At 37.4% G+C, this 72089-nt stretch overlaps 3 protein-coding genes across 3 annotated transcripts; 1 reads left to right on the forward strand and 2 right to left on the reverse strand.

Moving 5' to 3' along the window:
* Positions 1-1239: 1239 nt before the first annotated feature.
* LOC140171830 (uncharacterized) lies at positions 1240-11248 on the reverse strand. Its single transcript, XM_072195162.1, has 4 exons — positions 10429-11248; positions 8651-9049; positions 7085-7274; positions 1240-5837 (listed from the first exon to the last, which is right to left on the reverse strand). Exons 1-4 carry the CDS (start codon positions 11119-11121, stop codon positions 5635-5637), a joined length of 1485 nt encoding a protein of 494 aa, XP_072051263.1. The 5' UTR covers positions 11122-11248; the 3' UTR covers positions 1240-5634.
* Positions 11249-20029: 8781 nt separating this feature from the next.
* Positions 20030-25971, reverse strand: LOC140171831 (uncharacterized). The gene is made up of 4 exons (XM_072195163.1): positions 25060-25971; positions 23344-23742; positions 22236-22425; positions 20030-21746 (listed from the first exon to the last, which is right to left on the reverse strand). The coding sequence occupies exons 1-4, from the start codon at positions 25765-25767 to the stop codon at positions 21550-21552; spliced, it is 1494 nt and encodes a 497-aa protein (XP_072051264.1). The 5' UTR covers positions 25768-25971; the 3' UTR covers positions 20030-21549.
* A 3527-nt stretch (positions 25972-29498) lies between these two features.
* LOC140171034 (DNA-directed RNA polymerase III subunit RPC4-like) lies at positions 29499-52235 on the forward strand. The gene is made up of 10 exons (XM_072194215.1): positions 29499-29583; positions 35449-35639; positions 41148-41197; positions 42708-42901; positions 45581-45603; positions 46952-47067; positions 47808-47944; positions 48509-48786; positions 49868-50023; positions 50545-52235. Exons 2-10 carry the CDS (start codon positions 35493-35495, stop codon positions 50662-50664), a joined length of 1221 nt encoding a protein of 406 aa, XP_072050316.1. The 5' UTR covers positions 29499-29583; positions 35449-35492; the 3' UTR covers positions 50665-52235.
* The last annotated feature ends 19854 nt before the right edge of the window (positions 52236-72089 follow it).

Raw genomic sequence — 72089 nt, forward strand, 5'->3', positions numbered from 1 at the left:
CTTTCGCACTAAGGGGCATTCGGTGAGAGCAACATGTAAAAAATATGGGGTCATTGGGTGAGAGCATGATTTTTGGCATTCAGTGAGAGCAAAATGTAAAAATATGGGGTCATTGGGTGAGAACATGACCTTTTTTTAAATGGAATCTTTGGGTGAGAACCAAAACAGCGCCACAAAAACCTCGAAAATCGAATTTCTAGTTCTAAATGGCTTCAAATTTCTTTATTTTTTCAAAATAAGTAACAAAATCAGTGATAAATGAAAGTTGTTGTTCAAATTGAACTTGTAAGGGTCTTTGGGTGACAGATCAAATGGAAAAATAGGGGTCTTCGGGTGACAGAGCACGGAGCGAGCATGTGTTCGTAAAAAAATATGGGGTCTTTGGGTGACAGCGATGATGAAAAAGGGGTCTTAACAGCCCTACATACGCGTCACCTCCAAAGTTGGAGTGCCCCCGGACTAAAAAGGTGGACCAAGTTTGTCGATTTGGGAGGAGGGGCGTCGTATATCCTCTGCACCCCTGGCCACGGGTCTTATTACAACCTTCAGGTCGCCTTCAAACTATCCTGGCTAAAAAATTCGATTGGCCACCCTGAGGGTGCCGGGGGGGGGACCAAACAAAAAGTCAGAAAATTTTGCAAAATATAGGTCACAAACACCCATTTTCTCTCTCTTTTATCACAATTTCTTAACTTCACCTAGGATTATTGAGGGGGGGTGGTGCTGAAAGGTATCCCAGCCCCTGCACCAAATTTATTGAGTGGCTGAGCCCCCCAAGCCCCAGGTTCCTAATCCTATGGTTAGAAGTTTAGAATAGGGATAAATTAAATAATGAAGATATGTTGTATCGAATATTCATGATACGTGTACATTTGTACCATGAATGTGGAAAAACATATTTATTATGATATAGTACAGAGCGCTATGGGTTAGGGATTTAATTTTCCTACATTAGTGGAACCAATGTTTTTGGCATTCTTAAACCTGAAATGACAAAATGTGATTGGTTCCATATTTTCTGTGCCCCCTGTGGTTGCCACGAGGGGTCGAAGGTCACATTGGGGCCAAAACTTAAAAAGTAGTCCCATCATGTTGTAATGTATCTCAATTTGTTAGTCTCATTACAGGGAATAAAAAGTCAATTGTTATATTTTTGTTGCTTAGGTTGCTTAGTTCAGGAGTTATAAGATCGAATAGGTCAAATGTCAAAATTTCATACACAGAGGTCAAAATTAAAGAATAGCCCGATTTCATCGAAACTGGTTTCAAATTACTCCCTTAACATAAGAAATATAAAAAATTATACTTAATTTACAATTTTAATGCATTTTGGTATTGACACCCCCCGAGTTCATACCGCCAAAGTCCGATAGAAATTATGTACAAGCATAATATTTAACCCATGATTTGACCCATGATCCGATGTTACACATTTCTCAAATAAATTTTTCTCCCATTTGGTAATTTGAGACAAATTTTGAAAATTTGGCTTCTGTGAATGAGATATTTGACATGTGACCTTATTTACTCTATAACCCCTGAACCAAGCAACCTAGTGCATTATGAAAATGCGACATTGGATACTCTTGAAATGTCCAGAAGGTATATATCTTATGACTTGTTATACAATCAATCAATATACATATATTTTGGATCTTATGTTGAATTTTGATGTGTCAGGCTCATCCATTATCAATGAAAACTGATGGGTACCAATCATTTTGATACAGCTTGTACTATATATGTACAGATATACTATTTTACGTATCAAACAAAAAACTTTCGTCTATATTAAAAGTCATTACGCACATTTTGTTGGCCCACTTAGGATTAATATTCAAAATTATTATAAAATCATATTTTCCTGATAATATAATATATATGTGATGCGATCAAGCAAAATCAGTCGGAACTCGGAAATATTGATTTTGAGATAAAGCCAAACAAAGGCAATATTTCATTTTGTTTCCTGCCGTTTTGGAAACTCTTTAATATGCGGATTTAGGGTTTCTCTACCGGAAGTCAATTTGTGCCCAAATTCCTTCCCACAATGCAATAAGAGTTTTGCATAACAATAGATACAGTTCGGAGGTTGATCAATATTCTTTGTTATGCAATACGCATATTGCATCGTGGGAAGGAATTTCGGCACAGATTGACTTCCGGTAGAGAAACCCTAAATCCGCGTATTGCTCATATCTTTGGAACTGGTTGTTCAATTTCAATGGGGTTTTCAGCAAAATGCAGCTTTGGAAAGCTTTTTACTATCCTATAAGAAACTGAAAATTTAATATTTCCGAGTTCCAACTTCACTGCAATAAACCACCTAATATTACTAACACTACAATTAGGGCGCACAATTTGCGTCATCTGTTTAGCGAAAAAGGCTCACCACTGATCACTTTCAGGGTTTGAGGAATATCTACGGTTAAACAATCCTTGTATTTGAATGCTCAAGGCATTAAACTGGCCTTTTCGGTAAATCCCATAAGCATTTGCTAGTACACATGAGATGTCGCCATTTGACGTCACGTCGACTTGCAAATGAAAACAAGCATTGCTATATTTCAGGTGATTTTAACTTAGACCTTTTACAGCACGAGAATGATTTAAAAATTCAGAATTTCCTTACAAGTTTCTTTGATCATAATATGTTTCCACTTATAGATCGCCCCACCAGGATAACGTCACATTCTGCCACACTTCTTGATAATATTTTCACTAATGTTTTTGATAAGAAAATTAATTCTGGCATATGTGTGTCTGACATCACGGATCATTACCCTATTTTTCAATTTACTGATTCTAATTCATTGACATATAATTTTGTTGGATCCACTCATGGTCGTTAATTTACTCAACGGAATATTCATTCATTTACAAATCAGCTTCAATTAACTAATTGGAATCATGTTCTTAATGAGGAATCTGTTAGCCAAGCGTACACTTATACATAAGTTATTTATTGATAAACTGTCTGTATTATATAATCGTTGTTTTCCCGTTAAGGCTAAACGTGTGAATTTAAGTTATAAGCGTATTCCTCATAAACCACCATCAATCGTAAGGATAAGCTGTACCGTAAATTTAAATCTTCTCCAACAGATGCCAATAAGCGTTTACTAGTAAATTATAGAAATACTCTTACCAGTCTGATTCGTAATTCTAAAAAAATGTATTATTGTAATTTGCTCAAAAGCACATTCTTTCGTGTGATACGTTATTTACCTTGTACAATACATTAGTTCTACCTGATCTACACTACTGTAATATAATTTGGGCAGATCCTAATAATTCTATTTTTGTGAAACAAAAGAGAATTATCAGGTTATGTACCAATTCTAGCTGGCTGGCCCATACATCACCTTTATTTTGTCAGCTAAATACTTTATTTTATGTATAATTTCAGTATTAACAACATGCCTTGTAATTTTGCCAAATATTTTGTTAAAAATATGGCCATCCACAGTTATTCAACACGCTCATCCAATTTGTTTCGCCCTGCAATATTCAATTATGATTTGGCCAGAAATACCATTAGAAGGCAGGGCCCATTGCTCTTTAATTCTATCCCCGATGATATCAAAATCGCCTTGTCTCCTAATTCATTCAAACGCAGCTATAAAGATTATCTGATTTCTTTATACTCATAAATTTATTGCTTCATAAATGCCCTGTATGATAATATTCTATTTTGTACTGTATAAAGTTAATGCATTTTTTTAAATTGACTTTGTTTATAAATATGCTATTGCCATTGCCAACCTCATTGTCTGTCCGCACTAGTCCTGTCAGTCTGCGTTTGCACCCCGTCCTTGTCTGTTGTCTGTAGGCGTCTTTTGTTTCTGCACTGAGGGCAATCATGTCTTACGAGCTTTGCTCTTGTGATTGTCCTACCATCCTTTTCTGGATATTTTGTTATTGTATATCATATGATGATGGTGAAATAAACTTGAACTTGAACTTGAACTTGCAATGCGCAGTAACGATGTTCGAAAAACGATGTGGAAATCGGCGCAAATCGGCTTCTCGGGTGTACTCACAAAGGATTATGAAATTTACCGAAAAGGTCAATTCCGAGTATCGACAGATAACGGACGGTAATGACAGATTGCGGAAAATGTTGACAGTCAACTTATCAAGAAAAATTCAATGCTTTGAGATTTCAGCCAATCAGAGCACCGTATTTCTTTTAAAATTGTGCTCTAATTACATGTCTGAAAGCTCGACTTATTGACTTTCGTAATGCGTTATGACACTAATTGCGAAGGTAAGCCAACGCGTTTAAGTTAAAAATGTTTAAGCTTTCATCGATCAGAATACAGGATTGAAGAAATATTATATAGTATTTTGATTGGCTATAGCTACAGGGTGTCCCAAAAAAAAGAGGCCCCACATTGCGCCCTCTTTGTCTCCTATTTCTGAAACGTTGATCAAATATATTTTGGTATGTAAAGAAACCCTTAATTGTTAGCTTTAATAAACCAAAACAATTCTTTCAATCGGCTCACAATTTTTAAAGATATGCCCTCTTTAAGAAATGTACCCGTTTTTCACTCTGCCCACGGATGAGGTTTGGCTACATCAAAGATTTAAACGAAACACGGTTAATGACATGGATAGATAATAGCATTAGTCTTGGGAAAGCATTCACTATAAGCGAGGATCACCAGCTAGCTTCAAACATCTTCACAACCCCGTATTACTGCTGCATTCGCAAGTATCCGGCGCACAAGGCCTTAAGGATGGTACGCAACGCAATTAATGCAATGAGAACTAGGGCTGAAACCTGTATTCGTCACGGAGGCAACCAGGTAGAGGGCAGAGCAGCACAGTAAACTCACTTCAAAAGAACCAAAGACAAACTAAACAGCCCTTTTCAGGGCTACCTTTTATTCCAAAAAGAGAAATGACTTATGTTGTCAATAAAAAGAAAGCAAGAAACGAGAAAAAGTAATTGCAAGTATAGCAAAAGAAGTCCCATCCCACATCAATTTCGCCCAAATTAATGACACTTAACAAAATCCATAACCCATAAGCCCACCGGTAAAGCCCATTCCCTTAAAGAAAGTTGTTATTTTATAAAGTTATCATCGAGTAATGTTTTATATTCATGCATGGTATATGCACTTTTCAATCTTTGAAGTAGCCAAACCTCCTCCGTGGACAGAGTGAAAAACGGATACATTTCTTTAAAAGGACATATCTTCAAAAGTTATGAGCCGATTGAAATAATTGTTTTGGTTTATTAAAGCTAACGATTTGAGGTTTCTTTACATACCAAAATATATTTGATCAACTTTTCAAAAATAGGAGAAAAAGAGGGCGTAATGCGGGGCCTCTTTTTTTTTTTGGGACACCCTGTATCATCATCATTAAAAAATTATATTACGCAAAATATGGATTTTTCTGACGTTGCTTATGGCCTCGCGTTCTTGCGGCGTTTTACCAACACAAATTGTCTTTTTCAGGATAAATACGAATAAAAAATTGCAAGAATGGTCAACTGCATTATTTTCTTTGAATGGAGTTAAACTTGTTTTTGCAATAGATAATGCCCCTTATATCATGTATTTATATCACGCATACACCATGAATTTTGCACACGACAAAATAATGACTTTCCTCCGTTGATTATGGTCTCACGTTAAAGTTCTTACGACGTTTATTTGGATTATAGGGTTTGACGTCACTACAAAGAGGAGGAGCTTTCGGTTCTGCAGGAGAATACTCGTCACAATCTCCATCCAGAATGCATCGAGTGACTGCCTTTCCCGCTGCTCTACCGTCTCTGACATTTCCCAGAGGTATACCAATGTAGTCAACATCACCGGCACCTGTTGAGGTAAGATTTTATTCGTTATACTTTAGGCTGTGACTTTAGGGCGCATTACACCAAATCTCTGCGCAAAAGGTACAATGGTGATGAGTTCAGGTTAAAAGTATCATGCTACTGGAGACAATATGGTGTCCTTAGGGACCATGTTCTTCGTGAGGTCGGCATGTTCTGATTTAAATGAAAGAGGCTAACCTATTAATGACTAAAATTGATATGAAATTATACAAATGATTTCACAAGAAAGGTAGGCCCTGTCCGAATTACTGCTAACGGAACACGTTTTAATGCTAGTTTTGGCGTTGAAATAGCGGCGTCGCAACATTTTTTAATAAAAAACTTTATCTATAAAGGTCACCAAAATTGAAGCTTAAATGATATTTTAGTCCTTAATTAATACAGTGATGACATAAAAAAGTTGAAAACGCCGCTTAAAAAAGTTGATTTTTTGCTTATTTGGCCGTCTACGCCCTTTAGGATACTTTAATTTCATGTAAACAAGGATAAGGGGTACTACACCCCTCGATAAATTTGTGTCTATTTTTGCATTTTCTCAAAAACTAATAACACACTGGTAACAAAAGTTATGTATATTATAGGGCAAGAATTCCAATTACTACACTGAAATTTCAGTGACCCAAGTCAAGCGGCTCGTTATTTATGATAGGAAATAAGGTACCGCTAGGATGTACCTCATTTCCTCTGAACCGCTTGTCTTGAGTCAAAAAAAATGCAAAAATAGGCACAAATTTACCACAGGGGTGTAGTACCCCTTAAACTTAGCCAAACTTGCCATAAAAATAAAAAAATTAGTGGTTTACAATAAAGAGAATATAAATAATTACAAAATAAAAGCTTTAAAAAATGAAATCCGGTTTATTTTACTAATTTGATATATATTTGAAAACAAAAAAATCTATTGTAAAAAAGGACGTAGGTTACATGGGTTTCGAATGTGGAATCACAGATGGGACCCACTCAACACTTGTTGAAATTCTGTGGCTGGGCCTTGTCGATGGTGTTTTAGATGGACGCCCGGGGTAAGACGTTCCCATTTTGTTGCGAGAATCTGTAAACACGTATGATACTTGGTCCTAACAACGTCCACCACCGGCACATGATTTTTAATACAACCGCTTGGGAAGGCTCGCATTGTCACCTACTAATTTTGTTATCTTATAAAAGTACTGGATAGCTTCCCTCGAAACAGAATAACAATTGCTAGAACATGAAGTAATATAAACTGACCTTCAGGAGCAAAGTAGACCCTTCCAACGTTTGCTCTCAAGCGCACCTGGGCATCCTCTGGAATGATACCTATTGGCCAAGTAGGGAAGGTACCATAGAGATTAGGATCCGTAGCGAAGCGGGACACATAGAATTCCACAGGGTCTGGTACATTGCCCTCACCGTATATGTTTCTCAGTACGTTAAGTATCTGCAAGTATTATATTGATTATATTGAATATGAGTCATACTGCAGTTACTGTCCGTTTTCCTATACACAATACGCAGTGCTCTTACCATGACGCGTAACCTCTACAAATAGCGTATGTTAGAAGTATGGGTAATTGCCTAGTTAACGTCGCTGTGTGAAAAATAACCGGCCAATATTAAAAGTACTCTTCTAAAATTCTAGAAAATATAGTTTTGTAACATGTCCTAAATTTTAGCTAATTTAGATGTTTGGAAATATGTTTGGAAATATTCGCACTTTGGTGTTTTAGTGTATGTTATAGGTAATAGTACATTGCTAGTTAACGTCGCTGTGTGAAAAATAACCGGCCAATATTAAAAGTACTCTTCTGAAATTCTAGAAAATATAGTTTTGTAACATGTCCTAAATTTTTAGCTAATTTAGGTGTTTGGAAATAGTCGCACTTTTGTGTTTTAGGAAGGATATGTAAACGACAGATAACACCAAAAAATATGAAGAAATTATTTCCAAACCGTGTTAAGTCTGCAAACCACCATGCTTCTCATTTTCAAGAACGCTGGTTAACAATAAGCAGAGTTTTGTCTCATTTCGTAAACAAAAGCCCACACAGAATTATTGTTCTCTAGCGTTCGCTTTATAATCGTTCACCCAACTGAAACTATATTACCAGCTCATTGCTCCATTGCACAGTAAAGCAGCAACATATGTTGTGTGGATTTAACCAGAGAAGATATGATTTAATCAGTTGAGCTGTTTTCAATGAGTGTTATCTTGGTTTAATAGCTTTTAATGGGGTTTAAGTCCTGCAAAGGTCGTGGTGAATTCTACTGTAGACATGACTGCATCATGTGGCCATCTATAACCCTAACCCAACCAGATCTCACTAAAGCTCACTATTAAAACCACTGTGCGTGCATGCATTCCACGTGACTTGATGACGCAATCAGCCTAAATCATAAATACCCAGGGAATCGCTGTCAGGGGCAGCGTTACCTCGGTGGCTTCAGGTCGGAGATCTTCTGCGTGGCATACGAGGGGTTACAGGTTCGAATCCCGGGGGGTACCAAAATAACTTTTTTCTTCACCTTCTCTCCCTTTTCGTTTCTTCTTTGCCGTCCGATAGCAAACAAAACCATGGGTAGGGTTGGGGTTAATATACATGTTTTTCCTAGATTTACGCCTCCTTAATCCCGCGGGAAAGGCTGTGAACCAGTTCACATCAATCACTTGCGATAAACTCATTGGCCCAGATGGCTAAAGCACAAGTCCTTATAGTAAAAACTTCAGGATTTATCAAACAATTATGCAATGTTATGATCTACAACCATGCTGATGCATTTGTTTACGGAAGACACAAACTATGTTGTAATACTCACCTCTGCTTTGACTTCATCGTCTGTCAATAATTCTGCTCGATATGCCTCATCTCCCGTCAGGAATCCAATCAAGATGTTAGTTCCAGGTGGTAGAAGACCTTCTGCTTCTAAGTTCAAGAATGCTGGATAGTATCCGTGTCTGTCACTGGCATGCAAAATGAACTCTGTGTCATCCCAAAATTTGGTTTCAAATCTCAGGAAGATTGGATCAATGGAACCCATTTGATATCGACAAAACTCTTCTGACTTCCACGGTGGTAGAGGAGGATCAAAGGTTATGCCGCCATTTTGAATAACCCCAACGGTGCTGGTTACAATTGCATAGTTGCCTGTGTATTCGATACCATCCTCTGTGACTGCCCTGACGTATCCTTCAGTTTGGTTCACGACTGTAACACGCTATTAACACAAAAAATGTATATAATTATGATAAAATGGTTTGATAAATGAAGAATGTGAGTCTAAAAGAAGTGGACTCGAATAATAATAGTAATAATATAATAATAATAATAATAATAATAATAATAATAATAATAATAATAATAATAATAATAATAATAATAATGATAAATAAATGAATAACAAAATATGTTTCTGATCATTTCACGAAAATAGTTATAACTGCTAGCAAAATTGGGTTTCGTATCTTATGCAGAAACAATATGTGACTGGACACTACGAATGAGCCGTAAAGTCGGCAAATTGTATTCTGAGTTACAGTGTGTATTCATAGGTACCTCAATTTGGTGCGACAAGTATCTCATCAAGCACTGTTTAAACCAATCAAGACAACAAGCTTCTACCTATTTTATAGAATCCTTAAATAGTTCTTGTGTTTGTTTGCTTTGGCTAAATCCTGTTCAAGTGGTGGATAACACAGCATTGTATTTTGTCTAGGTATGTATAACCAACAATTAACAATGAGAGGACATTCCCGAACCTCGTTGACTTGGGGATGATTTGAAATGACCGCCAATTCTGACTGTGTGATATTTATTACCAGAAATGTGGAAAGAGACACAAAAGAAAAAGAGACACATGTAGAACCGAAAAAGGTACAATTTTGTTGAAGGAACAAAGTTCAACAAACCATAACGGTATAACCCCGCTTCTGGATATAGTTTGAAGTCAAATGATATACCATTTTAGTTGTAATATCTGCAAATATTTGATATTGATTAAATTATTTTAACAAAAATAAAGCAATTAATCATTTTCCAAAATAAATCTGTAATGATTTCCACATAGTTATTGGCAACCGTTTTAATCAAAATTAACCTTTCTTTTCAGACCGTTTCCGACATACCAAATCTGTATTCACTTAAACCAACACATCTTAACAACCAAAAATTACATTCTAATGAGATAACTTTTATTGTATAGCCAAGATTTAAAAGTATAACCATGGGTATAAATTTCAATATCCTGGCACGTAAGATAACAGAGATGTGATGATGGAGGTAGAACTTTTGAATGACCCCGTACGTTGTACTTTAATTTTATTTTATAGTATTTACAAACGTTTTAGTTAAAAACGAAAATGACAACGCTTTTTATCTTTCGCCGTTGTGCTTCTGCCTCTGATTCAATTTTTACAAAACAAATCAAAATTATCATCAACATATCACCCCTCCTCCCCACGCACACACAAACAAAGAAGCAAAGAATTGGATACAAGAAATCATGTAGCCACATTTACATGAATCCAGGCACAGAAATTACATATAATCACACAGTCTTACATGAAGAATGAATTTGTATGAAAGTGATAAAGTTACCTGGTTCAGTCGAACTTGCTCTTCTACGGTAACTTCGTGATGATTAATAAAGCTTCTGATTCCGAGAACGAAATATTCATCAGGGATTATCTCAGCTTGGCGAAAGGGTTGAATTGTTGATGTATCTCGAGCCGATCTCCCTTCAGCAAAGTCAAAGTTGAACCATTCCATTACTTTATCAACTGCCGAATTAGCTATCCATCCACCGCGAGCTAACGTTGCCTTTTGTGACAAATCAGGACGCGCACCTTCATCAATATCTTCTATGATAGCATCGGTAGCGTTATCAAAGGCTTCTAAGAGACTGTTTTCTCTTTTGATGGCAACACGTGTGATATCATCACCTCCATCAGTGTAAACTGTGTACGATGAATAATTGGATTCATGAAGAATATTACCGTTGCTCTCAACCATTTCCGGAAAAGGTGGATGCCCCCATAAGAGTCCAGGAGTAAATTCTAATCCGGCGAAGATGAGTGTCTTCAGATAACCACGTACATGATCGGAACCTTCTAGTATGATAAAGTCAGTGATGTTGTTTTCATTTAACTCCGCACCAGCAAAAAGAGCATCTGGACCACCTCCTATGATCAGGACTTGGGTGTCGACAGAGTCACCCGTATGCCCGAAGGCAGTGCCATAGAGTAAAAGTTGGAAGGTGAATACGGAAAGGAGAAAGGATTTGTCGAGCATGATAGTTGCTGATATCTTTAGGTCTCGCCGTTTATCAATAATTTATTGTAAAGTGATAAGTATAAAGCTTATTACAGTCTTACAGACGAGAAGCGCAACTGTGTTACAATACACTGTTATGACTGCGATCCCGGGCTGCGAATGCCGCTGTCCGTTGTTCGTTTAAGGTTATACCTGCCCTTTTGGTAATACCTTCCGCTTGTAAATGGTTGAATAAACGTTTTATTTCTAGATTTCATTGTTAGCAAGTTATGTTCAATAGACCATTTTGCATGTTTTGAGATCCTTTTGCGATTGAACCCCGGGAATTGAATCCCACGCGCATTGTTACTGCGCATTCATCGTTCCCAGTAGCAACCAGTAAGACCCTGAATTCAAAATCTACCATTGTGCACTATTAAAGCCATATTGTACGATCTTATAATATGAAATTGGTTCATTTTTTTCAAACCTGATCTTTTTGCATATTTGTAATGTTTATACATGTCCCAACTTGCACCTAAATGGAATCGGTCAAATTTGTTGTCTTTATAGGTCAACAGAGCAAAGTTCGACATATTATCATAATTTGACAATTATGATAATATGTGATTGTCCTCCCATAGAACTGCATGTTAAATGGTCAAAATAACCAGTTGGGATTCTTTCACTTTGTCTTGTTATTTCAACTTAAAATGGAAAGCAACCCTTCCCGGCAGTTACCACTAATATTATTTCAACATTTTGAATAAAGAATAACAAAATTAAAATTTGACGAAAATCGTACATTAAGGCTTTAATGATCGGGTGTACAGTCCACAATGGTAGATTTTGTATCTAGAGTTTTTGATATTTGAACGTTATGATATGGGCTGTATTTATTAGACAGTCACGCTATAGCGGTGACCAGGGAGTTTTAAAAATAAACGACTGATAAAGAAGACTAAATAGATGCTCCGCGAGACTATTTACACGAAACACTATTAACACCCGATCTGGCCTTCTGAATCTGTGGTCCCAGTTCGAACCCCAGACCATCTGCACTTTGTCAATGTTTTATCAAACAATTTATTGTTATAGCATAAATTTAAACAACCATTGGCATATTGTAGCTTATTGTGATATTATTGTATCACGGCAAGATGTTTCATTTTCACACAGAGAAATGTTTGTTTACTTATATTAGTTCAGGTCTGTCTGTCTTGGCAAGATAATTTATATCATTATGTTGACATAATGCTGATAATAAGGCAACATAACATGGCAAGATAATATTACCTTGCCACGTCGTGGCACTTAGACGCTTCTGTAATAAAGAACCGCAAATCGCGAAATTTGGATATCCAACTATATTGCCCCGCAGGGCTGTAAAGAACCACAAACCGCGAAATTTGGATATCCAACTAGATTGCCCCGCCGGGCTACAAAGAACCACAAATCGCGAAATTTGGATATCCAACTAGATTGCCTCTCAGGGCTACAAAGAAACACAAACCGCGAAATATGGATATCCAACTAGATTGCCCCGCAGGGCTACAAAGAAACACAAACCGCGAAATATGGATATCCAAAAAGCTTAAACTACAAATTAGCCCCCGATGAGGGTAGCGCTTGAAGAATGAGGGAAATTAAAGGGTAAAAGTTAAAAACATTGTTATTAAAAGTTGAATACTATACGCTGGCGAAGTTACGTAATAATCGGATTAACTACCATAGCAATAGGTGAAAACAATTTTTGAATATACCGCGCTGCACTAATACGTTCACGCGGTACCTCTGCATTGAACCATATCATGCTGATCACTTACACCTGTAAAATTGGTATCTTTGAAAAGACCAGTATTGTATTTAATCTATGATTGCAGATATACACAGGTGATGAGTATAATCTGTTTGTAGTGCAGCGCGATATGTTCAAAATTGTTTTCACCTATTGCTATGGTAGTTAATCCCATTTATTACGTAAGTTCGTCAGCGTATAGTCTATGGTGTCAAATTACATAATGTTACTGTTGGTCAATGTCACATCAAGATTACGCATTGCTTTCTTATTGTAATAAAGTTGCATTTTGGCCTTCTTTGGCAGTCGTTTTAAAAATTGATGCAATGGGTTTTTTTTTTTATTATACTGGCTAGATTGGCCAGCTATGCATTCAGTCGTTTCCGATGCACTTCATACAGCTAGATTATTATTATTTATTTTTTTAATCAAGCAATTTCAAATACCTGATTCGGGAGATCGGTGTCTGCACCCCCTGAATAGTTGTTTAGGCATCATCTACATGTGATGATTTTAGGCATCATCAGGCTATCATGTCATGTGATGATCATGTGATGCCACGATCTGCGTGCATGCTGCCGTGCGCATGCACCTTACCGCAGCCGGGGAAATGTTTGCACACATTTTCAGGGAGTTGTTTTTAAGCTTGCACAGAGCAAAGCCGCGTCGGATTTTTGCTCTCGCAAATTTTAATTAATTATTTTGTGATTTCAGTCTTGAATTTTGGGTTTAAAATGTAAATCAAACAGGTATGTAATCATTGTACAGGGGCGTAAATGCCCAGACGTTTTCATGGCTATTCGTTTTGTACAAATGTTTTGGCTGTTTTTTTACATGAATTTATCGACAAGCTTTAGAACTGCATTGGAAGTTGACTGTGATTAAATCTGCTAATTCAGGCAGATGGTTTAAGAGTCAGCGATGAATGGTGACTTGGGTTGAATTTCTCCCGGTCCTTTTTTATTCTAGTGACGGTTATACACCGGACCATTAAATAGTGTTGCAGAGGACAGCGTTTAAAATGCGCTGAAATTTGCACAAACTGGAATGGTGACATGACCTAACTGGCGTCGAGATTTATACTGGCTATTTTTGAGTATGCAGAAGACGGCGTTGAACTGCGCTGAACTCTGCAAAAAGATAGGACAGTAAAAGCTTTGATTTCTTTTTTGTTTAGGCTACTGTTTGGCTTCCGTTTTTGTGGCAATTTAGCAATTTTGGCAATGTCCTTACCTTTTCCCTGGGGCTTTAAAATCTTGAATGGACCGATGTCTTGCTAGGTAGATGGCTGGAGACCAGGGCCGTCGCTAGACCATTTCCTCAGGGGGGGTGTCGGGAAATAAATTTTGCTGATGGCCGGATTTACCTTTTGCTAGCCCCTGCGCAACATGATTGACACCCCTCCCCCACACTGTAACTCAAGTTTTTCCAAGCTGTCCCTTGAATTCTTTTACCGGTGAAAAGTGTACGAAAATTTGATAAAGGGCGCGCGTAGCTATTTCAATGCTAAACTTCAAAGGGGGACGTACCGGAGTTACCGAACCAGCGGCGAAATTTCCTTATCATCCCACTGATCTGCCACTAAAAGAACATTACCGGGACAAATGCACGCAAAGCGCGCGAAAATTTTTAATTTAGTCCCGGTATTTATGCTTATTCCAGGCATTAGAGGAGTTGCCCTAGCACGTATATTAATAATTTACATAATAGAAAGGATGGAATTATAACTCTCATTTTTGAGATTCATGTTCAAGTTTGACATGAAAAAAATAGAAATTGCCAATGGGGCGTCTCGCAGATCTACTCACAGAATGGGTTTCCTGAGATAAATGCGCGCAAAGCGCGCGGCAATTTGACATTTTAATGCGAAATGTTCCAAAATGTGCTTAATTTTGGGTCTAAAATAGAGCAAAAGGAAGATACAAATCGTAAATTTTGTCACATTTCTGCCGACTGAGCAGGAGAGGGGACTGACTTGCCACCATGCCCTCGTAGATTTTATTTTTACATTGGGGATGGTGTTGGAAATATTTCTTGAAGTATAGTGAATCCAGCATCTTTTGGTGACAAAATCAGTCTATGGTACAATTGCGCGCGAAGCGTGAGAAAAATAAGCGCGCGAAAAATTTACTATTCGGTATTGAAGCAAACTGGTGAAGTCTGGTACAAAAGTGGAATAAATTCGCGAGCGAAGCGCGCAAAAATTAGCCCTTTTTAGGTTTATATGGCCAAATATGAGGTTAATTTGGTTAGAAACCCACATACAGGTGGCAACATGCAGGGTGATTGTATGGACCACCCTTCTAAAAATAGTGGAGGGATTTATCCCCCATCCCCCTAGGATCTACGCCCATGCCCATGGCTAATCTCCATTGGTGCTGAAGAAGGGCGCGATGCAGAGGGGTAATGGATGCGCACATATTTTGTAGATCTTTCAAACTCATTAGTTCTGTCTACATCACCTCAACTCGCCTGACCTACATAATTGTATGCCCCATATAACGGCCCAATAGGACCTATATTACAAACTGAATGTAGTATTTCCCATGTTTCCCCCTCCTCCCTCTCTCCGTCTCTTCGCTCTTCCCTTCGCTCTCCTTTCTTTCTTCCTTTCTTTTTTTTTTTTTAAGGATCGCCAAGGGGATGTCGCACCCCCATGGCGACGGCCCTGCTGGAAACTTCCCCATGATTTGGGCTTTTAATTAGTGATTGTTGTTGTCTGCAATTTGTAAACTGGATATTGTTCTCAAAACTCTTACATGAGTGATTTTGGCCCTGTCCCCATAATATGAATTTTAAGACCGCTGCTAAATAGATTAACATTTTACAGACAGTCATACCATACATACATACGATTTTTATTATCTGAATCAATATATTATTGAAAAATAACACTTTGGTGTTTTGCAAAAGTTCATTCTACAAATCATATACTTTGAAATCTTGCTTAATTTATTGTTGTTAATGAGTTATGTACGTTTTACAAAAGTGGTGTTGTTTCAGCCCTCTTTACAACATAACTCAAGAACCACAGGACCTACAAAAGTATAGCTGTGATATTTGAATTCGTTTACACGCTCGAGTTCATTCGCAAGATGCTGTGAACTACTTTTTTTGTTGCTGCTTCGACCAACAATACATCGTATACCCTTAAGGGAAGGGGTATGAACGTTTGGACAGTATTTATTGTGGGACATTAGAGCACATCAGACATATCGAATTGCATTCTGAATACGAAGAATGGCTTTCTGATATCAAATAATTTTGATTTTTTTTTTTTTTCAATGTAATACACATTTTATGGCAAATCATTAAAAATTGATATTTTTGATATTTAACAGTACTCGAAGTAAACTTTATAAATCTGATGATTTCTACCTAAAGTGTATGTAGGTGGGATTTAAGGGTGCAGACTATAGGAATAAAGACCAATCGGACATATTCTTGTTTATGCCATAATATTTTAGTCTTTCAACCCTTTCATAACTTCAGCTGTGTAACTTACGAAAATTCCCGCTAAAAAGTGGTTCTTTTAATTTTTGAAAATCTGGATTTTTCGTACTGATCATACTATAATGATCACCAGACAATAATGTTCTAATCACACTATAGACTGTGTTGACATGAGACGTCAATTGCCAGGCAATTTAGGTCATATGCCCACGGATATGTTATGTTCAGTACGGTGTACCATGAGGAACATGCTAACTTAAAATAATTTTTGCAAACTTTGATAATTTTTTACAAACTCAAATGATTTTTTACAAACTCAAATAATTATTACAAACTATTTTTTTTTGCAAACTTTAATATAATGTATTGTGCATGTAGAGGCCCATTTATTGTCAGATTTCTGTATTTAGATCACACAGGGGACGCACCATTAGATTCTCAGGGGTGCATGGGAGAATTGCAGGGGGCAAGGCAGAAATTTTTTTTTTTTTTTAACGGCGAATTTTGTATTTTTTTATCGCCTCCAAAGGGAGGATTTATTTTCCATCTCACTAGTGGGCGAAGTTGTTTTTTCGTCTCACTAGTGGGCGAAGTTTTTTTTTCAAAAAACTCCCATGCCCCCTGATAATCAAATGGTGCGCCTCTTAACAACAATTGAGCGCTATTAATACACATTAATGTTTTTAAGCAAATAAAATTCCAAAATATGGTACGTTTTCTGTCTTTGCTTGCCACGTGGTAAGCCTATGTTGAGGTTGCGATTATATGTACAAAAAACTCAAGATGGATACCAACAAGTCGTGTGGCCGAGCGGTCTAAGACCCTTCTTTTAAAAAAAATCATATTATCGCATCGCTATATATACTCAATCTCGATAGCCTGAGTCTCGCTGGGAGTCTTGCTCTCTCGTGAAAGTCGAAAGTTTGCAAAAAATATTTCAAGTTTGTAAAAAATTATTTGAGTTTGTAGAAAGTTATTTGAGATTGTAAAAAAATTATTAGAGTTTGTAAAAAAACTATTTGAGTTGTAGAAAATCATTTCAGTTTGTAAAAAATATTTGAGTTTGTGAAAATTATTTTAAGTTTGCATGTCCCTCATGGTACACCGTAGTTCAGGGACCGTGCTTTTAAAAACCCGCCAGATCGCAATCAGGCCATTGACCTGTGTAGTGGTCATACGTTGCTCGCTCAACCATAACAGCATGACTGTCCCTAATAGCTACTCATTAATAATGCGTTGCATCAGGTCATGGACTCTATTCAATAATTTTAATCCTTTCTTTGAGGTCAGAAAGATGAAAGGGAGACCTTGAAAAACAGATGCGTGGTTCTAGATAATATTTTATCATCCAAGCTGGTTATCTAGGATATTTCTAGGAGGCGACACTTATTAATTCATAACGCTCACATCTTTCTTCATCCAATGGACTTTGGAGAACTGCTGAGATAATAAGTGGATGTTACAATCTAATCGGTTAATCGGCATGCATAGTTGATGATATCTGATTCTGATAATTCACTAGTAGCAGCAAAATTACAGCGCTTTGTATCCTCTGGTGCGCTATATAAATCTTATATGGATTAATGTTATTTATTTATTTTATAAATATTTCTTTTAAACACAATCTAATGTGATGCTCACTACATGTAGAAGGCCTGGTCTGCAAACGTTCATTTCATAAATCTAGTAAAGATAAAGCTTCATGTTTAGTGAAAATGAAATACCAAAGCTGGATATTATACAATCGTGATGCATTCCTTCTTGTTATGGACGACAAGTATTAACTTTGATATTATTATGGCAATATCCATTCCCTTCTCAATTGATTATGCTTTCTTTTCGAAAAATAAACCATGAGGTCTAGAGGCCATGATATAAACCTATATTCGGTATGCGGAAACCTTCCACGGTTAGGGCGGCGCTTGCACTCGCATATTCACTAAACTGCCGCCTCCTTCAACCTTTATCGAGGGGCGAGTTTGAGGTTTTATAGTCATACATGTAGGCCTACCATTTTTCACCCTTATGGCAGTCAACGTCAGCGCGTTGAAGCAGCTGTTTCGCTCGCGCATCTATGTGGCGTCGTAAGCGTGTGCATGTGTACACCAGCGCGCTGCAGCGCTTTGACCGAATGCTAGTAATTATTTGGCTGTGCCCAATTAAATGCTCACTGTACTGACATCACTATACTAGACTAAATCCTCCAAGTCCTTCAACATCTACGCACGGTCATCGGGTTGTGCTGAATAAGGCAACGTGAAGGATTGTGGGTAATAAAAGGCGCCGCAATTCTGGGTCTGGAAGGATTCAGGCTATCACTATACTACCACATCAGGATGAAAAATCGCATATCGCAAACCAGCCAAATTTGTCATAGGTTTGAATGCTAGTAGGAAAACCGTGAATATAGGGTCTCAAACTCTGAAACATCTGAGCAGAAACGTGTCCTTTTTCCTATTTTAAAGTGAGTCTGTAGCTGTCGCCATCTTTGGAATATAATACAACATTCTCTGGCCAAACATCGGGTTAAATGTAAGTAAATAGTTAAAATCGTCTAAATTCAATAATATCAAACAGCCACGGACATTAAGTCAAGGCTACATGAGAAGTTTGGTGTAGGTCACACATTTCCTTGGTATAAAAAACAGCCAAAAGGATGTCAAAATTCCCTCTTTTTATCACAACGCGATTTATTACGAAACAGCATTTTCATAGGGCCTACGCTGGTTCTGTCAATTCTAGTTTAAAATCTGTTCGTCACATGCAGTCTGATTTGGTATCTATGTTATCATCAAAGTCTTGGGAACTAATGTTGACAGTTGTTTTGTTTAAAAAACGGATACTGTTTAAAATATCAGTATTTACGCGAGCGACATTTTGAGTGTGTAAAATGCATTGAAAATTGTCGGCTAAAGAGTGCATAAATTAAAATCGCGAACAGTAATAGCAACAATAACTATCTACATTCCAAGCGGAAACGCTTTTCATAAGCATACCCCACTTTTTTCAGCAATCGCTGAAACCTAAATATGCAATTCCAGGCGATTTGTAAAAAATAGCGTCAGCATATTTTACTATGAATTTGGGACACCGAAACAAATGCTTGCATTGGTGCCAGACTTATTATAATGATACGATAATTAGGCCCCCAATAATGGCTTTCATTTTAACCGTTATTTATTAAACTGAGATTTTTACTTTTTGAGAAATTAATGAATTTATCGAAAAACTTTTCGGAGAACGCTACTTTAATGAACCCATGCCTTAAAACCGACGATCAATTGAAAATTTTGACCTTTCGTATTGAAGATATGGATTTTTTTCCCCAAAACACCCAAAAAAATTAGGTCTTTTGGGGAAAAAAATCCATATCTTCAATATGAAAGGTCAAAATTTTCAATTGATCGCCGGCTTTTCCTCCCAGCTACATACACTTTAAGACTATATCGTTAAATTTATAAAATTTACTTCGAGGACTATTATATATCCAAAATGTGAAAAATATCAAATTTTAATAATTTGTCATAAAATTTGTATTATATCGTGAATTTCATAAAATGAAAATTATTTGATATCAGAAAAACATTCTTCGTATTCAGAATGCAATTCGATAGGTCTGATGTGCTCTCATGTCCTACAATAAATACTGCCCAAACGATCATACCCCACAAGTAATGAACACACAGGAACAAGAAGTAAACACTTTGAATCTTTGTTGTTTTTTATTTGACCAGAAATGATATGATGTGAACGTATTTATTCATCTGTCATTTTGAGGGTGTCATCGTCATTCAGGGTAGGCAACTTTTTAAACTCGCCGGTCTGAAAATAACCAATGAAAGAAAATTGCACGGGCTGCAAACTTTAATTTTCAAAGTACCCTATTTTAAAAAGGCATTTCCAGACGATTTTGAAGTAAAAATAAATTTTCTGCCATTTGTCTGAATTCATTTTGTAAACTGTGTAAATTAATATATGTTTTTTCATGTCTGCTTAGGTTTATAATCCTTGGCCCAAATCTATAGTTATAAATGTTGAAAATTTTGATGACTACAAAAAATTGGAAGAGGTAGTCATACTTTTATTTAATATCGTAACTAAATTTAATATTCGTAAGTCTGCCTACCTGTTATGAACTTAATTTTTAGCTATCACTAGGATCCAAAACATTCTCATCTAATAGTTCACAGTTCTTTAACCCCAATACATTTGTACATTCATTGAATAACCTTTGGTTACAAACACTCATACTCTGCAAGTTGAGGTCAATTTTTGCACTGTGCTTGTTTAATTGAGGTTATTGAACTATGCCATGGGATGAGGCTATTGTGGTCCATAGTGTATTCAGAACTCATTCACGGGTTCACGAGTGGGTCATTGTTCTATTGGAGCATGGAAAAACATACAAAGGAAATTATTCATGTTTTTCTCATGAACCAAGTATCCATGGAAACCTTTGAAAAACTACTTTGGAAAAAATCGATTAGTTCGCAACGTATACTCGTCAGGGTTGCCAAACCCGCGATTTGGTAGCCCAATTGGGCGACTTTTGAAGATTTTTCCCGCGACTTTTGACAATTTCCTGTCCCATAGAAACCAATGGTTAAAAAAAAATTGGGCGACTTTTCAACATTGGCTCCCGCTAGTTTCCTGCCCCATAGAAACCAATGGTAAAGTGAAAAATTGGGCGACTTTTCGATTATTTGACCCGCGATTCGGGCTGAAATCTTTTGGCAACCCTGATACTCGTACGTCCATGACTCATTTTAGTGAACCTACAGACTTTTTATTCGACATAAAATATTTGATGTAACATATCTACGTTATTTATTTTAGTCCCATTCAATTTTCAGTAATGTTAAAGTTCTGACGAATGTTTGATAACGTAAAATCGATAATTTATTCTACCAGATATTATACGTAACATATTTATCGATTTTACGTCATCAAACATTCGTTAGAACATTACTGGAAATAGAATGGGACTATATTAAATAACGTAGATTATGTTACATCAAATATTACACGTCGAATACTCGGAGTCTGTAGCGGCCCTTACCATGCACTTTCGAGTTTTAGTAATAGTATAGTTACTAAAACTATAGTTTTCCTTATTAATATCTCCCAGAATATCGCGGGCCGCACAAAATTCATTATTCAAAAATTATATCACATGAAAGCGCCTAGTTTACAAATATTGATTTTTTTCTGTTGCATTATGGCCTCATGTTCTTGCGGCGTTTATTTGGATTATAGGGTTTGACATCACTACAAGGAGGAGGTGGTTTGGGCTCTGCAGGAGAATACTCCTCACAATCTCCATCCATCATACATCTAGTGACTGCCTCTACCGCCGCTCCACTGTCTGCGGCAGATCCCAGAGGTATACCAATGTAGTCAACATCACCGGCGCCTGTGAGGCAAGATCGTTACACTTTAGGATAATTTAATTGCATGTAAACAATGATAAACTTTGCCAAACTGGCCAGACAAATCTCACATTTAAAATTAGTGGTTAATAATAGATACTTTTTTCATGAAATCCGGTTTATTTATTATTTTATTATATAAAAACATAAACTTCTGGAAAATCTATTGTAAAAAAGGATGTACGTGAGTTTCAAATGTGGAATTACAGATGGGAACTACTCAACACAGAATTTCTGTGGCTGGGCCTTGTCGATGGTAATTCAGTTCCTATTTTGTTGCGAAAATCTGTAACACGTATGATCTTGGTCCTAAAACGTCAATACATGTACATCAGCGGCACATAATTTTTAATACAACCGCTTGGGAAATCTCGCATTGTCGTCCACCGTTATTTTTGTTATCCTATAAAAGTACTGGAAGGGTTCCTTAGAAACAATCATCATTTCTAGAACATGAAATAATATAAACTGACCTTCAGGAGCGAAGTAGACCCTTCCAACGTTGGCTCTCAGACGCATCTGGGCATCCTCTGGAATGATACCTATTGGCCAAGTAGGGAAGGTACCATAGAAATCAGGATCCGTAGCGAAACGGGACATGTAGAATTCCACAGGGTCTGGTACATTGCCCTCACCGTATATGTTTCTCAGTACGTTTACTATCTGCAAGTATATATAAATTTATATTGATATATTGAATATGAGTGGCCATTCATTAATCCCACTGCTAACCACAGTAATGAAAAAAGATAGATTAGCTTATAAATCTTTGCAACTGGACTTACTGTTATTGTTGACTACAGTATCACGTCATATCTCTGACGCTTCATCAGGCTTAGTGATGTGAATTGGCTCTGTGTTATTGACCTGTGACGTCACGGTGGTATGAGTGACGTCACACTGGAGTCGCTGAGGAATTTTCCTGATGGTTGGTTCGTAGCTGTGAGACAAGTTGTGGCGTATTCCCCCTCCGCGATTCAAAGTTAGTTCCTCCCTGCGAACATATATTGCTTCCTTCACCCCTCTTTCGAACCACCTCTGCACCTTACCTTAGATGCCACACCCCTTCACCTTCTTCTGAGATGATAATAGTGTGGCAGGGGTTTGGGGGACTTTTTGCCCATTAAAAACCCAATTTGCTTAGTTCCTGCTTAAAGCAGAGGAGTGTAGGCGATTGAATAGCACTTTCAGGCAATTTGTTCCAATTTTCCACCACTCTTTGGCTGTAGAAATACTTCCTTGTATCTAGTCTTGGTCTTGAATTGGCCAGTTTTTGGGAGTGTCCTCTGGTGCCCTGGTAACCAACTTTCTGGAAAAGGGTATCTGGATTGATCCTGTCAATTTGATTCATGATTCTGAATGTTTGGATGATGTCCCCTCTTTCTCTTCTCTTCTCTTCTCCATTGTGGTGAGGTTGAGTCTCCTTAGCCGCTCTTCGTATGTAACATGCTGGATACTCGGGATGAGCTTGGTTGCTCTTGCTTCAGTAAAAGCTTCATGATTTATCAAACAGTTATTATGATCTACAACACTGCTGATGCATTTGTTTACGGAAGACACAAACAATGTTGTAAAACTCACCTCAGCTTTGACTTCATCGTCTGTCAATAACTCTGCCCGATATGCCTCATCTCCCGTCAGGAATCCAATCAAGATGTTAGTTCCATTTGGGAGAAGACCTTCTGCTTCTAAATTCAAGAATGCTGGATAGTATCCATGTCTGTCACTGGCATGCAAAATGAACTCTGTGTCATCCCAAAACTTGGTTTCAAATCGAAGGAAGATTGGATCAATGGTGCCCATTTGAAATCGACAAAACTCTTCGGACTTCCACGGTGGTAGAGGAGGATCAAAGGTAATGTCGCCATTTTGAATAACCCCAACGGTGCTGGTTACAATTGCATAGTTGCCTGTGTATTCGGTACCATCCTCTGTGACTGCCCTGACGTATCCTTCAGTTTGGTTCACGACTGTAACACGCTATTAACACAAAAAGAGAGCATGCATGATAAATTGGTTTGATAAATGAAGAATGCGAAATCAAAATAATAATAATGATGATGATAATTTTCATTTTAGTGCAGTGATCGTGTCATCTGTTGTTTTTCAGTTAATTTACGGTTACGCAACTTTTTAAAAATAAAAAAAAATCTTTAAGGTTACGCAGTGCTGTATAAATTAAAATCTGTGGGTGTCGGGCTGATAACACACATTTAATCTAATCATACGTTGTACTTTAATATTAGTTTATAGTATTTACAAACGTTTTAGTTAAAAACAAAAATGACAACGCTTTATATCCGTGGTGCTTCTGCCTATGATTCAATTTTTACAAAACAAACCAAAATGATCATCAACATATCACCCCTCCAAAAAGCAAAAAACATGATGCAGTTTTGTCTACAGTAGAATTCACCACGACCTTTGCAGGACTTAAACCCCATTAAAAGCTATTAAACCAAGATAACACTCATTGAAAACAGCTCAACTATTTTAAATCAGATCTTCTCTGGTTAAATCCACACTACATGTTTCTGTTTTACCTGTGTGATATTGCAATGAGCTGGTATTATAGTTTCAGTTAGGTGAACGATTATAAAGCAAACGCAAGGTAACAATACTGTGTGGGCCTTTGTTTCCGAAATGAGACAATAGTCTGCATATTGTTAACCAGCATTCTTGAAAATGAGAAACATAATGGTTGTAGACTTAACACGGTTTGGAATTAATTTCTTCATTTTTTGGTGTTATCTGTCGTTTACATATCCTTCCTAAAACACCAAAGTGCGAATATTTCCAAACACCTAAATTAGCTAAAATTTAGGACATGTTACAAAACTATATTTTCTAGAATTCCAGAGAGTACTTTAAATATTGGCCGGTTATTTTTCACACAGTGACGTTAACTAGGCAATGCCCTAATACCTATAACATACACTAAAACACCAAAGTGCGAATATTTCCAAACACCTAAATTAGCTAAAAATTTAGGACATGTTACAAAACTATATTTTTTAGAATTTCAGAGAATACTTTAAATATTTGCCGGTTATTTTTTCACACAATGACGTTAACTAGGCAATGCCCATATATACCTATAACATACACTGTTTGTAGAGGTCACGCGTCAATAGTGAGAGTACTGTGTATTATGTATAGGAAAATGAACAGTAACTGTAGTATGATTGGATACAAAAATCATGCAGCCACATTTACATGAACTCATGTACAAAAATTACATATAATCACACATTCTTACATGAAGAAAAAAAAATTGTATGAATGTGATAAGGTTACCTGGTTCAGTCGAAATTGCCCTTCTAGGGTAGATTCGAGACGATCAAGAAAGCTTCTGTTTCCGAGAACGAAATATTCATCAGGGATTACCTCAGCTTGGCGAAAGGCTTGAATTGTTGATATATCTCGAGCCGATCTCCCTTCAACAAAGTCAAAGTTAAACCATTCCATAACTTTATCAACTGCCGAATTAGCTATCCATCCACCACGAGCTAACGTTGCCTTTTGTGACAAATCAGGACGCACCCCTTCATCAATATCTTCTATGATAGCGTCGGTAGCGTTATCAAAGGCATCTAAGAGACTGTTTTCACTTTTGATGGCAACACGTGTGATATCATCACCTCCATCAGTGTAAACTGTGTACGATGAATAATTGGATTCATGAAGAGAATTACCGTTGCTCCTAAGCGCTGCCGGATTAGATGGGTGGTTCCATAAGAGTCCAGGAGTAAATTCTAATCCGGCGAAGATGATTGTCCTCAGATAACCACGTAATTGGTCGGAACCTTCTAGTATAATAAAGTCAGTCATGTTGTTTTCATTTAACGTCAAAGCAGCAAAAAGAGCATCTGGGCCACCTCCTATGATCAGGATTTGGGTGTCGTTAGAGACACCCGTTTGTCCGAAAACAGTGCCATAGAGTAAAAGTTGGAAGGTGAATACGGAAAGGAGAAAGGATTTGTAGAGCATGATAGTGGCTGACATCTTTAATTCCGTTTATTAATAATAATGTGAAGTGATAATAAAGCTTATCACAGACGAGAAGCGCAATCGTGTTACAATGCACTGTTGTGACTCTGCGAGTACAGCGATCCCGGGCTTGGAATGACGCTGTCCATTGCTCGTTTAAAGTTATACCTCCGGCTTTTTGGTTATACCTTCACCTTGTATATAAATGGTTGAATGAACGATCTAGATTTCATTGTTAGCAAGTTATGTTCAATAGAACATTTTGCCTTTCCAATTGAACCCCGGGTATTGAATCACACGCGCATTGTTACTGCGCAGTCATCGTTCCCAGTAGCAACTAGCCTGAAGCCTTCCAGGCCCAGTATTGCGGCGTCTTTTATTATACCCACAAACCTTTACGTTGCCTTATTCAGCACAACCCGATGACCGTGCGTAGATGTTGAAGGCCTGGGGGATTTAGTCTAAGTAGCAACCAGTAAGACCCTGGATTCAAAATCTACCATTGTGCACTATTAATGATCGCGTGTACAGTCCACAATGGTAGATTTTGTATCTAGAGTTTTTGATATTCCCCAATTAAATTGAACGTTATGATATGGGCCGTATTAATTACACAGTCACGCTATAATAGCCGACTAGCCGCAGTTTGTGGCCGTCATGGACTTAGCGAGCGTCATCATCCCTATAATCTTCGTATCAAAAATTGCCGCGATAGTACGGCGAATCCTCTCGTTTTTCAAATGGCGATTTTGTTCGAGATAGGCCGAGCGACTCAGGCTAAGCATACCATTTACACGATATGAGATACCACAAGAGATTCTATTATACACGTTTTTACGATTTGCGCATGCTCAGTACCCCATATGATGTTGCCATTACAAGAAAATTCGACTTGTTGTCAGGTAAAACCCAGGTTTGTTTTCAATACACTAACTGGAAATTCAATACATTCAGCGGCGATTGCTGTTATCTTTATACGCATATAGTTTACTGCATTTTATACATTACGATTTTTAAATCGTACATTAAAATTGTGATATATTCAACTGTTTGAGAACTAAAATCATATAAAGCTTAGATCCACGTGCTGTATAGAATATTCAATCACAAGTCTATAATACAATGCACTATATCGAGAGCTATCGAGACACTATGCAACTTTTTTTTTATCTGCGACACTCGGCGAGGCGTGCAACCGTTGCTGACGTAACCTCTCTAGATATTATATATAAGCAACAGAGCCGGAAAGTAGTCCTATAGCCGACGTGACCAGCAAGTTTTAAAAATAAACGACTGATAAAGAAGACTAAACTTAAGGTTAAGGGGGTGCTTGTTCAGGCCTTTTTGGCCTTCTGAGCATCTCCTCATTCAAATGTGTTGTTTTGCTGTTATTGTATTGTTGTATTTTGAATGAAAATAAAGATTGATTGATTATAAACAGATGCTCCGCGAGGCTATATTTACGCGAAACACTATTAACACCCGATCTGGCCTTTGATCGATCTGAATCTGTGGTCCCAGTTCGAACCCGCGGGACCATTTGCATTTTTTTCAATGTTTTATCAAACAATTTATTGTTATAATTATGGATAACATAATTTTAAACAGCCATTGGCATATTGTAGCTTATTGTGATATTATTGTATCACGGCAAGATGTTTAATTTTCATACAGAGAAATGTTTGTTTACTTATAAGTTATATTAGTCCAGGTCTGTCCGTCTTGACAAGATAATTTATATCGTCATGTTGACATCCGGGGTTGACATAATGCTGATAAGATAAGATGGCAAGATAATATTACCTTGTCACGTCGTGGCACTTAGACGCTTCTGTAACAAAGAACCACAACAGCGGCTGAATATGGATATACAACTAGATTACCCCGCAGGGCTACAAAGAACCTCAAACCGCGAAATATGGATATCCAACAAGCTTAAACTACAAATTAGAGCAAGAGTGAGGGAAATTAAAGGGTAAAAAAAGTTAAAAACATTAATATTAAAAGTTGAATACCATAGTCTACGGTGTCAAATTACATTAAAGCCATATTATAACATTTTCATACAAAATAGATTAGCATTTCTTTGCCATAAAATGTTTTTACTGTCAGATATATCCCTTTTATTTTTGAGCCGAACAACTACGGCAAAGCAAAGAAAATTGGAATTTACTACCAGCGCAAATATCGCCAATACGTACCACTTTGACTCCTTCGGTCACGTTATGGTACGACCCTTTGTTGTGTAGATCACCATCCCGCACGCCGTGTACGTACTGTGTGTTATGAACATCGTGTATGCGTTCAACTAATAATTCCATCGTAATAATAAAACGCCGGTTTTATTCAAAATCTCGGATTTTGACAAAACTACAGCAACTATAGAGTCTTGATTTTTGCAGGGTATATTGGTTTAATAAAGTACAATATAGCTAATCGTGTAAAAAATGAATTTAGAAAAATCAGTGAGGAGCTGTGAGGGCGTACTCCTCATCAAATGTTATAATATGGCTTTAATGTTACTATACTGTTGGTTAATGTCGCATCAAGGTTACGCATTGCTTCTTGCTCCGGTCCTGCGGGGCCTTTATAATATATTGGAACTCCATAAGTAAAAAAAACTGAACTATCATAGTAATGGAAGTCTCCAGTCTCCTCGAGGCCGGACACTCCCATAATTGAGTTCTTAACTAATGTAGTTCCAATATAGGCCTAGAAGGACCCCGCAGGGCAAGAAAGCCATGCACATTTTTGCAGTCCCTGTGTAGTCGCCAGGTTTAAGGGCTGTTCTCAGTGGCAACTCCTAAACTACACTGGGGCACCTGGGGTCAACCGGTAGTGTTGGTCCTCTACCATGGGGTTTTTTGCAATGTAGGCGCTTGCGTCTGCATAGTTTTCCTCTATGGGGTAAAAAAAATCTCACCATGTCTACATCCGGGGGGCACTTCAATATGAAATGGATATAGATGTAGGGCTGGCACTTTCGCACTAAGGGGCATTCGGGGAGAGCAAAATGTAAAAAATATGGGGTCATTGGCATTGGGTCAAGTGAGAGCATGAATTTTGGCATTCGGTGAGAGAAAAATGTAAAAAAATATGGGGTCATTGGGTGAGAACATGACCTTTTTTTTTTTAATGGAATCTTTGGGTGAGAGCCGAAACAGCGCCACAAAAACCTCGAAAATCGAATATCTAGTTCTAAATGGCTTCAAATTTCATTGTTTTTTCAAAATAAGTAACAAAATCAGTGAAAAATGGAAAATTAGGGGTCTTTGGGTGACAGAGCATGTGTTCGTAAAAAAATATGGGGTCTTTGGGTGACAGCGATGCTGAAAAAGGGGGGTCTTAACAGCCCTACATACGCCGTCACCTCCAAAGTTGGGGGTCTACATATACACTTTTGTTATTTGATATCGCATGATCTTACCATGTCAACATCCACTCTTTTGCTAAGTTGATTTGGAGGTTGTAATTTATCATCATGTCAATATAATGCTGATATAAGTTGACATGGCAAGATTATTATGTTGCCAAAAGATTATTATGTTGCCAAAAGATTATTATGTTGCCAAGTCGAAGCAGTACATTGAAAACTTTTTTGAAGGCTGAAAGTGACGTCATCTTATCAATATTCATTTTTAAAGAAATGGAGCTCAGACAAACTGGCATAATTAATATTCATTTTTGTTAGTGACCGAATAACCCAAATTTATTGATAGTCATCCGCATTCAACCTTTGACCTATTAAAAACAGCTCGCATTTATCGTGCAGCGGCAGCTCGTCATTTTCACAGTGTTGCTGGCTGAAACCATACGAAACATACTATACTGGTAAATTTCACATGTTCATGACATTGTAGATTTAATCTTAGTTTTCGTTAAATAAGAAGAAGAATTGTCACATTTTCTCTCAACTATGATAAATGTGTTCATTAAAATAAAGTATGAAAGCATAATTATTGATAATGACATGTGCATGATATGCACTAATGCAGGTGTATTGCAATCAATGGAATGCCAATCATCACACAATGATCATGCCAATGCAATGGGTAATGGCGCAATGATGTAGGTATCACAGGCAAACCTTAGTTAACACATTTGCTAGTCAGCCAAATTACCGAAAATGTCAATGCATATTTACATCGAAATTTAAAACAACTGGCCGAAGTCTGAAGAAGGAAACCTACATAAATATGTTTTCTCTATAGGGGAGATTGGGGTTAGTTGAAACATTTTTCACAAAATCGTCTTTTTAACGCAAACCGATTACTTTCAAGAAACACTAACCATATCAGTATAAACATATACATACATGCTACAAATACAGCCTTAAACTTTGTTGGACCTGCTTATTCATATCATATAATCCAATTTGAAAATTTGAAAAAAAGTGTTTCAACTAACCCCACCCCTGGGGAAGTTGAAACATAGGGTGGGGTTAGTTGAAACACAGCTTGTAAAAATTTCAAAATAATTATTATTGTGTTGTTAGGGTTATACTTCCCTTGAAGGCACCCTTAAACATACAATCAGTGTGAAAAAATGTATAAATAAATATGTGGGAGTGCGGGTCAATACTTTGGACACAAGGTGACGAGTGTCACCATGGACCAAAATATGAGAAGCCTAAAATATTATAAAATGTACTTTCTGTGTGCACTTTTTGCTTGTATTATTACTTTTTAACCATATTATAGCAATTTTGAAGAAATGGTAATCATGTTACAAATTTTTAAAAAGTCAACTTTTTAACCATATTTTTCTATGCGATTTTCACGTGTCAACTAACCCCACCTCAAAAGTTTCAACTATATAAAACCCCGGTGCCTATTTTTATTCATTACACAAAATAAGAAATACAATAAAACTTTTATTTAACATTATTCTGGGACTAGTGCTTATGATACTCAAAAATAATCCCCTGAATCTTCAAACAACATGGAGATAACGATCTTTTTCTGAGGGGTATAAAAATTAGTCAGTAAGTCAAAAAACAGATATTCCTTCCCCAAGCCAACACTGGTGGGGCATCAGTGCTGTTGCTAATTTGGTGGATGACCCTTACTAATACCTATTACTAGGTGCCAGTATTTTACCAAATTAATTTTTTGTGTCAGAAAAAATACAATGTTTCAACTTACCCCTGCTCCAACCAACCCCAATCTCCCTACTCCACTTGACCCAAATATATGATTTTTATGGTGATAAGACAATCACACATGGAATTTTAGGGGATTTTGATAGCACTGGGATTAGCAGTTCCATTAAAAAAGCTGCTATCATAATGAGACTAAGAATCTAGAAACACCCCGAAATGCCGTTTTGGGGAATTTTGCTAGCTGAATCTTTTTGATGAAAGTCAATCTTTGACAAGATGTAACTTTGCTACGCCTACGGAAAGTGCTATGAAAAAAAGGTTTTCAGTTTTGGCTTTGTTTACTCAAGGGCTTTAATTTGATATATAAAATGATGCAGTTTGATGGCAAATTTGAATTCACCTAGCATACCTAAATGATGGCCAATGTTTAACATGGTCAAACTTCGTGGTTTATATACCGGCTCCATACATTCGATGTATGAAACTATTGCTATGTTGCATGTTGGACGTTACAAGATTACATGTACAGGATGTATCATGCATCATGTACATATAGTACTTATGTGCTATAGTGCATGAGTGCCATGCATGCAGTAGCTCGTTCACGTAGTCGTAGTGGTATACGTCGAACAACTGGATACAAGCACAACGTATGGACCAATATATTTTTGTAAACATTTTAGGCCTATAACAAAATGTATATTTCGTACAAATTGTACAGCTATATAGTTTCTACCCTATGACCTGTACATTGTAAAAGTTGCCTGTTAAATCAAAGTGTCCGCAAAAAAGTGGTCATCGCAAGTATCTCTGATGCTGAAAACTAAGGATATTCACGCAGGGACAGGCCAAAAACCTTACCTCGATCGTAAAATCCAGCCGATGCATGTCATAAATAATTCATTATTACATTGTGTAAATGTCACTGATTGTGTCCATGTATTGTGTATTGCACCTGCGATCTCGCGCGAGAGCAGTTGTCAAGCTGAATTTATACTCGATCGCTGGATCACCACGTGAATTCGCCTCTCGAAAACCTCTACGAGGTTGTTGCATCGAGCACGCTGACTGGCTTAGCAATTATCAAAGTAGTTTTGTAAACCAATCGGGTTAGGCGTACTTTACTGGCGAGTCACATTAATTAATACCGTAAAAGGCCGTCGCGTTCATTGATTGGCTTACGATTTCAAAGAATGGCTTTTGCAACCAATCACAATACGGGTTATATTTTGCATACGTCCACGATGACGTCATGCCACGGTGCCACGAGGCTGGCTTCGAGCGAGTGGTATAAAGTCAGTTTCACACCTGTGTTTTATGGAGCACATCCACAGCGCATTTGACAGATAAAAATGAAAGTGGCAATTCTGAGCAACAGGATTCCATGAAATGGACGATTATGTAAGTTATTCTACAGGATCGGTAATAATTAACAGCTGGTCTGAGCATATTGAAGTTTGTAAGTTTGTGATTTCGTATGTTATGTGCAATTAATATTATAGGAAGCTTAAATTGGCAGGCTGTCATGCAATTCATCCGTCTCTTCCGAACATATATGGACGTTCAGGGCAAGTCATATTGAAGTATGACTTGCCCACACAGGGTACCGGTATATCGTAGTGGTTTTGAGACTGTTGCCTCTGGCCTACTATATAACTATGCATGCAGTTGCGGTAACTACAAATTTTGAAAGTTAATCATGAGGACTTGTTGAAGTTGTTCTTGGTTGGTGGTCAGATTTCATATTGTCTGTGTGGCATTCCTTTACCTTATGTTTTTTTTATTTTTACATATATTATAGGTATCCAGGCAAACCTTAGTTAACACACTTTGCTAGTCAGCCAAATTCGCCGACAATGTCAATGCATATTTACATAGAAATTTAAAACAACTGGCCGAAGAAGGAAACCTACATAAATATGTTTTCTATACTTCACTTGACCCAAATATATGAATTTTTATGGTGATAAGACAATCGCACATGGAATTTTAGAGGGATTTTGATAGCAGTTCCATTAAAAAAAGCTGCTATCATAATGAGACTAAAGATCTAGAAACACCCCCGAAAAGCCGTTTTGGGGAATTTTGCTAGCTGAATCTTTTTGATGAAAGTCAATCTTTGACAATAGAGACCTTGCGAAATGAAGTTACTTTAACTTTAACTTTAACGTCTAGTGGATTATAGAGGATTATGTATTCAAAACACCTTGGTTTTGAATACATAATCCTCTATAATCCTCGGCTCTAGATGTTAAAGTTAAAGTTAAAGTAACTTCATTTCACAAGGTCTCTTTTATGTAACTTTGCTACGGAAAGTGCTATGAAAAAAAAGGTTTTCAGTTTTGGCTTTGTTTACTCAAGGGCTTTAATTTGATATATAAAATGATGTAGTTTGATGGCAAATTTGAATTCACCTAGCATACCTATATATTAAATAGCTGCCTTCTGGGCGGGTTAGGTTAACGTATAACACTGTACTTCCACAAGGCAGCTATAACATGTGAGAATAAAAACCTCTAAACTAAAGAAACGCTGTCTGTATTTTGTACGTGTGCAGGCCTTGTACCAAAATAATCCAATTCCCAAGTTTTGAGGCTAAGCCGTTTTGATATAGAAGAAGTACATGTGTTTCACAAATGCCCCATGGTAGGTATGTGATCCTTCCTTCCCGGAGCATGCGTAATCGTCAGCCACTTTCAGCATAGGGAAATTGTGCACCGGTTGCCATTTTAGAAATTCATTACCGGTATCGTAGTGAATTTTACGCTGACTAGATTAAATTTTTTTAAGAATAAGAACATACAGATTATAGTATTCAGCAAATTACTTCCGTCTGCTCTGTCTAATTATCGCGTAAAAAGAACTAGGTCACATGTTGATGTTTGACTAGCGAACGAGGTGCCGATGAGATGATGATGTGATTCAATTAGCCCCAATCACCCCACTTCCGTATACGCTACAGTTTGTCTACTCTGAAGTACAAAGTGACAACGCTCGCGTATACAGCGCGTAAACAGTAGGCTTACGCAGTGCAGCGTCTCTGCTGAGGTATGCCGCATGCGTGCCTTCAAAAGCTTTCAAAGTTGGCACAATGTGGGCGTCCGCGTCGGTACTTTGTACTTCAGAGTAGACTGACTGTATTAACTCTGCAAAAGTGGCAGACTGCTGATCAATATGCTGAAAACTATAGAATCACTTCTGAAGTTCATAAGGTCAAGTTCAAGGTTAATTTATATATTTTGCTGCAATTATTCTTCAAATATCTAATAAGAAGAAGCTAAATTGAATATACATGTATGCGGTGAATAAATGTAGTTTTTTTTGTACATGAAAATGTTTATTTTGTGGAGATTGCCTGGACATGATATAATACTTATGATTTTGAATGCTTAAGACTTGTTCTAAGTCTGACTTTTGTGACTCGATTGTCAGAAAACATGCGAAAATACATGTTCTTGGCTCTTACAGAAATTAATAAAATAGTGAATCAGTTAGTACTAAATGAATTTTAATGATTAGAATTGAGCTATGCTGCATTTGACAGAACTTGATAATATTTTTTTTAATCCCAAAAATATAGTGCTGTATTTTCCTGGAATGGGGAGTAGGTACTGAATTGTTTTTTTGAATCTATGGAAGTGAATCAAAATTGTAAACTATCATCATCAATGTCAACTCGGCCCTGATTTGGTAAAATGATCTAACTTGAAATTAAAATTGTTGTTTTGAGGAAAAGAGCTTTAAAGTTTGAACACTTGACATTTTTCTTTTTGAATAAAATAAATTATTAAACAGATCTAATGTCTTAGAAAATATAAAAATCTCATTATTTGGTGGCATGGTGGTGATTTGAGGATGTCACCAATGGAAAGAGCGCCCTCACATTACCCATGATATGGATTTATCTCAAAATGTCCAATTTCAAGTTAGATCGTTTTACCAAATTAGGGCCGAACTGTAGTAGTCAATTTTCTAAATTAAAACAAGCATCTGAAATCTGTAAACCCAATCTTAGGCACAAAAAAAATGGTTTGGTTGCCCTCCGTGACGGACCGAAAAAAATTAGAAATCTTGGGTCGGATTTTTTGTTTCAATCATTTGCTTTAAAAAGAAACCTTACTTAAATTTTGACAGATCAAGGATATTTTATATTAGTTATTCACTCATTTTATTAATTAAATGCCTATTTGATTAAAAACAAAAAGTATTTCCATTTAAATTCAGTCCAAAAACACTCAAAGTTTAAACTGAAATGTTCAAGCATTTGTCAATTAGTCAAAATGGAGGAAAAAAGGAATAAGAGCCCATTGAAAAAAAAAAATAATAAAAAAAAAATAAAGTATCGACCGACTAACCCTTCAAATTTTTGTCTTGGAAGGGCAACCAAACACATTTTTTTACTTTATTATGTTAATGCAATTATATGAATTATTCAATTGTGTTTGGGTCAGAATTTAAAAAAGTTAGCAATTACAGTTTCTGTCTACACAGGTACAGATCTTTCAAAAACACCATGCTTATCATATTTTGACATCTATTTCTGCATAATGTATATACTTAATCCTATTCAATGTCATTTTTTCTTCTTTATGCAGATAATGGCAGATACATGTATATATAGATAAAAACTGCAGTCATCATGTCCAATAACAACCAAACACCTGGTACATCCTCACCAACCCTGCCAAGGGGTTTGGTGAGCAGGAGAGGGGGCTTGGTGAACCCATCAGAACGGATGACATCGCTGAGACCTCCCAGAGATTTAACCCTAGGAGGAAAACCAAAAGTAAGATTGCGTTACTAAATTATAGTTCGTTATTTATGATAGACCTGTTATCAACTGTCGTATGTGTCGTATTATCGTCGATATGGCCCTAAATCCAACACTTCAAAAGAAATTGTCCTTTTTCAACACTTTACGACACAAATCAAAAAGAAAAAGAAAAGAAATTTTCATGCTATTTTGTCTAAATAAGCTTAACGTACGATCATGTTTTCATCAGAAAGTCGAAAAATTACCCCCGAAGTTGACCCGAACCCAGAAGTAGAACGAATCAGGAAGTATGTTTACACCAGAAGTCAGTGATCGTAACTCATATCGGCATGATTTTAATTAGCTTATCTATCGACTTTTTCAGCATTTATTTGATCTCATTGGAAAGTGGAGTTTCGACACGTGTCGATTATCGTATTTTTTCACCCGACGCAGTTTTGAATTAGAAATCATGTGTCGATAACAGGTCTAATTTATGATCAGTATTTTGCGTATAATGAGGTTTTCTGTGCTCAGTGGATCTATTTAGAGGTTAATAACTGCGCATCGGTTATTTGGAGGCATTGTGAAAAATCTAAACATTTTGCCTTTGGAACCGAGGAATATCCCGAGGCGCAGCCCGAGGATATTCGAGGTCCAAAGCAAAATGTTTAGATTTTTCACAATGCCTACTATATAACCGATGCAAAGTTATTAACCTCATTCATAACCGTCACTTTGATCTTTAAAATTAACAAAATAACACAAAATTTTCCTCAAAAGTTTGTAAAAATAAACAATTCTTACATCTTCCCTTTCCCAAAATCGTTCAGGCTAAAACAAAACGACCAATAACAAAAGTGCGTATCAGAATCTGTGCAAATATGGTAGCGCAATCCAAATCTGCAGCCAGCAGCAGCAGCCAGTTCGTTGGACGCACATTAACACGGGCGCACGCGAGAAGTCAATTGTGTGCGACATTGGAACAATTACGCATTTTGCGGTCAATTGTGAGATATTAATGACCTCGATTTGCGTTAAGCGTTTTCACAAATAATAAAATATGATTGGATCGCACGCAACATCATTATTTTTGGCGTAAAACAACGAGGTGACGATAGATGCACTCCAGCTGCTTTATTCTATAAATATAACCAGAAAACAATTAACCTCATCCACTTCCACTGCGCATAGAAAATTTCAGAAAAATGTTAGAACGTTGTTAAGGTAAGCTGACAATATTATTTATAAAGCCTACCCAGTCGCACTGCAGTTTTTAGCGGGATCCCGCAAATGGGGCGTACCTCATCCCATTTTTTCACACTTCTGTAAGTAGCAATTAGCACCTCTTGAGTTTTCCGATAAAATCAATAGTAGTGGCACCAGTCGCGGTACACCGCAGTAGGACGGACTTCTGCACTAGTGCACATTGAATAAACAATGTTCATTGTTTACTCTGGTTTAAATCATGGGTCAATATAACTATATAGATTCTAGGGAGTGTGTGTGAAGGTGTGATATTGGATGAATATAACTGTTTACTGTTACAGTATTACCCAGCTATTGTTGATGGTATTGGTAGCTAGTGATTTTTGTTTTACGGGCGGCACTAGTATTGTGTTAGCATGGTGCTGTGTGCGATGTATTAAATTTGTGTTTGAGCTCTGTTTTGGCATGTTTGGGGGTTTATAAGATATGTCCGAAAACTGGGGTTGATACTTCGATTGTATTAATACTACTAATACCGCTGCACGTCGATCTTTTAAGGGTAAGGCATATACAGATACAATCTACAATTCTTCATGTCAAAGTTTCACAAAAAAGAAACACACAGGATGTTATTTCCTCATAGGCCTATTTTGTTGAACGGATCATCGTCATTCCTCTCATACCGGGGGGTAGAGGGGGGGGGGGGGAGTAGGCGATCTTCAACCACAAGTAAGTAGCAATTAGCACCTCTTGAGTTTTCAGATAAAATCAAGGGTCACTACTTAGTGGCACCAGTCGCGGTACACCGCAGTATGACAGACTTCTACACTAGCCTGGTCAGAGATATCTGCCTGCCCAGACCTGGCCCTTGGTCCGATTAATATTTTGGAGAAGTTTCACTACCATGTGCTTCATAAAACAACTTTACATGATCATCGGAAAAAAACATATTGAAAATTTGAAAACATGTAGGCCAATAATTTAGTAGCCTACCATGGCAACAGTTGATTATATTATTTCTGGAATGTTGCCAACATACCCTTTACCCCGAGACTAGTATACCAAGACATCTAGTTGTAACCATGGTAACACAGGACGACGGTCTTTGTGGTCAATGTCTGGTATACGTACGTACAACCAATCACAGCACTAGCTGGAAACAAGTTCACCTTATTATAATTTTATGAATGGGCTGTTGTCAACATGTTACTCGATCCCGGGGTACTCGATTCATGAATACTGTATCTCAATTGACCAGCTAATTACGGGGGTCATAGGCAGCCACGTTGTTTCATAATTATAGTTTCCGCCAATCTTCCTGGCCAATAATGGGGTTGTAATTTTCTTCGGAAGGGGGGGGGGTTGTCACAAATATATTGGGGGGGTCATAAATTTTTTGGAAAGATGACCAAAATTAATGGAGGGAGTCACAAAAATACTGGTTTCAATACTATTTTAACCTGTTAACATGGTTATTTGGGTAAGGAGTAAGCCTATCGGTGCTGGTGGGTGGGGGTCATTTTGACGAAATAGGGGGCAATTTTATTGACGCCAACTTTTGGAAAAGTTGGGACAACCCCCTCCCCGAAGAAAATGATAGCCCTTATCTATGGGCTGGACAATAATAATTATGAGCCCGAGGGGGATTTCAAAACGGCTTGCCAAAAATCAATTCTCCCCTAGGCCTGCCAAAAAATGCTTGCCTTTCCTCTCCAATTCCAATTTATTTTGCATCTATTTACTTTTTCAATAATAATTTCAATTTTTATGGGCCTTATAAATGATAAAGATCTGATAATTAATCAATATTTACAGATATCGGCACGTGCATGCATCTCCCGAATTTAATATACACGCATGACCGTTATCACAGATTTATCAATATTAAGTTTCTTCTTGTTTCTGTTTTGTAAAATTTTTCCTGCTTGTCTCACAATATCGCCAATATCATATAACCAATAGGCCAACCAATATCTAGAGCATTCGAATATGTGGATTGGAATTAAAATTTAGGGCATAAAAAAGAAAATTTCGAAAGTTAACGTGTTAATACATATTTTGCGGAAATGGTGCCGGCAGGTAAAATAATTATTAATTATAATTAATGAGCTCTGAAACTTCTAATCACTACGCAATAACATCGTGCTATGAGTTTATTTTCTCTCATTCATTCATCAAAAATGACCACGTGATCATTAATACGCCGTGATCTCGTGTTGGAAGCATGTTTTGGGCGGGGCCTGATGTAGTTGGCCCCTGGATTTTTTTTAAATATACGAACAGGTGGAACTTTTTTCTGACTGAAGTAAATACTAGTAAATATGTCTAAGGAATCAAACTTTGATTCTCAAGCATGCGTTTTAAATAAAGGCTCTGACATTTCGATTGCGGCCAAATATAATAATCTCATTGAAAGAAAATCGAATTGGCCAAAATACTGCAGATTGTAGGCTAAATGTTTTTGATTTGAACTGGCCGGCAAAACGAAAATCGAAGTGGCAAATGCAATGCAGATTATTATAATATTATTGACTTGTGGCTGCCAAATCCTATGTGTGAACTGCCAAATCCCATGTAATTGATTTAATCTGGCGATTAGGATAGAGTTGTAAACACGGCTGCCAAATCCAATGTGTGAACTGTCAAATCCCATGTAATTGATTTAATCTCGCAATTAGGATAGAGTGGTAAACAGAATTAACAGATTAGCTCATTATACCATTGAATGCTCAAATAATGTTAATTGGGCCGGCGATTCAATCAGGAGGTCAGTGGCGTAGCTGCTGGGGAAGCAGGGGCAATTGCCCCCTGGCAAAATTGCCTATTTGGGCCCCCGCCCCTAGTGCAAGGAAAAAGAGGAAAAGGAGGAGAAAGAGGAAAAAGAGAGGAGAGAGGGAGAGGAGGGGCTAAGAGATGGGGAATCCATACGATATGCAATACCATACGATTATTATCAATAAGCCTGGCAAAAATTGTCTATTTGGGCCCCGCCGCCTACCCCCCAAGTGCAGGAAAATTTGGTGGATTTGGGCCCCCGCCCCATACAGGCTTGCCCCCCTGGAAAAAATCCCAGCTACGCCGCTGCAGGAGGTGTATATCGGCGATCAGATCATGACAACCTACGGAATGGATAATTTGAAAAAATACTGGAAACAAGGAAATACTGTAGGCCTACATTGTCACAAACGTTTCCAGGACTATAATTATTTTTATTAATGAAGCTTGGTTGATCATATACATGAAATTGATACAACTCGATTAAAAAAGTAAGACTTTGAAGCATGTTTTAGATCGCCCAATGTTTTCATTTATTCAAATATACTAATTAAAATTTTTAATAAGTACATTTTAAGGAGTTTAAGCGCATATAAAATTATATAAAAATCAGATTTTTTTCTCTCTTGGGAAGATTTATTATAAATATGGACTATACTTTTCAGCATAACTTCTGATTCTGATATCGTAGAAAAAAATATGCAGGGAATGCTTGCTCCCTCCTTTCTAGAAATACCCTTGAAACTGGGAAAGATTGCCCTTTCAAGACGTGTAGTAGGGGTGTATGAAAACACGAGGCGATTGTGCAGATTTTTTAATGCGGAAAAGGGGATTGCCGTCATGCCGTGTATTGCATGCGACGAGCGACTGATGTTTTCAGGACAGTTATCTGAAGTTTTCGCGGTATAAAAACAGTTCTATAACCCATGTAACATTACCACGAGGAATGTTATAATTATGTTACTATAGGCTCATTTATCGGTATGTTGAAATCGAAAACCTTTCTAGGTTATACCCAGGGTCTATAGTTAAACCATTTTTACCAATTTACCAGCGATTTCAAAATGAGTCCTATTTTCAGGGTCATTTTTTAATAAAGAAATCAGTAGTCCAGAATGGCTCCCAATCGGCTTTTAAAAAGCTATGATCCAAAAGCTTCAACCCCGCCAGGCCATTTCCCCTACCAGTTATATGTTAATTAACAATATAAACATGATTTAAGATAAGAGTTTCAAATCAGTGACTTTAGGTAGGCCTATGTAAATAGATCGGTGCAGGAAGCTTACGCATGTAGGCTTCGTATTGGGTTGATGCGATGGTGTTTATTGATCAGTCTCACACTTTTCGGTGATAAAACAGATTAGCTGATAACAACTAATTGTGTCGGTGGCCTGCATGTATAAAAAACAATAGATGCTGTGGCGTCCGTTCTACTGCAGGAAACCTTATAAATAATATTGTCAGCTTACCTAACAGTTAACGGTTTTTGCAGGGTATGTTACTATAATACCGTATTAATAACTTATTAAATAATTTTCAATTTTTTTTTTCTTCTAGAAATCCTTCAAACCAAACATTCCAGTCAGAAAGGACAGAACAAGAGATGAGTAAGTAATTAAGGGATCTGGAATGAGCGTTTTGAGCATTTCGACAGTATTTATTATGGGACATGAGAGCACATCAGACATATCGAATTGCATTCTGAATACGAAGAATGTCTTTCTGATATCAAATAATTTTCATTTTTGAAATTCACGATATAATACAAATTTTATTTTATTATTAAAATTTGATATTTTTCACATTTTGATATATAACAGTCCTCGAAGTAAATTTTATAAATCTAATGATATATTCTTAAAGTGTATGTAGCTGGGAGGAAAAGCCGACGATCAATTGAACATTTTGACCTTTCATATTGAAGATATGGATTTTTGTCAAAAAAAGACCAAATTTTTTTTTGTGTTTTGGGAAAAAATCCATATCTTCAATACGAGAGGTCAAAATTTTCAATTGATCGTCGGCTTTTCATCCCACCTACATACACTTTAAGTACATATTATTAGATTTATTAAGTTTACTTCGAGTAGGCCTACTGTTACATATCAAAATATCAATTTGCAATCTTTTGCCATAAAATGTGTATTACATTGCGAATTTCAAAAAATCAAAATTATTTGATATCAGAAGGACATTCTTCGTATTCAGAATGCAATTCGATATGTCTGATGTGCTCTAATGACCCACAATAAATACTGTCCAAAGGTTCATACCCCACCCTTAAGAGCAAATTATTTTGAATGGTGCGCTTATTTCTTTGGTGTCCCTGGCAAACATTTTCCATGCAGGTTTTCAACGGGAGTTAAAAAAATTGTGCATACACATGCACAATTGGCTGTTCCATTTAAAATCCACACCACCCCTGTGGAAGATGTTGAAAATATCTTTCACAGAGGGAGTATGAATTTCAAATGAAATGAACACATTTAAGGTAGCTCCATTTGAATTTCATACACTCTCTGAGAACGATTCAACCTGAATCTTCCACTGCCAATGTGTTCATTCCATTTGAAATTCATACTCCCTCTGTGAAAGATATTTCTAAAATAAGGTATTTGAAACTGATAAGGGAAATGATTTAACCCCATGGGTACTACTGCCTTTCTTAGAGAGTCCCTGATTGGTTAATCACATAATATAATAATCTCAGTAACCAATCAAAATAGAGCTTTTAGATCTCTTGGTACTTTTAAGCTCTATCCCCTTCAGCCGTACTGACTATTCTTATCATATCTATATGGTTGGCTCAATACATGGCACAGCCCTCTTTGTAACCAATGAAAATAGTTCTTATAGAGGCGGATAAATCGGCTGGTATAGTCCGTATACCTTCCTCGAGGCAGTAAAATAAAATCAATTTTGTGATTTTCTCAAAAACTGCTCTTTTATACAGGAATCTGTTATGCTAGTTGATTCCTTGAGTAATTTCCTTTCTGAAAGTGTATACTTTATATAAATATCATCATTACATAGACAATAAACAACAATATGTAAATTACTGCCTTAAGAAATTCATACAGACTAGTGTGCATGGGGTTTATGTATTTTGTTTTGTAGACCGACGGAGAGTACTTCAGCATCATCTTCATCAACCTCAAGAGAACATGAGAAGAGATCACACAAGGATGGTAATAACAGAGGAGGTCCAGGCGGTAGAGGACGAGGAAGAGGAAGAGGAGGGCGGAGGCAGCTTGAGACGATACAGACACACTCCATATTTGAACAAGGACCTATGGAAAGATCCAAAGGCCGTAAGTATTGAAGTGTGACCAGATGTGACACGATCTGGTCCATGGGGCCCAACGGAGGCATTTTTGAAAATTGAGTTACTGTAATTATCACATTATACATACAATAGGCTATCATTTACTGAAAACATCAAATGCCTAGCATACTTGGTTCCAAAGTTAGGAAGTTTTTTGATGTCTATTTTCTTATGTATTTTATTGTTTTTTACTCCATATTTTTACCTTTATATCAGTTTCATATTTGCCGCCTTTGCCCCCATGGACCAGATCGTGTCACATATTGAGTTTATTCATTCATTGTCCCTCATAGCAGGTTGGTTGTTATTTACAAGCAAATTGTTACATTACTTAATTGGTTTTCACATCTGGTTGGTAGTAGACTTTAAGATAGTAGATCAACTTCAAACTTGGTATTGTGATAGTACCATATGGTGGCCTGATGTGCTTTATAGTTTTGTGTCATGTTATTTGCATATTTATGAATATTAATGAGCTGAATTTATTTGCATAGTATTTGTATTTATAAACCTTTGTTATTTACACACTTTTGTGTGGGGCCACCTTAATTACAAACCGTGTAATTCTAGTTTAACACATAAGTTTATCAATCCCAGAAAGTTGACGAATGAGGGCGGCAGTCTAGGTAATGACTTGGTATGATTTTGTTGATGTTCAAATATCAATTCATTTGCACTTTTTTCTTTTTCCATCATAATGCACTCTGAATTCCAGGTTGTGCATTGTTCTGTAAAAAATATAAGCCAGCGTGTGCATATATTTGTCATTTTAAATACCAAGGGCATGCCTGATAGGGAGGAGGGGGTATTTACTCCCCTGGCAAGTGCAACTCAAAGTGAAATCAAAAGAAATAGAATATTTCCTTGTTCTTAGTTTAAATATTCCTTGTTCTTAGTTTAAATACCCACACATTTTGTAAACACCTTAAGAGCCAGTCTCCCTTATTATGTACATGAATAAGGGGGGTTGTGATACAAAAAAAAATAGAATTGTCTCTAAAAAATAATTTTGGTACATATTAGCACCAACAACACACATGTAAAATATGAGCGTGCACAGCGCCCTCGTTCAGCTTAAAAAAATTCTTGAAATTTCAGCCTCTCTGAGCCTTACTTGCAAATGGTAAACTTTGGAGGTGCATAACATCGTGCGCAATCATCATCCCAACCTGCATTTTGCATTTATTTAAAGTACCAAATGGTTACATTACAAAAACCAAAAAAAAATAGGGATCTTGTTGGCGCACAAAATCAGCAAATCCAATGATTTGATGAAAAGCGCCCTCGTGCAAACTTCAAAGCATCATAACGGGCTGCGCCATCAAGATCCCAAGTCTGAACAAGTTTGAAATTAAAGACCTCTATGGCAAGTTTCATTTTTCAGCAAAAATTTTTTGGGATTTCGTTGGCGCACCGAGTTAACAGAGGTCAAAGGTCAAAATTTCTTATTTTCGCACATATTTGCACGCCTGTATTATTGCGCGCCAATGTCACCTGACTCTCCGAATAGCATTTCATCAAAGAAGAGGTAATTCTCTGCAAGAACTGAAAAAATTAGCTTGGGATCTCTTGATCTTCATATTTTTCTGATTTTTTGAAAATGGGCTTAGCCTCACTTTGGAGGTCAATTTGACCTCTTTTTCCCACTCGCTGCACAATGCGGGCTTTTTACTGCATCACAAAAAGATGCGCCAACAAGATCCCAATTTTATTTTTCATCGTCTAGCTTCTTTGGCGACCAGTAGAAAAAAAACAAGCAACAGCTAATTGGGATCATGTGGGCGCACTAATATAAAAGAGGTCAAAGGTCACGCTTTGTGCCAAAGTGATGCATATTTGCCTATGTGCAGCACGAAAGTGGAACTTTGACCCGCATAAAAATGTGCGCCAACAAGATCCCATCTTACTTTTTGGATGATTGGATAAAGGGGCTTATGTATAACTGATAACAAGTAAAAAAAAAAGTGGGATCATGTGGGCGCACTAATTCAATAGAGGTCAAAGTTCATACTTTGTGCCGAATTGGCATTATTTTGCCTATGTGCAGCACAAAAGTGGATCTTTGACCCGCAATAAAAATGTGCGCCAACAAGATCCCATCTTACTTTTTGGATGATTGGATAAAGGGGCTTATGTATAACTAATAACAAGTAAAACAAAAGTGGGATCATGTGGGCGCACTAATTCAATAGAGGTCAAAGTTCATACTTTGCAAAAAAATGCAAAATGCAGGTTGGGATGATGATGGCGCACAATGTTATGCACCTCCAAAGTTTACCATTTGCAAGTAAGGCTCAGAGAGGCTGAAATTTCAAGAATTTTTCCAAGCTGAACGAGGGCGCTGTGCACGCTCATATTTTACATGTGAGTTGTTGGTGCAAATATGTACCAAAATTATTTGACATGGTTTTCTTGTACGCGCATGGTCCGCAATGGCTGACTTAGACTGCTCGCTCGCCGATTGCTTGCGGGATTGCCGAGTGTAGTTTGTTTTGGTCTTGGTCACCCGGACCATTTCTTTTTGGTGTTCGCTAAATCTGGTTTCAAATTTGCGGCCTGTTTCACCAACATCGGAGTGTTTACAGTTAGCGCATGGAACCTTTTGTGTACGCTTGATTAAACCAGTACAATTCAGATTACATTTATTTGTTTTGATATTATACAGGTGGGTCTAGTGCCCTTCTTATGGTGGTGGCGGCAGCGGGATGCATCGTTTTTCTTCAAAGAGCGTTGGTGGAATGAAGAAAGGTGGCATTAAGAATGAAGAATATGATTTCGGACATGCTGGCAGAACTGCTGCGGGATGATGTAAGAGTTATTATATTTCTTTGGATTTGGAGAGTAAGGTATTGTTTTTAGCCGCTGTTGTCCATCTATCATCTATCTATAACATTTGCTGAGGAGAACACCCTCAAAAATTTTTTAAATTCTGGTTTTTACACGATTGTAATGTACTTTAGTCAATAAAGATACTCTGCAAAAATCAAGACTTTAGGTGCTGTAGTTTTGTCAAAATCTGAGATTTTGAATAAAACGATGGAACCGGCGTTTTATTATTACGATGGAAATATTAGTCGAACACCTATGCACAGTACGTACACGGTGTGCGGGATACATATACACACACACCCCGAGGGATCGTACCGTATTACAACCGCGGGAGAAACATGCATGGGCGCTAGTAATAAATTACAATTTTCTATGTTTTACCTCACTTGCTCGGCTCAAAATTAAAAGGGGACATCTGACAGTAAAAGCTAACATTTTATGGGAAATAAATACTAATCTATTTTTACAGAAATGTTATAATATGGTTTTAAGTAAAACAAGGAGGCAAATTTTACACCCAAATATAATGATGTCGCCTTTATTATTTGAGACGATAAATGCACAACAACGCCTAAAAACAATACCTTAAAATTATCATTCTTAAGGTGGTACTACACCCTTGATAAATTTGTGACTATTTTTGCATTTTTCTCAAAAACTAATAACACACTGGTAAAAAAAGTATATTATAGGGGCAAGGAATCCAGTTACTACACTGGAATTTCAGTGACTCAAGACAAGCGGTACGTTATTTATGATAAGGAAAGAGGAACCGCTACTACCTCATTTCTTAACATATATAATGAACCACTTGTCTTGAATCACTGAAATTTCAGTGAAGTAATTGGATTCCTTGCCCTTGCAGGAACTTGCTCAAGTGTTTAAGAATTAATTAGAAGGCCCAACAAATTGTTGTGTTGCCCTTACCTTTATTTTTTGTGTATTTTTTTTCTATTGGTATACCAACTAAACAATTTCCAACCTATGATAAGAGGTCAATATTTTTGTATACCTAAGCACAAATCTTGATTAAATATTTGATCAAATTTTTGCCTTTTTTCCACTAAAATTTCCAATACAATTATGTTATTGTTCTTTTCTCAGTTCATAGATGATCCAAATCTTCCTAAAGCCAATGAGAGGTATAACCCTGTCCATTTTGGAATGAGTATGACCCATACCAATGACAATATTGTTCTTTTCTCAGTTTATAGATGATCCAAATCTTCCTAAAGCCGATGAGAGATACAACCCTGTCCATTTACCATTAACAGCATCCTTACCAAAGAGGGAGAAGATAGAGAAAAAGAGGAAAGCATGGAGGTAGACGAAAAACAGGAATCAAAGATGGATGTTGATGTAAAAGGTAAAGGAGGTGCTGTCATTGAATTGTAGAGTTTAAAGTGTGTGTGTATATCATATTCATAGCTTTATGAATATACGCAATGTGTTTAATCCAATCACAGATAGTAAATTTTAAATACGCGGATACAAATGTAGGTTATTGAAAAAGTATAATGACTGCGTCTCGTGACGTAGCTAAAAGTACCCTTTACAATGACCATGCCGTGTGACGTGTTATGCATTCTAACAATTTACATGGATGCTGGTCGCCGTATTTGGACATCGCATGATTGCGCGCAAGTGTGATTAGTCGCTAGCGGTATTTCCTTTATCGGCTATTCAATTTTGTACAGGGAAACCAAAAGATATAGTGAAAATTGTGTTTTGTCTTCAAATTTAAAAGAAGAAAATGTGATGTAAATTGAATTAAAAAAGTGACGGTTATGAATGATGTTAATGACTTTGCATCTGTTACATTTTGGGTATTGTGAAATATCTAAGCATTGTGCATGGACCTTGAATAACCCTAGGGGCTGCGCCCATGGGATATTCCTCGGTTCAAAAGCACAATGTTTAGATATTTCACAATACCCTCAAAACAACTGATGCACAGTCATTATACCTCTAATCGTTATTTGGCACAATGCCCAGTGGCGATTCGTCTCGTTAAATTCATGTTACGTACACACTACACATGCATAAATTCTCTTGAATTATAGAACAAGAATCAGATGGCGGAGTATGCCTTACCATGCCACCATCATTTGCTCACTTATCACACTGAATCACAGTTTTATAATTGATATGGTGCCCCCTGGCTCTCTACCTGGCCTCTCTAATTCAAGAAAATTCATGTGTAACATGAATTTAGCCGAGACAAATTGCAAATTGGTATTTTGCCAAACTCAAAGCGAAAGGCATAATTGGGGAATATTCCGAATATCCTTTGCATCCTGTGTTTTAGGTGCAGGGTAGCGGTTAGTGTTGGAATTAGGGTTATGGCTACAGGGTTCGGGTTTATAGTGTTTAGGGGCAAAAGGTATTACTGAATTATTACGAGAGAAAAAATTATTAATGGTTTTCAGGGCACAGATTTGCATATTCCTGATAACAAATTTATGTTGTATAACCCGTATCGAATAAACTCAACTGGAACTGTATAACAATTGAAATGGCAGACATGTTGGTCCTAAGTTCTATGTGACAGGTTCCGCAACCATTCATACCTATCACTTGTTTTATTGTGCGAATTGCCCCGTGTACCTTATGGATGGTGGAATTTTATTTAAATGAGACGTAGTATTCAATAGGGTCTTTTGGAATCCAATAAAGGTGAGAATTTTCCTGTTCTGGGATTTGTTTGTTCTTCACTAACCACTGTCTGTATCTCTTTTAAGTTTTATTGTGTTTTTCTTTACAGTTAAATCAGAGCCTCCGGACAAAGATGTAGAAATGAAGGAGTTTGCCAAACCTGCACTTGTTTCGGACAAACTCAAGTCTACCTCAAAAGTGTCTTCAATGAAGGAGGAGGTCACTTGCGCTTCATTATTTGGAAGCGATAGGTTTGATTCAGAGGGGGAGCTGGTGTTCTTCCAATTACCGGACACCCTCCCTAGTTTCCCGAGTAGTAAGGAGGATGAAGAACGTAAACCAGTTATTAAGCAAGAGAAAGATGCACAGCATCAACAGCAAAAAGAGGTAAGATGTGTACTTGTATCAAGGGCCAATGCGTAGTACTCTGGGAAATCTTGTCATATTGGATTGTCACCATTGGCAGTGGAAGCATAAAAAAATTACGGGGGACAAGCATATTTTATTCTGGTATTACTGGAACATATAAAGCAAGCATGCGAAATGCAAAATGCTAAATGTTCAAATTCAAACTATAATGAAGGTGAATGTTGCTATCTGATTTTTTTTTTTTTTTTTTAAATTTGTGTTTTGAATCTCGTAACCAAAACATGCCTAATTAACGTAATGAAAGAGTCGTAGTAGAGGTTATTTGGGCTATTTCTGTACTGTATCGCTTCATCTATGTTTTAAATGAAGTGTGAAGAAAGTGTTTTCAGGATGTCCAAAATTGCCGAAGAAAAATAATCTTTTGGAATTTGTAAACTTTTATACAGTAAAAACTTTTTCCAGATTAGGGTCTCAGTCGGGAAAGGACAAGAAAATAAATGTTTTTTGCCTTATTGTAAAAAGCTCTTCATGGAACAGTTTTCCACATTAAAAGATGTTGCTCATTGCTTGGACTTTGCCAGTTGGTGAATAGTCTGTAATTTATTAGTCTATGGGTAAACTTTTCCCAATAATTGCATCACACGTAAGAACAATGCTGGCTGGATATGTGGTGGAATAAACAATATATAAACTTTTATGTACCATATTCTCCATCATTAAATCCCTCTCTAATAAACACCCCCCACTATTTGTTTAACCAGTGTTCTATAAATGCTGTCAAATACCATACAGTACCCTATTTCAAGATATCCATGTGCTTCGGCTATTGTTATCAACAGTGTTTACACAATTTATACAAATTCCTTATTTTTGTTCAGCACCACGGCACTGCCAGATGATACTAGTGATGTTTTTAATTGGAATGGTCATTGTAAAAAAGACCTTTAATTAGCGCACTTCTTTTGCAAAATGCAACAACCCTGGGGCGTTAATTATATATGGTATTTGTTTTAAACAAAAATGTCCAATAGTTCGTTCTCTAATTAACCTTGGTTCTTTTGTTTTAATTAACCTCTGTTGTCTTGGTATGCTTCACTAGGATCAGGATACTTCTTCAGAGGGCATGTGTTGTCTTAAAGATCTTCCCGAAGGTTATCTTGGCAAATTGCAGGTGATGAAATCCGGTAAAACAAGACTAGTCTTGGGCAATGTCAAACTAGATGTCTCTATGGGATCACCGTGTGGGTTTTTACAGGTAAATATTTGTGTAGGGGTGTGTGTGTGTGAGGAGGGTTAGTTGGTATTTAAATGCAATTGAGGACAATAAAGACTTAACACATTTAAACCATGGAGGTTCCTGCAAACAAGCACATTCTCGGTGCATGGAGATCTGCAATAGGTCGCAAGTGCATGCCAAATGCATTTTAGAGATATGTCTGCTATTTTTTTCATGCTGTGTATCATACGCAGCTATAATATATGCACACTTTGTTCCTTGGTATGTCGATTAAACATCGTTTCAGACATCCTCGTTTTGATAGCAATACTCAAGTGTACGCGATTGCCGTTGCAGGATTTTAGGGGTGTGTGTGCGTTGTGTGTGGGTATCGCGTCTGTATCAGTATCAATATCAATCTGCCTGTAACAAGACCAAAGTTTGTTCAACTAATATTTTGAAAACAAGTAATAATTTGAAACTAATAAAACAAGTGAATATCTCGAACTGGTATAATCTGATAAGAAAACCCTAACTGTGCATTTATTTGTTTGTTTCAGGATCTTGTTTCCGTCAAACTTGGTGGCGACAAAGGTGGTGAGCTAATAACATTAGGACACGTTAATCACAGAGTAGTATGTACACCAGACTTTGAACAGTTATTACAACTCGGATCATGATGTAGGCCTGATTGAAAGGACCAGCTGATTAAATGCTTACTAAGCCTATGAGCTATAGCTCTGAAACCGGTTCTGGATTAGTCAATCCTGGCATGTAACGGATTGGGAGATCTTGATCAGTCTGAGGCTGGTAGAAATGGAAACAGAGGAGGTTACCTAATCATTCTAGGGTACATTGTGGAAAAACGAATGAGTAACTGTGCAGTACTGTGCAGAGCTTTCTTAATGGTTATGTACCTGCATGTATAATGTGGATTGTTACTACCACTTAACTCTCTTCACGCGGGTGTCGACTGCAGACGACATGTTTCAAATTTTTTTAAAAATTCAAAAATTTCAAAATATTTGGAATCAGCATGAAAAACGCATTTAAATTAGTACAAACAAGCCTAGTATTGGTTCAGTAGTTCTTAAGATAGCTCTTGATATTTTGAGAAAATATTTCAAAACTTCAACATTTTCCGTTGAAGCGCATGGCTAGCACGTACAGCATTAATATGCACCATTGGTGAAAGCTGTGGCAGCTAGACTACTCGAATTGAATGCATTAAATAGTTCTCAGTTACTGCAGAATGAGTTCATGTTTTATCTGACAATACATATTCATTATCAAAAACAGTGCTTATTTTTTGATATTCCTACTTGGAAGGTTTGATTTTGGCATGCTAAGTTGATTGAAAATTACTGTATGGGCATTTTCTAACAAGCTGGATAATGAGCAGACCATGCAGAAATGTTTTTAAAACATTGTAAAATGTGTTTTGGTTAAAACGTTTTAATAAGATTTAAATGTCGGGTTATAATTATGAAGGTCATGGAAAAAATGTTTCATGTAAGGCCAAAAAAAAGGTTTGTCTCAAAGCTCACGAGTGTTTGAAAACAAATGCGAAATGCAATTTTTTTTCTTTAATTCACGACTTGGTATTTTTATGGTATTTTGAGGAAAAAAAATCTGATTTTCACCAAACTTTTCCGGGAAAAAACTAAAAAAATATTTTTTTGAAATTAAAAAATTCTCTGCATTTCTTTTTTTTCTTCAAATCGTACGATTTTACAAATGCGCACGCAAGCTTTGAGACAAACCTTTTTTTTGGCCTAAGAAAACACTGCTAAACCACATTTTAAAAATGTGGTCAAAATGTTATTGTATTTTTTTTTTTGCAAATAAATTATTTTTGTGCTGGCAGAAAATGACCCTGTTTTTTTTACAGGGATAATTGAAATAGAGGATTTATTTGGAGGTTCATAGGCACATCAGCATAATTTGGATCCGTGGCTATTGTGATAGTACAAATGCGCGCAAAAAATTTGGCCATATTGAAGCTTGAATGGTCAAATATTGTTAAAATTGGAACTACTTTATGCAAAAAGCTAAATGGTCAAATATGAGATTAATTTGGTCACGCAATGTACACAGGTATCAATTTTTGCCCCCCAAAACCGTGGCACCTGGGTATGTGCCCACTCTGCCCTATGGTCAATCTACCCATGGGCCTATGTGTACAAAATAATTTTGCAATGAGAAATAGTAAACTGAAGTGTGCAATTTATTTGCAATATTTTCTTGATTTAGTTGTCAGGCATGAGAATTTTCAGTTTAAAACTGAATTCAGTTTTTTTATAGTCAAAATTTCCGCAACTTTATTTAATTTCAGCCTGTTTTTGGTACTTTTTGCCCAATTTCACGCGCATTTTCAGTTTTTTCAGTTTTTTTTAGGAAAGTGCAGTCTCATGCCTGAGTTGTATTTTGATCAGATTGGTACATAATCATGTTTGTAGTCTACTTTGAAAAGATATAAAATTCTATGATAAAAAGTGCCAGTATTTCTTAGACCATCCCAGATGTTGCATGTTGCTGATCATCTTTAATGTTACCGTATTCATTCCAATAAGCGCCCAAGGCGCTTAACAAAGTCATTTTGGGTGGGCGCTTATTTTTTACCTGGTTTACCTAATTGTTTCGTAAGGGGCATTGATTAGAGACAAATTTATGTACGTTATAAAAGGGTCCTGAGACGTTCTAGTAGCTTTTCTGATGCAGAAAATGTATTGCAAGTTTACACAGGACTTGTAGTCTTCCAGCTATTTCACTGTAACAACGTCTATCTGTCATCAACATTAATGGTACTTTAGAAAATACCCTGGGTGGGGCGCTTATTGGGGCATGGGCGCTTATTGGAACGAATACGGTATATTAATTAATAGATATCTGTACAATAAGTGCCATTATTTTTTCAAACAAAAGCATTGAAAACCAAAACTTGCCCATGTTAAAAGTGATATAGAGGGTCTCGAAGCGCGCAGAAATTTTGGGTTTTAAAGCGGAAAACTCCCCCCCCCCACCTTCCTACCACCTAAAACTTTTTGGTCCCCCCTCTTTTAAGGTACAAAACGTTTTGCTCCCCCCCCTTTTTACTAGCCCCCACCAAAGTATTTCTGAACACTCCTTTAAGGAACAAAAATGCAGTGGTCGTATATCGCTTATTCTACAAAATCCGGTGCCAATAGCCTTTTTTCCATTCTTTGCTCCACAAAAACTTTGTCGAGCATTTATTAGGGCATCAAATATGTTGTTTTTCTGGTAGAACTCAACGAGATCTATACGGACATATATAGTTTTCCATACTTTAAATGCTTTCATCAGCCTGATTAACCCTTGCAAAGGCTCAAAAATCGCTAAAAATGCGTTTCCACAGCTCAAGTGTCACATCTAACCCTGAATATTTTCTTTGAATAAATGCGATTTCTTTACATATTTGTTGTTTTTAATTAGATAACGCACCATCATATTGTTTATCAACATTATTTTTAGTGATTAAAATGTCTTTGTGTAATTCTAAAATAAATTGCACTTTCCACCAAAACGTTGTGAGCTACGTTGCCCCTTTTTAACACACGTTATTGGAAAGAAGTAAAACAGAGGTATCAATGTAATTTGCGGTTTTTGAAAGGAAACACTCATAGGTTTTTAAAAATCACAGTAAAAATCGTGATGCTGTAGCATTTTTGGCATAGAAATGTTGTAAACATTGAAATTTCGACCGACCATGTTAAGATTGGTGAGCTACGTTACCAGGATTCTATAGTGTGCACTTGTATTACATGTACTTCCTAATAATATGTGAAAGCTACTAGTGGTCAAACCCCATTTATATTAGAATTAACCGACATAACGTTCTAACGTTCGCAAATCACATTAAAAACATTAAAACCAGTGAACTACGTTACTGTGAGCTACGTTACACACTCATTTAAGCATCTTCAAAACTTCTATGAAATGGTGAAATCTGTTTTACATTTCACTCAAGTGATCTTTAATTTGCTTTTTATGACCTTGGATTGAGTAAAACCAGCCCATTTTATAGTTGGTAACGTAGCTCACATTACATTGAGTTTTAGTGTTAAAAAACATCATGACTTCCTGAAAGAAAAATATGCAAGTGGTGTTGGCAATTTTTTACATCTGAAAGTAATGATACATTTACTTTTAAAAAACACAAAAAGCAGGTCTTTTTGAACAACTTTTATTTTTTCTATTTTTTTAGTGGATTGGCACCGGATTTTGTAGAATGAGCGATATCTGTAGGATCATTGGTTAATGAGATATAGTCACTTTTTAAATTTTGTACACTTAACCCTCTATCTTTTTAACCAAATATCCTAGAGAGTTGTGCGATATGTCAAACTTTTCCTCTGGTCATAAGGAACAAAAAGGTCAGTGGTCGCGTATCTGTACGATCACGGGTTAACTTGTAGAGATATATAGTCACTTTTTTGTACTTTGTGCACTTAACCCTCTATCTTTCTTAACCAAATATCCTATTAGAGAGTCGTGCCATATGTCAAACTTTTCCTCTGGTCATAAGGTGCAAAAAGGTCAGTGGTCGCGTATCTGTACGATCACTGGTTAATGAGATATAGTCAACTTTTTGTACTTTGTGCACTTAACCCTCTATCTTTTTAACCAAATATCCTATTAGAGAGTCGTGCCATTTTGCATATTCATGAGATGACGTTGGTGTGCTACTCAACTCCTACCTTTCACGGATGCTTCGTTTTTGACTGGATGTTCTGCAAACTCAACCACGGACTCCGCCTCTGAAGCAAACTCTTACTTTGACTGTAGTGTTAATTATAATGATCTATCCATGCTCCTGCTCAATGCAGGCAGCATTGGCAACAAAATGGATGTGCTTGTTAATTTGGTTTATAGTTTCAGTAATAGACCTGCCATTATTGACATATCAGACACTTGGTTATCTTCAAACATAAATGACTTTGAACTCTCCATAAATGGTCAATACACTGTTTTCCGTTGCGACCGCCAAACAAAGAGACGGTGGTGTATGCTTACTAATTATGAACTCTCTTATACCTTGCTAATATGTAATGAACTCGTATCTAGGAACTGTTAAGTGGTATGGGCTGAATTACCGTCCTCCCTATCGTAGCAGTAACACTCTTCCCGATTTGAGTCACTGCATTGCGCTTGCTTCGCGCTCCAATTCCCCCGATTCTTAACTTCTGGTCATGGGAGACTTTAATGTTAATCTCCTCAATCAAGGTCACTACCTTTTTTATGATTTGTCAGATTTTTCTGCCAACCACAATCTTCATCAATTTGTCTCGCAGCCCACTTATAGCCCGGGTATTAACCCGTCCCTCATTTACCACATTTATAGTAATGACCCTGGTTTAATCTCTGGAGTTGCCAACCTCTCTCCAATGGGTGCCATTCGGTTATCTATTGTGGCCTTAACATCCGGCCAAACAAACGTTCGGGTTCCTTCCCAAATCATCTACATCCGATGCCCTAATCACTGCCCTTCATGATTGGTATGGTTCTATTGAAGACAGGAAGAGTACTGTTATGGCCCTTTTCGACCTATCAAAGGCCTTTGATCGTGTTCCCCACCACACACTCCTTCAGAAACTCGATGCTGTTGGGTTAACAGGTCCTATTCTCTCCTGGCTCAAATCCTATCTCTCTAATAGGTCCCAGCTGGTTGCTGTGCACGGCGTTGACTCTGACCCTGTCCCTGTTATTTCTGGTGTACCCTAATGCTCTGTCCTTGGGCCTCTACTCTTTCTTGTCTATATCAATGATCTTTGCTTTTCTAACGTTTCTTCCAATAACTCTCTGGTCCTATATGCTGATGATACTACTCTCTATAAGCCTCTTTCTCATTCTTCTGACCTGTCTGACTTCCAAGCTGATATCAACACCATCCACGGCTGGTTCATTAACAACCTGATCTCTCTGCCAATGCTTCCAAGACAAAGGCCATGGTTATCACCACCAAAAAGAACCCCTACCCGGACATGCAACTTTACCCTGACAACCAAGTTGTTGAGAGGGTGTCCTCAACGAAATTTCTTGGTATTTTGATTTCTGACAGCATCTCCTGGTCTCTTTACATCGACCATAAGAAAGCTCGTCGCACAGTTGGTTTAAAGCAATATTATAACATTTTCAAACAAAATAGATTAGCATTTCTTTGCCATAAAATGTTAGCTTTTACTGTCAGATATATCCCTTTTATTTTTGAGCCGAACAACTACGGCAAAGCAAAGAAAATTGAATTTACTACCAGCACATATGCATGCCAATACGCACCACTCCTTCGGTCATGTTGTGGTACGACCCTTTGTTGTGTATATCACCGCCCCGCACGCCGTGGACGTACTGTGTGTTATGAACATCGTGTATGCGTTCGACTAATAATTCCATCGTAATAATAAAGCGCTGAATCAGCCTTAAATTCAAAATCACGGATTTTGACAAAACTACAGCACTTAGAGTCTTGATTTTTGCAGGGTATATTGGTTTAATAAAGTACAATTTAATCGTGTAAAAAAGGAATTTTAAAAATTCAGTGAGGGCGTCCTCCTCAGCAAATGTTATAATATGGCTTTAATCCATAGGGTATTTATCTTGCGATTGGAGTAGTAAACATTAATAACAATATTCAAAACGGACGCAAACCCTCCGATTTTGGGAGTTTTTGCGGCGTCCGCAGAACCTCCAATTTTGGAGTTTTTGTGTAGCATCCGTAAAAACCCCGAAGGCTTGACACATTAATCTTTCTCACTAATTCACTGTAGCAGTGAGAAAAGACAGTACCGGTAATGTTCACATTAAACTAAACTTTTCAGTTTCCAATAAACTAAAACTGAATGTCCTGTATTTGAACTAACATACAATGCTCTATGATGCAGTCATTTTTAGACGAGTCAATATATTTACAAAAATGGGTGCACCAAAATATTTGCTTGCTAGTGACTCTCAACTGTAGACTTTTTCTGAATCCTAAATAATGAGAGGAATACATTAGATGGTTTTTATTCATATCTACCCAATTTGGAAATTGGAGCCTATAGGAATATTTTCTCTTTTTTGCTGAACCATGAAATGGTACACAGCGATGTTTTCCTGCCCAAAAAATAGCGCCATCTCTTGATATACGGATATGTTTGATGGCGATATTTTGAGGCGTTTCCGAAACATCCCGAGTAACTGAACTATGCAAAACTATCCGTACAACCACTTTCAAAACAAAAACATTCATGTAGAAGGTCATTTTACAACTCTCATATTCCCAAGAATACGAGGGGTATCAAAAAGTTTTAGAAATGCCCAGAAGTGAAAGAGCTATATCAATGAAATTTTGTCAGTGCAATCACTGGTCCTTATGTACACTATGGTGCAAAAATGGTCTCATAAGTATGTTTACTTTTTTTTTACAGGAGCTAGAGGTCATACCTCGGTATACGTCGCCGCATAACCAGCAAAATGGAGAAAATTGAGGCATGCAGCATGATTAAGTTCCATTTTAAGGGTTACAGTGCCCAGAAAATCTGTGATGAAATAAAAATCCCTTTTCCAAAAAGCGACAGTGACATATCACAATCACCACCGAAGATAACTTTCATTTCATCATCAATTTTCTAGGCACTGCAACCCTTCAAAAGCAGGATCTTAATTATGCTGCTTGGCTCAATTTTCTCAATCTTGCAGTTTATGCGCAGTAACTGGGGCAGCGGGTTATTGGCATCTAGTGCTACCTGTAAAAAAAGTAAACATACCTATGAGACCATTTTTGGACCATAATGTACATAAGGACCAGTGATTGCACTGACAAAATTTCATTGATATAGCTCTTTCACTTGAGCGATTTCTAAAACTTTTGATACCCCTCGCATATACTGTATTGTAGAAAATAAATGGGTTGATATTTGAATAGATTCAAGCAATTTCCGAAGGGCTATTTTGCTAACATTTTCATCAAAGGCTAATATGGTGATGACATTTTGTATTCCAATTTACAATATTTTTCGAGTTTTGTTGAGAATTTTGGAAGTTTTCTAGGGTGTATAAAAGTACAATGCACACATGCATGCATATGACATCTTCCGCCTTTTAGCGGATTTTTCCTTCAACCATCAATTTGGTCATTTCTTGGATTTTGTCGGGCCTGCCTTTTACTACATATTCCACGCCTCGGCATGCTTTCGGATGTATTACAGTACACAGACATACTTGAACAAGTAGAGGTTAATAGAAGCGAGTTTCAGTTTGCAGTTAAGTACCGAATAATAGCATGGAATGTTAATATACCTCATGGTATCAGTTAAACTCTAAAGTTCATAGAGCGATGTTTATAAACTCATCACAAGAATACTCTGTTAGCAATATGAACAAAAGAGTAAATCCGAGTATTCATGAAACCAGCATGGTAGCCCTCATGATAAATGCCTGGTACTGTCTCTTGAACATGCTCTGGCCATGCTTGGTACAACCTTGAAATAAAGTACAATGCAGTCTTGGGTTCGAGTCCAGTAGAGAAATAATAATTTGGTACGTGGTCAATAGATGAAATATCGTTGTGTGGTATCAGCCTTGGCTATACGAGGGTCACATAAGGCTACGATCGCATAGAAGTATACTATTCGGGTATACGATGCACGTTTTGCAGGTGCACGAGTATAGATTAAATCGAGCAAGGTAATTTCATAGTACCGGGTCACATAAGAGCTATTCGAAAAGGCCGTATACCTGCGTATAGTATAGTATAGTGGTAATCGCGGCGTGTTGGATTTTAGTGCAGCGATACCGTCCAAATTTTAAAAACCTAAACCATATGTGGGCAAATTCATTTTTTTAATAGATGCACTATCTAATTCTGCACATTATGACACCTCATTGAATGCAATGTGACCTCAAGAAGTAAAGTTACAAGCATTTGATAAGACGAAGGAAATGGGTAACTGACATATTAAGCTATTCGCTATACAAAAATCGCTCATTCGATCAGGCTGAGTTCACATAGTATACTCCTATATGAACTCAGCCTGATCGAATGAGCGTATTTCATATAGCTTAATACCGTATACCGTATACTTCTATGTGAACTCAGCCTAACCGTAATAGTTTTTGTAAGTCGTTGTTATTCTGAAGTGGTAGTCTCCCAGGTGTGGCCAATCTTTTATTCTAGCCTTTTGTTAGTTACTGAAAATTTGAAGCTCGTGAATTTCAGTTTTCGTTTTGGTAAGTTATCCCATATAGATTTTTTACATAAAACCTTGAGATGTGCGGTTGGGTGCTAATCTAGACAAAAGAAGAGTCTAATTTTTACGGTCCTAAATTCGCATGTAAATTGTACGGCTTCAATTGACTTGTGTTTGGTGTATATGCACTTACGCCTAGACGTAAGTGGCTCGTAAAAATTGTCTTGCATTGAAATATATACTAACCATTTGCCAAGTTATAAGCAAAAGTTTTTCATATTGGCGATGAAACGAAGCGCCTAAAATAGTCAATTATCTCCCAATGAGGCGCGTACAAGTGGTGATTTGGTAATCATGTTTTATATTGAAATACAACAAAAGAATTGCATTGGAGCAAAGATAATGTATTCTATTCATTCGTATCACTGGCAAGCTAATCTGATAATTGGTTGGGTCTATATGCAAGGCTCGGGTTTATTTTAAATGTTTATTTTTGCAGAGCTTATTTTCAGTCATGGATCATACTGATCAATTTCGCAAGGGACGGAGAGGGAGGGAGGGAGTGAGGGAAATACTTGAGACTGAACAAGTGAGAGTGGGAGGGGTGAGGAAGAAAGACAGGAGAGGGAGAGACTGAAAGACTAGAAAGAGAAGAACTCGAGAGGAGAGAGTAGGGACTGGGGAGGGAGGTGGGAGACTGTTCATGGGGGGGGGGGGGGCAAGGGGAAGCAAAGTAGGGGGAAAGACATTGATGGAAGGGCGACACTGTGGCCATGCACATGTGCTTGGGGTTCGACAGGCTCATAAGCGGACCTTTTGTGATTTTAGGGCTTATTTGCAACGTTTTTACAGAAAAAAGTGGACTTTGTCATTCGGATTGGCATGCATTTTGTCAAATTAATATAGATTTACCAATGTTAAAGACGAGAGGGCGGTAGGCCATTAAAAACACTGGTGTTAACATAATCTGTTCTCTCCCGATTTTATTGACATAAGCAATCACCTCTATTGAAATAAGCTGATTGGTACTTCAGAGTTAACAATGAAGTCAGATTACAGTAACTTACTGAATCCCTTGCGTTTTCGTATCTGAACAAAAGACTTACGGAAACTGAAAAGATAAAAAGACCCTAAGCCAAAAAAGAAACTTATAATGTTTCACAAGGTCATATCTTAAAATCCTGTCCATCAAAATTAACCAAAATTACACACAGGATTGCCTCAATACTCTACTCTAAACACATGTTGGTAACCAATCAGTTGGCCAACTGACACAACCGCAAAATGCACTGATATGGAACAACTTCCTAGACCACATTCGCAGCCCTATTGGCATCCAGCAAAAGAAATCTGTGAGAATGGCATCTTGAATCACAGGTCACATCCAACAATTTTAACAACATTAAGTTAAAAACATTAAAGAGAGTCAAAACAAACTTACCAGGATCATCATGTCACATGTCCAAACAAATAATGAAGTCCTTTAGTAACGGGAAGTATGGGGCAATCTTCCCCAGGATATCATCAGGAACTTGGTTGGAAGCATGAGAAGCACAGCATGCGTTCAAGCGCACCTTCCCGTTACTAAAGGACTTCATTATTTGTTTGGACATGTGACATAATGATCCTGGTAAGTTTGTGATCTGTTTGTATCGGTTGGTAAGTTTGTGACCTGTGATTCAAGATGTCATTCTCACAGTTTTCGTTTGCTAGGTGTCAATAGGGCTGTGAATGTGGTCCAGGAAGCTGTTCCATATCAGTGCATTTTGCTATTGTGTCAGTTGGACAACTGCTTGGTTACTGACATGTGTTTAGAGTAGAGTATTGAGGCAATACTGTGTGTAATTTTCGTTAATTTTGATCGACAGGATTTTAAGATACGACCTTGTGAAAAATTATAAGTTTCTTTTTTGGCTTAGTGTATATTACACACTGACATATGATTACTAAACAACAGACTTTCTTCAGTCAACTGGGATGAATTCTTAAATTGTCAATCACCAAATGATGCTAACGCAATGTATAATAAATTCATGGATAAATTTAGTGTTTTATATGATGAGTGTATTCCCACCAAGAAATTAAAAATAGGAGGAAAAATGAGCCGATTTCGCCATGGATAACTAAAGGTATTCTGAATTCAATTAATCATAAAAATAAATTATACAAATCGTTTCTGAAACACCGAGCGGCCGATAAACAAGATCGATATAAACTTTATAGAAACAAATTAAATTCAGTGCTAAGGAAAGCTAAGAAAAATTATTTCACTCATAAATTAGAAAATTACAAGCATGATATGAGAAATACTTGGAAAACTTTAAAAAATATTTTGAATAAGAATAAAGTTTTAAAACAGTCTAATAAATTTCGGGACAAAAATAAAGTTTACACTAATTCAAAGGATATTGCTAATGGCTTTACTTGAGTTCTTTGTAAACATTGGTCCAAATCTAGGTCAATCAATTGACAGTATTCCTGGCATTGACTATTCACATTTTCTTTCAAAGAGTAAGATTGCGAACAACAACAGCGCCCTATTTACACCCATCACTGAACATGAAATTCTCAAAATAATCAATAAACTTGATTCAAATAAAAGTCCAGGCCAGGATGGTCTTGGTTCATTCATCATCAAAAAGGTAGCTCCTGGAATAGTGCATCCACTTGTAACAATTTTCAATGTTTCCATTTCCACTGGCAGAGTACCAGACAGTCTTAAAATAGCAAAGGTCATTCCCCTGTATAAGAAGGATGAATGTGATTTGTTTTCAAACTATCGTCCTGTTTCTGTTTTACCCATTCTATCAAAGATTCTTGAACGTCTTGTATTCAACAGATCTGTATCATACTTAGATACACATAGCATTTTGTATAAGCGCCAATATGGTTTTAGAAAGAACCACAGTACATATATGGCAGTGATAGATTTGGTGAATAAAATTACGGACGCAGTAAATGAAAACAAATTTACTGCTGGTATCTTCCTGGATTTATCGAAAGCGTTCGATACAATTGATCACTCAATACTTCTTAGTAAACTATACCATTATGGCTTTAGAGGTGTATGTTATGACTGGTTCAAAGACTATCTGTGTAACAGAAAACAGTTTGTAACTTACAATGGTGTTTCATCAGAGAGCAAAAATATCACTTGTGGCGTGCCTCAGGGGTCAATATTGGGGCCACTGCTCTTTATTCTGTATGTTAACGATATCCATCTCGTTACAAATTCTCTCGATGTTATATCCTTTGCAGATGATACTAACTTGTTTTTCTCACACAGCCAACTTGAGGAGGTAGAAACAGTAATGAATAAAGAGCTTACTCATATAGACAGATGGTTTAAAGTAAACAAACTATCTGTAAACGCCAAAAAAACCAACTACATGTTACTTGGCAGTGGTAAAAATACATGCTCTGACTATACTCTACATCTTTGTCTTGACTCAAATGAAAGTGATGTCACTCCTCTTGAAAGAGTCACCAGCACAAAGTTTCTAGGCCTTCAAATTGATCAAAATCTTACTTGGAAGGAGCATATTGTAAATGTCATTAAAACTTGTTCTCGAAATGTCGGCGTTATTAACAGAGTTAAAAATTTTCTACCCAGTGAAGCTTTGTATACATTATATTGTTCGTTAGTCTTGTCGTACATGAATTATAGTATTTTAGCATGGGGATGTGCCTACTCTTCATATATTCATAATCTGTTTAAAATTCAAAAAAGAGCATTGCGTATTATTAGTAACAGTAATTACAGATCTAGAACTAATCCTCTGTTACTTAAGGGGTGGTGCAATAATTATGTGTACCCCGGGGTGAATTATAGGGGGGCAAAGATTTTTGGCAGGCCAAAAGGGGGGGGCAAGCATTTTTGGCAGGTCGAAAGGGGGTCAAGCGATTTTTGGCAGGTCGAAAGGGGGGCAAGCAATTTTTGGCACAGATATTTTGGGCACCGTTTCTATATTACGCCCTAAAAAGGCGTGAGGAAAACGTTACTTAACACGTTCAAATATGCAAAATTTCCTGCTCGCTGCGCTCGCATTATATGTTAAGACAATTTAAGGTTTTAAATTCGGGTTCCCAAAATCTTGCATGTGTAAGGGGGGCAAAGATTTTTGGCACGCACGTCAAAAGGGGGGCAAAGGTTTTTGGCACGTCGAAAGGGGGGCAAAGGTTTTTAGCACGGCCAAAGGGGGGAAACAAGCGGTTTTGGCAGACCATTTTGAGAATTCACCCCGGGGTACACATAATTATTGCACCACCCCTAAATATAATACTTTAAGCATCAAAGATATGTACGCTCTAGAGCTTGGGACATTCATGTATAAACATACAAATTGCTTATTACCCAATGTTTTTGACGACCTTTTTACAAAGCACTCTGAAATTCACGCTTATAAACACTAGATATAGAAACAATCTCGTCTTACCTCGAGTCAAGAAAGTCTTTTGTGAGAAATCTATTAAATATGCAGGTATAAAGCTTTGGAATGCTATTGATACTGATATCAAGTGCTCGTCATCAGTGAAAAAAAAAAAAAAAAAGTATAAACAACATCTTATGCAAAGCTATTCTTAGTCTTTCAATCATGTGTACCTCACCAATATTTTGTTCACTAATTTCACTAATTTCATTAATTTACTTTCAATAATTAGTTTTTGATATGTGCATTTTGTTTTTATTTGTTTTTCCTTAAATGTTAACATAGGATATGTCATTGATGAACATGACATCTGGTTGGTTGGACTCGGCATTTTGTTGTCTACCAACCTGCTGCCATGTCAAATAAATGCCATATACCTATATCAAGGGGTTACAGAGCTACAGGCCTTAGGGCCTTTACTGTAATTCCTTCACTCATCGTTGTATTATGCATTTCCATAGTTTATTATATATTTATTATTCCTGATATCTTTTATAATGTATTATTCTTATGTATTATTCTTGTATCATGTAATGAGTGAAAAGATAATAATAAATCTATCTATCTAATCTATCTATCTAATCTATCTATCTATCTAACGACAAGCTATGTGATCTACGTGACTTGCCACGTCCTCTAGTATTTCTCCACGGAAGTTGTGGGTGACTTTAGGTGGTTGCTGATTGCATTATCTTGCATAGTGGATCAAAGCGTTTGAAGTAAATGGCACACGCATCACAACCACTGATGTAAACAAGAACTTGCATAAATGCGGTATTATGTCTTGGGTCTCTGCGAAACCCTCGCAGATTACTTTGTCAACATTGTTTTTGTGAGGACTGTTTAGATGACTGGATAGAACACAGCAAGGGAAATAGGCCCTACAGCAGGTATTATCTGTCCATACTAGCTCATACTGTAAGAAACTAGCATCAATTCCTCTGGAAGGTGTTAAAGGAATTCCAGTAGCTGCAGAAATGGCAGAGGTATGTGTAGTGTAAGATCTTGTTGTAAAATTAACTTAATGTTAAAATCGTCCACCAAATGGCTTCAATTGGACCTTCATGTTGCAAATTTTATAACTTCTCGGAGGAGCATCCCCCTCAGACAAATAAATAAATTTAATATTGCTTTAAACATAAAGTATCGGGTGTCCAAAGCAGAAGCGTGCGCATGGGGGTGGGTGTCTGAGGGGGAATGTTCCCCCGAGAAGTTATAAAAATTTGCAACATGAAGGTCCAATTGGAGCCATTTGGTGGACGATTTTAACACTACATGTATATTGTGTACAATTTTAGTTAGAAAATGCGTGAAAATGAAGGCCCAATTGAAGCAACTATTATTCACTGTTACTAGGTCCAATTATTAATTTATTGCTTAAAACATAAGTGTCCGGTGTCCAATACGCAGGGGGTGTCTGAAGTCGGGGAATTCCGCAAAATGAAGGTCCAATTGAAGCCATTTGGTGCATCATTTAACACTATTTATATCCGGGGGACTCAACTTTAGAAGTGACGGGTATGTGCCTACCGGCGTCGCGAAGTTGGGGCCTGTCGGGTACAAAGCGGTATTTAAAAAAGGGGTCATGGGTACAAAAAAAAAAAAAGTAGGTCATTGGGTATAATATTTTGAAAAAAGGGGTCATAAGATTTCAAAAAAAGGGTCATTGGGTAGAACATTTTGAAAAAGTGGAGCAAAATTTGAAAGTTCGGCATTATTTTGTTGCATTTTGATGATGCTATTCTAGAAAAAAGTGGGTCATTGGGTAGCCGCAACTAAAAAAAAAAAAAGGGGGGGTCATCGGGTATGACTTTAAAAAAAAAAGGGTCATCAGGTATAGTCGACTTCAAAAGAGGGGGCCTATTGATAGGCACATAATGTCACTTCCAAAGTTGAGTGCCCTTGAGTGCCCCCCCGGGTTTATATCATATTGCCCGAAATCAATTAGCAAAATTTTAATGTTACGCTTGTCCACTGACACGTTATAAGACGGGCCCTGCATATCGGCGGGCCCGCAGTATTTTTCACATGAGGACCCGCCTTCAAGCAATGCCCAAAATAATGATGGGGGGGGGGCACAAGCCGTTTTTTGCCAATTATTCTATGGGATTTTCTAAATTTTGAAATCGATTGGTGGGCACCCCCGCCCCCGTGCCCCTATGACGTTACGCCATTGGGCCTACTAAATTACGTGCAATTTAACTTTTTCTCTTCTCTATTTCTTGTACCCACCAGCGTACGAAACTAGGGGTCTATCGGTGTAGAAATTTTAAGAAAAAAGGGGGTCATTCGGTGATGGCAATGTCAAAAATGGGGTGATTTTGTATGGGAGCGCTCAAAATTTCACATCATTGATAATCAAAAATAGCTTTTTACCCTATTTTACAGTACAAAATAGAAAAAACTCATTTATTTCAATTTTGAGGACTAATTGTTCAAGAAAGAGGGTCATTCAGAGTAGGCTACTGACAAAAACGGGGTAATTGGGTGTAGGATTCGGCAAAAAATGCCGGGGTACCTTTGCAGCGATTGATTTTGGTACTATAATATATCGATGGGTGGCTATTCACACTAGACACTGCCATGTTTATATATATCGCTCAGGTAGAGCAAAGTAGCATATACATCTGAAATATATTCGCTAAGCCATTAGCGTAGCCAACGGGGTAGCGGGGGGGGGGGGCAAACTGCCCTCTCGGACACCTAAAATGGGGGCGACGAAGCGGAAAAATAGGGACGAGAAGAAGGAGAGAAAGGAGAAGGAGAGGGAGAAAGATAACCCTTACCATACAAAACTGCATAATATGCAGTCTTTATGCAGTCAAAGACAAATGACTACTTAATCATGCAGTTCTACCATGTAGTTATGTCTTCGACTGCATAGAAAGCAGTCGAAAACATTTCAAATAGGCAGTCACTGTAAATTATGCAGTCCTATGCAGTCAAGCTTGGGAAAACAAGTAGTCAAAGACAAATTCAAAATTATGCAGTCCTATGGAAGGCAAAGTATGCAGTCGAGAGCTAATTTGCATACATGTCACATGATCACCAACTGCCATTTCAAATTTGCTGTTGGATTCAAGGCAGTTACAAGCTGTAAGAAGATGGTGGATGTTTTGGGCACTATTTTACATAATTCAGACATTTTAAAGAAAATTCCACATTACAGATTACTACAATGACTGTATGAACAGGTACATTTGAGGCTTACAGATTTTCACTGCATGTAGATGAGTAGAAATTTATAAAATAAGCTTAAGATTATGCTCTACATGATTACTGCAAACCTGTTGAATTTTGCAGTCAAGCACTTGCAATGTACATCAGAGATATATCATGTATTCAAAATTAGTTTTAGTGGCAACCTAGATTTCTATTCGCTACTTGCACGGTTCCGCCATTATGCACTATGTGCGGGGAGAGCCTCGAACTGGCAGCATACATGAAAGGAAGAATTATGTAACCTTACACAGAACGTTATGACTAGTTCAATTCCCATTCATGTATGCTGCCAGTTCGAGGCTCTCTCCCGCACATAGTGCATTATGGCGGAACCTGCAAGTAGCTTAATAGCAGAACAGTTTGGTTCATCATAATTATGCTGACATGTACATGTATTATGACAATAATTAATGTGGTACAGGGATGTACTGGGGATCTCTGTCTTATTTTGGCAGGCTGAAAGGTGGGAGCAATAAGGTTTATATTGGTTCATCAAGATGTTGGTTCTAAACCTTTTTGGCAGACAATCTTTAAGAGCCATGACTTTATGCATGGTGCCAAATGGTCATCCTATTTCTTTAGGACTGTTGTTTTCAACTTTTTGTCACAGTGAGTGGCCCAAACTGCCACCCTGCAAATGTCACAATGGAAAACCCAATTAAGTATAAAGGGTATTCATGGGTAGTAATGTAACAGGGCATAATTATAGCAATGGGTTTACACTGTTTTTAATGTAATTGCCCTGCACTAGACGTTATGCCGTTCCACTGAAATGCACATTGATCATGATCATAAAGACCTGGATTGTAATCGGGCCCGCACTGGCGTGGGGAAGCGCAGACTGCGCTTTCCGCTGCATACAGGCCTGATTCTAATTACAATTTTAATTCCCCCATCGAACCAAAAACATGGACATAGCTAGTGTTACCCTGTGAATATTTTGGCTAAAAATGGACAGAGATCCTTCCTAATAGTTATCATTACACAGCCGTGACGTTAGTCACGGCTGTGTCTTTTTTCTTACAGGTTCTTTCTTCTTTGCACAGCCGCCATCGGCGCTGTGCATTCTTTTTGCCGCGTTCTTCTTCTTACACAGCCGTGACGTTAGTCACGGCTGTGTCTTTTTTCTTACAGGTTCTTTCTTCTTTCTTTCTTCTTTCTTCTTCTTTCTGCCGACCACTTCATTTGCTCTAGCACTTACATGCTTACACCGATTTTGACCTAACTTGGTCATAACCATCATTGACCATGCCCCTACATGTCATATGAAACTCGTGGGGTCAAAGGTCACGCAGGGGTCATCGGGGCCAAAAACGTGATTTCAACTCAAAATGCTTCTTCTCTCACAGATTACATAGGACGGTGACACCACTTGCACACATGAATTGTTATTATCCCGTGTCTATGGGGTCCTCACAGATTTGGGGTCAAAGGTCATTAAAGGGTCACTTCCGGTATAAAACGAAAAACCGTCAAAAAATTTTATTTGCTAAGAAAAACATAGGACAGTAACGGTATGTTCACACATAAATTGTAGTTACCCTGTGTATATGTGGTATTTTTTATTTAGGGTCAAAGGTCATTAAGGGGCCACTTCCGGTATAAAACGAAATACCTTTAAAATGCTTCTTCTCCGACAAATTACGTAGGACAGTGACAGCACTTGCACACATGCATTGTTATTACCCAGTGTCTATGGGGTCCTCACAGATTTGGGGTCAAAGGTCATTAAGGGGTCACTTCCGGTATAAAACGAAAAACCTTCAAAATTTTTTATTTGCTAAGAAAAACATAGGACAGTAACGGTATGTTCACACATACATTGTAGTTACCCTGTGTATATGTGGTATTTTTTTATTAAGTGTCAAAGGTCATTAAGGGGCCACTTCCGGTACAAAACGAAATACCTTTTAAATGCTTCTTCTCCCACAAATTACGTAGGACAGTAACACCACTTGCATACATGCATTGTTATTACCCAGTGTCTATGGGGTCCTCACAGATTTGGGGTCAAAGGTCATTAAGGGGTCACTTCCGGTATAAAACGAAAAACCTTCAATTTTTTTTATTTGCTAAGAAAAACATAGGACAGTAACGGTATGTTCACACATGAATTATGGGTACCCAATTCATATGTGGTATTTTTTTATTTGGGGTCAAATGTCATTAAGGGGTCACTTCCGGTCTGAGACGAAAAACCTTCAAAATGCCCCTTCTGCCACAAGTAACATAGCAAAGTGGTGCCACATGCACCCATGCATTGACATTAGCCAATGTCTTTGGCCGTTTTCATATATTTTGTGGTCAAAGGTCATTAGGGGTAACAACACGGCTGTGTTCGTGGGTTAGACCACAGCTTAGTCTAGTTCTTACACAGCCGTGACGTTAGTCACGGCTGTGTCTTTTTTCTTACAGGTTCTTTCTTCTTTCTTTCTTCTTTCTTCTTCTTTCTGCCGACCACTTCATTTGCTCTAGCACTTACATGCTTACACCGATTTTGACCTAACTTGGTCATAACCATCATTGACCATGCCCTACATGTCATATGAAACTCGTGGGGTCAAAGGTCACGCAGGGGTCATAGGGGTCAAAAACGTGATTTCAACTCAAAATGCTTCTTCTCTCACAGATTACATAGGACGGTGACACCACTTGCACACATGAATTGTTATTATCCCGTGTCTATGGGGTCCTCACAGATTTGGGGTCAAAGGTCATTAAAGGGTCACTTCCGGTATAAAACGAAAAATCTTCAAAAATTTTTATTTGCTAAGAAAACATAGGACAGTAACGGTATGTTCACACATAAATTGTAGTTACCCTGTGTATATGTGGTATTTTTTTTATTTAGGGTCAAAGGTCATTAAGGGGCCACTTCCGGTATAAAACGAAATACCTTTAAAATGCTTCTTCTCCGACAAATTACGTAGGACAGTGACAGCACTTGCACACATGCATTGTTATTACCCAGTGTCTATGGGGTCCTCACAGATTTGGGGTCAAAGGTCATTAAGGGGTCACTTCCGGTATAAAACGAAAAACCTTCAAAATTTTTTATTTGCTAAGAAAAACATAGGACAGTAACGGTATGTTCACACATACATTGTAGTTACCCTGTGTATATGTGGTATTTTTTTTATTAAGTGTCAAAGGTCATTAAGGGGCCACTTCCGGTACAAAACGAAATACCTTTTAAATGCTTCTTCTCCCACAAATTACGTAGGACAGTAACACCACTTGCATACATGCATTGTTATTACCCAGTGTCTATGGGGTCCTCACAGATTTGGGGTCAAAGGTCATTAAGGGGTCACTTCCGGTATAAAACGAAAAACCTTCAATTTTTTTTATTTGCTAAGAAAAACATAGGACAGTAACGGTATGTTCACACATGAATTATGGGTACCCAATTCATATGTGGTATTTTTTTATTTGGGGTCAAATGTCATTAAGGGGTCACTTCCGGTCTGAGACGAAAAACCTTCAAAATGCCCCTTCTGCCACAAGTAACATAGCAAAGTGGTGCCACATGCACCCATGCATTGACATTAGCCAATGTCTTTGGCCGTTTTCATATATTTTGTGGTCAAAGGTCATTAGGGGTAACAACACGGCTGTGTTCGTGGGTTAGACCACAGCTTAGTCTAGTTCTTACACAGCCGTGACGTTAGTCACGGCTGTGTCTTTTTTCTTACAGGTTCTTTCTTCTTCTTCTTCTTTCTTCTGCCGACCACTACATTTGCTCTAGCACTTACATGCTTGCACCGATTTTGACCTAACTTGGTCACAATGATCATTGACCACGCCCCTACATGTCATATGAAACTCGTGGGGTCAAAGGTCAAACAGGGGTCATAGGGTCAAAAACGTGATTTCAACTCAAAATGCTTCTTCTCTCACAGATTACGTAGGAGAGTGACACCACTTGCACACATGCATTGTTATTAGCCAGTGTCTATGGGGTCCTCACAGATTTGGGGTCAAAGGTCATTAAGGGGTCACTTCCGGTATAAAACGAAAAACCTTCAAAAATTTTATTTGCTAAGAAAAACATAGGACAGTAACGGTATGTTCACAAATAAATTGTAGTTACTCTGTGCATTTGTGGTATTTTTTCATTTAGGGTCAAAGGTCATTAAGGGCTACTTCCGGTATAAAACGAAATTCCTTTAAAATGCTTCTTCTTCCACAAATTACGTATGACAGTGACGCCACTTGCACACATGCATTGTTATTACCCAGTGTCTATGGGGTCCTCACAAATTTGGAATCAAAGGTCATTAAGGGGTCACTTCCGGTATAAAACGAAAAACCTTCAAAAATTTTATTTGCTAAGAAAAACATTGGAGGGTGATGGTATATTCACACGTGAATTGTGTTTACCTATTGTACATGTGGTATTTTTTCATTTGGGGTCAAAGGTCATTAAGGGGTCACTTCCGGTCTGAGACGAAAAACCTTCAAAATTCCCCTTTCTGCCACAAATAACATAGCAAAGTGGTGCCACTTGCACCCATACATTGACATTAGCCAATGTCTATGGGCGTTTTATATATTTTGAGGTCAAAGGTCATTAAGGCGTCAAAACACGGCTGTGTTCGTGGTCTTAGACCACAGCTAAGTCTAGTTCTTTACACAGCCGTGACGTTAGTCACGGCTGTGTCTTTTTTCTTACAGGTTCTTTCTTCTTTCTTCTTTCTTTACACAGCCGTGACGTTAGTCACGGCTGTGTCTTTTTTCTTACAGGTTCTTTCTTTCTTTCTTCTTTCTTTCTGCCGACCACTACATTTGCTCTAGCACTTACATGCTTGTACCGATTTTGACCTAACTTGGTCACAACCATTATTGACCATGCCCCTACATGTCATATGAAACTCGTGGGGTCAAAGGTCAAGCAGGGGTCATAGGGGTCAAAAACGTGATTTCAACTCAAAATGCTTCTTCTCTCACAGATTACGTAGGAGAGTGACACCACTTGCACACATGCATTGTTATTATCCAGTGTCTATGGGGTCCTCACAGATTTGGGGTCAAAGGTCATTAAGGGGTCACTTCCGGTATAAAAACGAAAAACCTTCAAAAATTTTTATTTGCTAAGAAAAACATAGGACAGTAACGGTATGTTCACAAATAAATTGTAGTTACTCTGTGCATATGTGGTATTTTTTATTTAGGGTCAAATGTCATTAAGGGCTACTTCCGGTATAAAACGAAATTCCTTTAAAATGCTTCTTCTCCCACAAATTACGTATGACAGTGACGCCA

Source organism: Amphiura filiformis, chromosome 15 (genome assembly GCF_039555335.1).
Source record: "Amphiura filiformis chromosome 15, Afil_fr2py, whole genome shotgun sequence".
NCBI classification, from domain to species: Eukaryota; Metazoa; Echinodermata; class Ophiuroidea; order Amphilepidida; family Amphiuridae; genus Amphiura; species Amphiura filiformis.

Bases quoted from the DNA above. Each gene is read 5' to 3' on its own strand.
- LOC140171830 (XM_072195162.1), bottom strand. From the start codon at position 11,121: ATGCTCGACAAATCCTTTCTCCTTTCCGTATTCACCTTCCAACTTTTA. The intron at 9,050-10,428 runs GTAACTTTATCA...TTGTGTTAATAG, and splicing joins AGCAAGTTCGACTGAACCAG to CGTGTTACAGTCGTGAACCA. The intron at 5,838-7,084 runs GTCAGTTTATAT...TTACCTCAACAG, and splicing joins GGTCTACTTTGCTCCTGAAG to GTGCCGGTGATGTTGACTAC.
- LOC140171831 (XM_072195163.1), bottom strand. From the start codon at position 25,767: ATGTCAGCCACTATCATGCTCTACAAATCCTTTCTCCTTTCCGTATTC. The intron at 23,743-25,059 runs GTAACCTTATCA...TTGTGTTAATAG, and splicing joins GGCAATTTCGACTGAACCAG to CGTGTTACAGTCGTGAACCA. The intron at 21,747-22,235 runs GTCAGTTTATAT...CTTGCCTCACAG, and splicing joins GGTCTACTTCGCTCCTGAAG to GCGCCGGTGATGTTGACTAC.
- LOC140171034 (XM_072194215.1), top strand. From the start codon at position 35,493: ATGTCCAATAACAACCAAACACCTGGTACATCCTCACCAACCCTGCCA. The intron at 45,604-46,951 runs GTGGTGGCGGCA...TTCTTTTCTCAG, and splicing joins GGTCTAGTGCCCTTCTTATG to TTTATAGATGATCCAAATCT. The intron at 47,945-48,508 runs GTAACATGAATT...TTTTCTTTACAG, and splicing joins TAATTCAAGAAAATTCATGT to TTAAATCAGAGCCTCCGGAC.